We start from the raw sequence: 72,089 nt of genomic DNA on the forward strand, positions 1-72,089 counted from the left end.
GCAAGCTCACAGCCGCTCGCCCCTAACCGCACGGCCAACTCGGCCGCTTCTCGACAAAAGAAAGCAAAGATCAGTGAAGGCATGGAAGATTCCGTAGGAATCGGAAAGCAAATAACTTTGGAGTCGAAAGAGAATAAGTGTTTTTTTAAAAACATCTCAAGGGAGATTTTATATTACAGGGTTAACATCTAATACGTAACAATTATCACAGTTTTACGAAATTAAAACTGACATCTTTAATATATTTTTATGGTAAATAAACTATTTTGGGGGGGGGGGGGCACTTTCAACCCATTACAGTATATTTCGCCGCCTTGAGCAACCGACTCCATGAAGAACAGCATTTGAATTTTGCATCCTTTACTATGTAGCATTTGGAAATGTAGTTTTGTATGTGTGCTCGTAGAGAGCAGTAGCTCTGTAGTCTACAGATAGCATGCCAGCCTGTTACCTTGGGTTCGATTCCAAGCTCATCCAAGGTATTTAATCGTGGAGTGAGGGCTAGAACGGAATTCTCTCCGTCTACTGACACTAACTGAAGTGCTGTCTGTGATGCGAGACAGCGGCTCAGATCAAGGAAGACAAACAACACGGACAGCTAAGGGTGGCGTCATGCTGAACACGTCGCTCTCCTATGTGTGCTGGCCATCTGATTTTAGTCATCCAGAGCTGCATATGTCGTTTGTCTGATCGCTGATGATACTGGTGCTTGGTATATACCCGCTAGCACGTGATTTTATGTCATAATGTGGCAGCATATCAGGACAGTGCCTTCCAAGTGATCCTTTAAAGCAGAACTGCTCACGATGGGCATTTCATCCCGCGGGTGCACAGCACTGTAAGCGGGCCAGGCAGGTGATGATTGTATGATATTCAGCCATAATGACGTTGTGGTTACTTCATTGGCGTGAAGACTGGGTTAGTTCTCCTAGTCGCTCTCGATTACTCGAGTTTGAATTGAAAGAAGCAAATAATGAAAGAAAGAGTGCCTCGCCGAATCTGACGGCAAAGAGCTTAGTGGGAAGAACTGTCTTCTTTCTTGTGCGAGCAGGAGACCATGCAAAATGCCTACTACGTGGGCAGTCTGTTATATCAAAGAGATATAATGTAGAACGCCACTACGAAATGAAACATGCTCAATTTAATAATATTGTTAAATGGAATGATCGAAATATAATGGTTGAAGATGTGAAGAAACATTTGAACAACGTAAATACTGTAGCATGACCGACGTTCCGGAAATAATACGAAACGGGTTTTCACACTGGTAGTAGGTAACAAACATGAAAGAAATTGTACATAATATTCCTCTTTACAGGATGGAAAAGACTTGCCAAATAGTAGTGCAACTTTAAGGCACGGATACAGAATCGCACACTTAATTGCAGACTATTTGAAACCTTTCCCTGTCAGGCCATTCATGAAGAATACATCGACATATATGTGCAATGTGTATGCCCTACTGAAAGAAGCAAATTCAGTCAAATTAACCTATCACGAACAATTGTTCGACGCATAGAGAAATTTGGAGAAAATATTGAACAGCAGCTGACACTGAAACCTAAGGAATTATTTATATCTGATATGCCTCGATGAAAGGGTTGATGTTGTTGGCAAGCACATCTTCCAGTATTTATTCCAAGGGTGGAAAAAATCTTCATGTTACGTAAGAGCTAGTGAATCTAGTTGCCGTGAAGGGTACTACTACCGGGAAGGAAAGTTTTTCGCAATGATGAGGAAGCTGAACGAAAGATGAAATAACCGTGGAGTACATTGGTGTCAATAGTCACCGACAGCGCTTCTGCAATGATAGGCAATAAACCAGGATTCTTGGCACATTTAAAATTACTTTCAAGACATTGATATCTATCCATACACTGTGTTATTAACCAAGAGGCACTTTGTGCCAAGATAATAACATTTGATATTATGAATGTCGTGGTTAATGTAGTGAATTTTTTAAAGCACGCTAGTCTCACTCATCGGCATATCCGTGAATTTATTACCTCAATGGAAACAGAATGTCGGGATATTCCTTATTTTTGTCATGTTAGGTGGTTGAATAGGGTTAAGAATCTTAAGCGGTTCATTCAGCTGATTAAGGAGAATGATATTTTGTATTGTATTATATTCATGGATATGAAGGAAACACCCGTTCCTAAACTTTCTGATCCTGCCTAGATCGTGGACATAGCCTTTCTTACAGAGATCATCAGCCATCTGGATTCTCTTAATACATCATTGTAGGGTAGAGATCAGATTTTATTACAATGTTTTAAAAAGTGCAGTCTTTAAACTCGAACGGCGGAGAAAATAATTTCTAGATCAGAATACCATTCATTTTCCCAGTTTAAGTGCTGTTGCACCAAGGAAAAAGATGTTCGCCGTGCTGGGAAAGTATGAGATTAAGGGTAGATTATCAAAATCAAAATCGCTTTATTTGCAAATGAGATGTCTACCACGGTGCCAAATGGTACACTAAAATACATTATTGTCAAGCACTAAATATTAAATTAACAAGAGAAGAAAATTTTCCCAAAATACAATATTAAACAATTTACGCTAACAATTGGTTCTATTAAACACACAGCTCATCCTTAATAAATGTATATTGTTTACAAAATTCTACTTATAATATCTCCTGTACTACTTACAAATATAGTCAACTGATATACAGTATGAGGAATTACTTCAAATGATACTATACAACTGGTATAAGATTAAAATTTACATTGCATTTATTTATTTATTTTTAATTTTTTACCCATTCTGGAACCTAAGTAGCATTAAAATCAATAAAGGGCTTTATGTTGAAAATTTGGCTGATGGTATAATGAGTTCTTGGTTCAAGGTACGTAATCTTTCACCTTTGTTGTGTATAGTTTACATGGGTAATCTGAAAGGTAGTAAATTGAAGGAAGTGATTCAGTTAGGTAAAAATGTAGTAAGCAGTCTGGACTATGCTGATGACATGGTCTTAATGGCAGATTGTGCCAAAAGCCTGCAGTCAAGTACGACCTTGTAAATAGGTGGTATCAGTATGGAATGAAAATTAGCCTTTCTGAGAATAAATTGATGTCAGTAGGTAAGAAATTCAAGCAGGGACTTAATTTCAGGATGGTTGTATAATAAGTGAGATTGCATCAAGGTGCAGCAAAGCTATTACAGTGAGTTCACAGCTGCGATCGACAGGATTCTGTAACAAGGGAATCATCATTCGAACAAAAGTATATTTACATCGGCCTGTTTCCAGGCCAACTTTGCTTTACGGGAGTGAAAGTTGGGTAGATTCAGGATATCCTATTCATAAGTTAGAAGTAACAGACATGAAATTAGCGAGAATGATTTTGGTACAAACATATGGGAATAATGGCAGGAGGGTACTTGGAATGAGGAGACAAAGGCCAAATTAGGAATGAACTCGATGAAGCTGTCCACATAAACCGGCTTCGGTTGTTGGTTCATGTGAGCTGAATGGAGGAGGATGGGTTGCATACGAGATTAATGGACTCTATGGAGGGTAGGAAAAGTAGGAGGAGACCGGAAGGGCGATTGTTAGACTCAGTCTCTGATGATTTAAAGAGATATAGAACTAAAAGAGGCCTCAGAACTAGTTACAAATAGAGGACTGCGGCGGCGATTTGTAAATTCACAGAGGCTTGCAGACTGAACGCTGAAAGGCATAAGAGTCTATTAAGAAGTTGTATGTATGTATGTATGTATGTATGTATGTATGTATGTATGTATGTATGTATGTATGTATGTATGTATGTATGTATGTATGTATGTATGTATGTATGTATGTTTAGATCTGTTTTAACAATGCTGACCGGACTAAAGTTACGTTTTGTGAGAAATGGGTGAGAACTGACATTATATGAAAAGAAAATGGTAGTAGGAATGTCAGGATATTTCTGTTTAACAATAGGAGAAAACGATGTGTGTGATTCCAATCCTTGTCCCGTTTCTCTAAGGGGTGTCAGGCGTCAGACTCATCAGAGGAGTTAATCAGATTAAATTAATGAATTAAGAGGGAGGTAAAACTCGGTGCCGGCACATAGCCTACTCCTTTCGTATAGTACCAAGGGGTCTGATGAAGGCTTAATGTCTCCATCAACAACGTCTTATGCCTTCACTCCATATAAACATTAAGAAGTGGTATTGAACTGAATTCAGACTTTTGGCACGAAATCAATTAATTAGACGTTGTATGACACTACGGTGTTTCTCATATCTTGCCGGCCAACATTCTGACAGCCATCATAATTTCCACCAGTTGGACTCGAACCGGATAACTATGGTGTCAGAATAGACTTGATGCTGTAACGATCATGACCATAAGGCGTGTTTCATTGGGAGACAATGATAAACATGTTAATTAAATTAACAGAAGGAAAAGAGTTGATAGGCATTGCTGTTTTAAGAGGAAGTACAACTTTACAACCATCTACTCCTAACGTCATGATGTTATTTGCTTTACGTACAACTAACTACTTTTACGGTTTTCGGACACTACACTTAACACTAACAAAAGGGTAAAATGAGAGTCCGGAAATTTCGAAGGATGAAAATATCGGAAAATGATACGGAAGGTCACGAATGGCATGAAAATAAAAGACTCCCTAGGCGGTGGTGGTGGTGGTGATGTTTGTTTTAAGCGGATGTACATCTAGGCAACCATCCTCTCTGAACGCTAATGAGAAGGAAAATAGATGAGGTCCGACACTTTGAAAAATTAAGATATCAACAAAGGAAAGGGAAGGGCAACGTAGGCCGTAAAATTGCAAGTTTCCATAGACCCCGTCGAGGTCGGAAAAGAACAAGTATCGTGTTCGCCAATCCAAGCTCAATTTCAGTGCCCCTGGTTCCCCTTTCAGTCGCTTATTACAACGGAAACGTGGAACTACGAATATATTCTACCGCCCCCAAACGCAGGGGAGAAAGTTAAATATCAAGCGATAGTATTACTCAACAATGCTTTAGGGTATAAATTTTAAACTGTTAGCATAAAATCCAGAAAAAAATGTGTTAGTGCCGTGACCTGTCGCTAAAATTGGCACGTTAATACAGTGGTCTGCCTGCTGTAATTTCTTGATGGATACAGTACTTTTGCACAGTGGCAGCTCGTGGCAAATCCTTCAGGGTGTTCACAGGAATACTTTTGTTCACGCCTCAAATTTACCAAATCAATACGAAACAACTTACTTTAAATCATTTTACTAAAAGTTCCTTGGCCACTGCAACCGAGGATGCATTTTTCCGCCACGCAGCCTGGCAGTGGAAATTTTAGTTTTGTGTGTACGACAAAACTAAAATTACCGCTGCCAGGTTGCGTGGCTCAGATGGTTGAAACGCTGGCCTTCTGACCCCAATTCGGCATGTTCGATACTGGCTCAGTCCGGGGGTATTTGAAGGTGCTCAAATACCTACATCAGCCTCGTGTCGGCAGAATGACTGGTACGTACAAGAAATCCTGCGGGACTAAATTCCGTCAACCGTAAAAGTAGTTAGTGGGATGTAAAAACAATATTATTATTATTATTATTATTATTATTATTATTATTATTATTATTATTATTATTATTATTATTATTATTATTATTATTATTATTATTATTATTATTATTGTCATTATTATTACTCAACTCCGCACATTTAAAAGAAGCGCCTTAAGGAACTCTATCTACCAAACAAAACGTGAATTAGTTACGGCATGAAGTTGGGACATTGACTAGAAGATGTCACCATTCTAAGAACATTATCAATCAATCAATCAATCAATCAATCAATCAATCAATCAATCAATCAATCAATCAATCAATCAATCAATCAATCAATCAATCAATCAATCAATCAATCAATCAATCAATCAATCAACCAATCAATCAATCAATACTGATCTGCATTTAGGGCAGTCGCCCAGGTGGCAGATTCCCTATCTGTTGCTTTCCTAGCCTTTTCCTAAATGATTTCAAATAAATTGGAAATTTATTGAACATATCCCTTGGTAAGATATTCCAATCCCTAACTCCCCTTCCTAAAAATGAATATTTGCCCAAGTTTGTCCTCTTGAATTCCACCTTTATCTTCATATTGTGATCTTTCCTACTTTTATAAACACCATTCAAACTTATTCGTCTACCAATGACATTCCACGCCATCTCTCCGCTGACAGCTCGGAACATACCACTTAGTCGAGCAGCTCTTCTTCTTTCTCTCAATTCTTCCCAACCCAAACATTGCAACATTTTTGTAACGCTACTCTTTTGTCGGAAATCACCCAGAACAAATCGAGCTGCTTTTCTTTGGATTTTTTCCAGTTCTTGAATAAGGTAATCCTGGTGAGGGTCCCATACACTGGAACCATACTGTAGTTGGGGTCTTACCAGAGATATGCACTATCCTTTACATCCTTACTACAACCCCTAAACACCCTCATAACCATGTGCAGAGATCTGTACCCTTTATTTACAATCCCATTTATGTGATTACCCCAATGAAGGTCTTTCCTTATATTAACACCTAGATACTTACAATGATCCCCAAAAGGAACTTTCACCCCATCAACGCAGTAATTAAAACTGAGAGGACTTTTCCTATTTGTGAAGCTCACAACCTGACTTTTAACCCCGTTTATCAACATACCATTGCCTGCTGTCCATCTCACAACATTTTCGAGGTCACGTTGCAATTGCTCACAATCTTGTAACTTATTTATCACTCTATAGAGAATAACATCATCCACAAAAAGCCTTACCTCCGATTCCACTCCTTTACATATATCATTTATATATATAAGAAAACATAAAGCTCCGATAATACTGCCTTGAGGAATTCCCATCTTAATTATTACAGGGTCAGATAAAGCTTCACCTACTCTAATTCTCTGAAATCTATTTTCTAGAAATATAGAAACCCATTCAGTCACTCTTTTGTCTAGTCCAATTGCACTCATTTTTGCCAGTAGTCTCCCATGATCCACCCTATCAAATGCTTTAGACAGGTCAATCCCGATACAGTCCATTTGACCTCCAGAATCCAAGATATCTGCTATATCTTGCTGGAATCCTACAAGTTGAGCTTCAGTGGAATAACCTTTCCTAAAACCGAATTGCCTTCTATCGAACCAGTTATTAATTTCACAAACATGTCTAATATAATCAGAAAGAATGCCTTCCCAAAGCTTACATACAATGCATGTCAAACTTACTGGCCTGTAATTTTCAGCTTTATGTCTATCACCCTTGCCTTTATACACAGGGGCTACTATAGCAATTCTCCATTCAAATGGTATAGCTCCTCCGACCAAACAATAATCAAATAAGTACTTCAGATATGGTACTATATCCCAACCCATTGTCTTTAATATATCCCTAGAAATCTGATCAATTCCAGCCGCTTTTCTAGTTTTCAACTTTTGTATCTTATTGTAAATGTCATTGTTATCATATGTAAATTTTATTACTTCTTTGGCCTTAGTCTCCTCCTCTATCTCGACATTATCCTTGTAACCAACAATCTTTACATATTGCTGATGAATACTTCTGCCTTTTGAAGATCCTCACATACACACTCTCCTTGTTCATTAATTATCCCTGGAATGTCCTTCTTGGAACCTGTTTCTGCCTTAAAATACCTATACATACCCTTCCATTTTTCACTAAAATTCGTATGACTGCCAATTATGCTTGCCATCATGTTATCCTTAGCTGCCTTCTTTGCTAGATTCAATTTTCTAGTAAGTTCCTTCATTTTCTCCTTACTTCCACAGCCATTTCTAACTCTATTTCTTTCCAGTCTGCACCTCCTTCTTAGTCTCTTTATTTCTCTATTATAATAAGGTGGGTCTTTACCATTCCTTACCGCCCTTAATGGTACAAACCTCTTTTCGCATTCCTCAACAATTTCTTTAAACCCATTCTAGAGTCTGTTTACATTTTTATTTACCGTTTTCCACCGATCATAGTTACTTTTTCGAAACTGCCTCATGCCTGCTTTATCAGCCATATGGTACTGCCTAACAGTCCTACTTTTAAGACCTTCCTTTCTATCACTTTTAGTTTTAACTACCACAAAAACAGCTTCATGATCACTAATACCATCTATTACTTCAGTAGAGCTCATCTGGTTTTATCAGCACGACATCCAGGATATTTTTCCCTCTGGTTGGTTCCATCACTTTCTGAATCAGCTGTCCTTCCCATATTAACTTATTTGCCACTTGTTGGTCATGCTTCCTGTCGTTCGCATTTCCTTCCCAATTGACATCTGGCAAATTCAGATCTCCCGCTACAATCACATTTCTTTCCATGTCGTTTCCCACATAGCTGACTATCCTATCAAATAATTCCGAATCCGCGTCAGTGCTACCCTTTCCCGATCTGTACACTCCAAATATATCAAGTTGCCTATTTAATTATTGAGTAATGTTGACATTTTAAAGTTGCCTAAACTGACTGAATTTGTTTTGTTTTCGTTTACGTCAAGAAGTTTGAACTTTTCTCCACAGATATCGTCTCAAAAATCTGAGGTTCAAGGTAGAACAATGAGTGATTTACAGAAATGTTGTGTTTATGGGTTTTCATAAATAAATCAACTTTCATTTATTTTAATATTTCAAGGTTTGCAAGACTTCCTTCCCACCCTGCGAGCATTTGAATCTGGCCAATAACAATTTTCTGTAATCATTTTTCAGCCAATCTCTGGCTTCTTGTAGGTTTCTGGCTTAACCAATAAAAATGAAAGGGTGTGTGCGGATTTAGTCCAGACACCTCTCGAACGGTCCCCTCGGAAATATAAGCTGAGGCTTTTCTGGATACATTTTGTTCGCCGAATTTCTGAGAGTGTGTGTTAAGACAGGAGGCGGGGCGCTTCATTCTTCGCCAGGCAGTTCATCAGACCAGGTAATGGTCACCAGTCATATCTCTCTGTAGCTAGCTCCGCAGACTTACACGAGGGGAAGGTTCGAATTCCTAACTATGTAACCAACTGTTTTCTAAAATGTAATACTTCTTTCGGCTAATGTAAAATTTCATAAAGACTTTAACTGTAAGTCGGGGCTAGAGAGTGCGTTACCTCTCGAGTCCCCTTCAATTTATTTTGAGGTGACTACGATTTTGTAACTTTTCTTTTCTAAGTTACAAGATTGTGAGCAACTGTACGTGACCTCGATAATGTTGAGAGATGGACAGCAGGCAATGGTATGTTGATAAACGGGGTTAAAAGTCAGGTTGTGAGTTTCACAAATAGGAAAAGTCCTCTCAGTTTTAATTAATGCGTTGATGGGGTGAAAGTTCCTTTTGGGGATCATTGTAATTATCTAGGTGTTAATATAAGAAAAGATCTTCATTGGGGTAATCACATAAATGGGATTGTAAATAAAGGGTACAGATCTCTGCACATGGTTATGAGGGTGTTTAGGGGTTGTAGTAAGGATGTAAAGGAGAGGGCATATAAGACCCTGGTAAGACCCCAACTACAGTATGGTTCCAGTGTACGGGACCCTCACCAGGATTACCTGATTCAAGAACTGGAAAAATCCAAAGAAAAGCAGCTCGATTTGTTCTGGGTGATTTCCGACAAAAGAGTAGCGTTACAAAAATGTTGCAAAGTTTGGGCTGGAAAGAATTGAGAGAAAGAAGGAGAGCTGCTCGACTAAGTGGTATGTTCCGAGCTGTCAGCGGAGAGATGGCGTGGTATGACATTAGTAGACGAATAAGTTTGAGTGGCGTTTATAAAAGTAGGAAAGATCACAAAAGTTGCAATTCAAAATAACAAACTGGGGCAAATATTCATTTATGGGATGGGGAGTTAGGGATTTGAATAACTTACCAAGGGAGATGTTCAATAAATTTCCAATTTCTTTGAAATCATTTAGGAAAAGGCTAGGAAAACAACAGATAGGGAATCTGCCACCGGGGCGACTGCCCTAAATGCAGATCAGTATTTATTTATTTATTTATTTATTTATTTATTTATTTATTTATTGATTGATTGATTGATTGATTGATTGATTGATTGATTGATTGATTGATTGATTGATTGATTGATTGATTGATTGATTGATTGATTGATTGATTGATTGATTGATTGATTGATTGATTGATTGATTGATTGATTGATTGATTGATTGATTGATTGATTGATTGATTGATTGATTGATTGATTGATTGATTGATTGATTGATTGATTGATTGATTGATTGATTGATTGATTGATTGATTGATTGATTGATTGATTGATTGATTGATTGATTGATTGATTGATTGATTGATTGATTGATTGATTGATTGATTGATTGATTGATTGATTGATTGATTGATTGATTGATTGATTGATTGATTGATTGATTGATTGATTGATTGATTGATTGATTGATTGATTGATTGATTGATTGATTGATTGATTGATTGATTGATTGATTGATTGATTGATTGATTGATTGATTGATTGATTGATTGATTGATTGATTGATTGATTGATTGATTGATTGATTGATTGATTGATTGATTGATTGATTGATTGATTGATTGATTGATTGATTGATTGATTGATTGATTGATTGATTGATTGATTGATTGATTGATTGATTGATTGATTGATTGATTGATTGATTGATTGATTGATTGATTGATTGATTGATTGATTGATTGATTGATTGATTGATTGATTGATTGATTGATTGATTGATTGATTGATTGATTGATTGATTGATTGATTGATTGATTGATTGATTGATTGATTGATTGATTGATTGATTGATTGATTGATTGATTGATTGATTGATTGATTGATTGATTGATTGATTGATTGATTGATTGATTGATTGATTGATTGATTGATTGATTGATTGATTGATTGATTGATTGATTGATTGATTGATTGATTGATTGATTGATTGATTGATTGATTGATTGATTGATTGATTGATTGATTGATTGATTGATTGATTGATTGATTGATTGATTGATTGATTGATTGATTGATTGATTGATTGATTGATTGATTGATTGATTGATTGATTGATTGATTGATTGATTGATTGATTGATTGATTGATTGATTGATTGATTGATTGATTGATTGATTGATTGATTGATTGATTGATTGATTGATTGATTGATTGATTGATTGATTGATTGATTGATTGATTGATTGATTGATTGATTGATTGATTGATTGATTGATTGATTGATTGATTGATTGATTGATTGATTGATTGATTGATTGATTGATTGATTGATTGATTGATTGATTGATTGATTGATTGATTGATTGATTGATTGATTGATTGATTGATTGATTGATTGATTGATTGATTGATTGATTGATTGATTGATTGATTGATTGATTGATTGATTGATTGATTGATTGATTGATTGATTGATTGATTGATTGATTGATTGATTGATTGATTGATTGATTGATTGATTGATTGAATATGCATTAGACTAAGTTCACGTGCATATGTGCTCTTGAGAGCCAACCGCCACTGCTTTTGCATCCATTTCTTGGCACAGGCCAGAGCAAAGTGTAGCTTCTAGTGAAGTCCCAGGCTCAACAATGGCTGTGACGATATGGAAGTTACTGAGGTAAGGGTGGTGCTGAGTAATGACATTCGGAGCACAACCTGAGCATCTGATTGTTATGAAAGGTGTTGCTCATAGGGTTAGACGTGCTACAATTGCACTGTCATACCCAGTGAGGAAAGCAATCGCAAACTACCTCACTCCTTATCTTGCCTAGTACGCCTCATTTAGGTGCTGCCATTGCGTTTTTTTTTTTTTTTTTTTTTTTTTTTTTTTTTTTTTTTTTTTTTTTTTTTTTTTGTAACTGCATAGCCTATTTCAGGATTCAACCAGCCTCTGGGTTGAAGACTTAATAGACAGGATCCAGTGGTATTGGGTTTGGTGTTGATTATAATTGTTTTAATAGGAAGTACAACTGGGCAACCATCCTCTATTAAAAATGAAAGAAGTAAAAAAAAAGAAGAGATCCGATTTTCCGAATTAACGTATCGATAAAGGAAAAGGAAGAGCCACGAAGGGCGTGCAAATGAATGACTCTCTAAGTCTCTCAAACCTAGTACAGGACAGTAGAGGACAGGAGTTAACCCAGGACTGTCGAGTAGGAAAGATGAAAGTGAGGAGCTTGACACAAGTGGAAGCAATCCCATTCCCAGCTAGGGGCCCCGTGAAAATCACGCTTCCAAGTTGAGAGCCCATGGGATTCCTTTTAGTCCATTTTTACAATAGTCATTGGATACTGTGGCTGTATTCTGCCCCCACACATAGGAGGTAGATTCATTCATAAGTATGCCAATGTAAATTATTTATGGATCACTGCATCGAGTAAAGGATATAAAATACCGGTAACAATTACTGGTGCCTGAGTATTAGCCCTACAGATTAAAGGTAAACAAGGTAGCATAGAGAACTAATATAAACAGAAGAAAGGAAATGGGGATGATCAAGCTGCCGAATGTAAATATATAATACCGGTATTAAGTGATGGAGGAAAGACCTAGAAAAAGCTAAATCGCTGGTTTGTGGGGAAGAATTAGAATGACCGCTTCTAATAAAGTGTTGTAAACATATAGCCGTCGCTTACAACAGAAAACTATAGATATATAACACAAAGATAAAATGAATGTTGTGCGGTACGTTCTAAGTTAATTGCAATTTACAAAAGAAAATTTAATAATGTTGAAAATTGCGAAATCATAGATATCGTGTGCAGTAAGTTAAAGATATCGAACAAGAGGGCTGTGTGCAGATTAAGCTGTGAGTAGACCTTTAATATGTATCGGTCGAGCTGAAAATGAAAAATTAGTGAACATGTAACTGAATCCTCTATTTAATTTTTAAAGAGTTCTGACTCATTTTTGGGGCGATGGGAAGTTTAGATTATTGTCAGTGTATTAAGAAGATGACATTAAAGGTAGAATTCATTATATATCTGACTTCAAATGTAATAAGGTTGTATATAATTATTATTACAGGTAAAACGCTTTTCTTTTCAAAACGTCTTCAACCGCAAAGTAATGAAAGCATCCATTCGTTCACTTTCTTCATCTACAATATTAAATACTACATCATTATTTTAAAAACAATCTGTTCAGAAAATTTAAGAGCGGTATCTACATAGGTACATTGAAATAAATGATTAAAACCAATGTTCACCTCAACGGAATCCCGGTACCCAATGATATAAACACAGAAGATACTGTCCATTACAAGCTAAGAAACCAAAGTAAAAGTGTCGAAGGACCAATATCAAACTCCTTGTTTCCATATCATATACAAATGTCATTCCATCCGTAATATGAGGAATGAAAACAATTCCAATGGTCCCAGAGTAAATTGCATAAGATGATCGTTACTTCACTAATAATGCCACATTTTTTGCCATTAAACAAGGGCTGTGAAATGAGTGCAATTCTACACAAAACACACGAAAATGTGAAATAGAGTAAGACGTTAAATCAGAAATGCTACTGATAATTTATACCAAATCAGGGCTATACCTTGCATTATACGTTTATGCAAACGCCCACAGTAAAATGTTTTCTTACAATTGTTATTATTCGTAGTGTTTTCATGGAAATATGTTGTAATTAAGAACCCCGCATACACGTTCATTGTTATACAGAGTTGCCAAATTTTAACTAAAAATTTTGTACCAAAACCGACTAAAATATTCCGGACCACAATATCAAGACCGACTGCAATCCTCAGAACTTGATGCTATCCTTGATCGTTCCAAGATGGCGAATTGAGTAGCAGGGCATGTTGGAAATGTGGGTTCCCTGTTTTTGTATGCAGTTAGTATATTTTCACGTAAGTTTACGATAGATAGATATTTATTTCAATAATTAATTCCAACGAGCCAAAGGCTCTTACAGAGGAATTGTACAAAGAATAATATATTCAATGGCGGATCTACAAACTCTGAATACTTACAATGATATAATCAGTGACTTAAACAGTAAAAGTAGAGACATCAATACAGAAAGTGTAAAAAATAAAAATAAAATACCATTCTATAGTTTCTTAATTATACTAAGATACTTAAACAACTTAGTACTACAAGTGAGTAACAATGCAACAGGTTTGACAAAGCGGGACGAGTGTTTGTTTTAAACATTACATATTTATATTTCACCTAGCTCGTTGTATTTCACCTATGAAGTATCTATTCCGTAGATTTTCCTTTACCTTTCGTTTGAAAGTTATTAAAGTAGGGGCAATTTTTACGTCAGCAGGAAGTTTGTTGTATGCTTGAATTGCTGAGAATTTACAACTGTTCTTCCTATATTTTGAAGAGTGGATGTGATACAAGGCCAAGTCATCTGCATGTCTAGTTTGATACCTGTGGTTGTTTGAATTGGTTATTAAAGTAGTGTTGTGAAATATAATGTTTCTTTTTATTTTATACATTAGTAAGACAGGACTAAGCTCTGAAATTATGCTGAGAAGTGGAATTTTGGTCTGAGTGTATAGGTCTTTTACTGGAGTGTATAATGGTAAGTTAAATATGTTCCTTATTGCCCTGTTCTGTACCACCGTTAGTTCATTCAGGGAAGACTTTATACAATGTGACCAAATTACACAAAAGTAGGCTACTGCAAGTGGCTATGTACTAGTGCATAATAAATTTGTAGGAGGAGGTGTTTAGGGATTAAATATCTAAGTCTTTTTAGTAACCCAGCAACTGAGGCGATTTTCTCAGTTATGTATTCAACATAGTCATTCCAGGTCAGGTTCTCATTAATAATTAATCCAAGATATTTCACTTTATTTACTTTTTCTATTTCCGTATCATTTATGAGTAAATTATCACTATTTGTGCGAAGGATTTTTTGTTTTGAAATAAGTATGTACTTAGTTTTCTGCAGATTCACTGTCAATTTGTTACACTGCTACCGTAGTATGAAAACCAAAATGGTGGGCGAGATAGGGGGATCAGGTGCTACTGTTCAAGATTAGGGAGTCATGTAAACGTCATTTCGACGTAAAAAATTCACATATTATATTACTTTCATCCACGAGCCCCAGGATTGTCAAAACCATGTACTTGGTAGACAATAATTGGAATGATACACAATAAACAAGAAGCGGATTACGAAGGATGGTATTAGTAAATAAGTAAGTAAATATAGCATGCAATAGATACATTTTATCTAACAAATAGCTGGTTCCACTTAACATAGCATAAAGGATGATATGGTTCCTTTTATTAAGTTACACGATAGCGGTAGATTTGACGATATCCATCAATGCAATCCTAACTGATCAGTTACAGAAATATTAAGACAGGATTGCTACGGTCGAAAATTCAAAGTTGATGTGAGCATATAGTCTGGGCACACATCTACTAATCCACAATTTAGGTATTACATTCAGAAATTGGATAGTGCCCTCAGAAATAACAGTGAACTCATTATGTCAAATCGTATGATATGCTGTTATCTATATATATAAAATAACTTGTCCTGACTGACTGACTGACTGACTGACTGACTGACTGACTGACTGACTGACTGACTGACTCATCATCGCCGAGCCAAAACTACTGGACATAATGAAATGATATTTTGGGGAATTAAGATGTAGGTGCTCGCTAAGAGACGATTTTTAGATATTCCGTCGCTAAGGGGGTGAAAAGGGGGGTGCAATTTTAAAATGAGTGTATCTATATCTCAAAACTTTAAAAGTTAACAGATGTAAAAATTGATATTTGGAATCTTCTTTAATAATAATGATACACGTATTACTTTGTTTTCCGAAAATCCCAATAGGAGGGGTAAAAAAGGGTGAAAAAGGGGTTGAATGCCTTTAATCAGGATAACGGTACATATATCTCAGAAACTGAAGATATTACAGACCTTAAAATTGGTACTTTTGATCTCTTTTAAAAATAAAGAAACACGTACTTTTTGTTTTTGGAAAATCCAACTAATAGGAGGGTGAAAAGGGGGGTGAATATTAAAATGAGTGCATCTATATCTCAAAACTTTGAAAGTTTACAGATGTAAAAATTGGTATTTGGAATCTTCATTAAAAATAAAGAAACACGTATTTTTTGTTTTCGGAAAATTCCAATAGGAGGGGAGAAAAGGAGTGAAAAACGGGTTGAATGCCTTTAATGAGGATACTTATATCTCAGAAACTGAAGACGTTACGGAGCTGAAATTTGGTATTTGGGATCTCCTTAAAAAATAAAGAAACATAATTTTCGTTTTTGGAAAATCCAATTAATGGGGGTTGGAAGGGGGTGAATTTTTAAAATGAGTATATATATCTCAAAACTTTTAAAGTGTACAGATGTAAAAATTGGTATTTAGAATCCCCTTTCAAAATAAAGAAACACATATTTTTTGTTTTCGGAAAATTCCAAAAGGAGGGGTGAAAAGGGGTGAAATGTGTTGAATGCCTTAAATGAGGATACGTATATCTCAGAAACAGAAGATATTACAGTCCTGAAAATTGGTATTTGGGATCTCCTTTGAAAATAAAGAAACATGTATATTTTTTGTTTTGGAACATCTAATTAATGGGGGTTAAACAGGATTGAAAAATTGGGGTGAATTTTTAGAAAGTCTATATCTACAGTATATCTCAGAAACGTAAAATGTTACAGACATAAAAATTGGTATTTGGAATCTCCTGTAAAAGTAAAGAAACATAGGTGATTTGTTTTTGGAAACTCCACTTAAGGTGAACTAAAAAAGGGGTGACATTTTAAAATGAGCATTTCTACAGTATATCTCAAAAACTGAACATGTTACCGAAGTGAAAAATAGTATTTTTGTCTCTATTGAAAATAAAGAAACACGTATTTTTTGTTTTCTGGAAAACCACTCGGGTGGAGGGGTAAAAGTCACTGAAAATGGGGATGAATAATTTTAATTAGGGTACTGATATCTCAAAAGCTGAAGATGTTACAGACGTGAAATTGGATATTTGGAATTTTCTTTAAAAATAAAGGAATATGTATTGTTTGTTTTCGGAAATCCACATAAAGGGAGGAGGGAAATTGAAAAATTAGTTGAATTATTTGTATGAGGATACTATTATCTCAAAACGAAAGATTTTGCAGACGTGAAAATTGATATATGGAATCGGCTTTAAAATTAAACAAACACGTATTCTCGGAAAATCCAATGAAGGGGGAGGTGAAAAATTTAAAAATTAATTGAATTAATTGTATGAGGATAATTACATCTAATAAAAACTAAAGTTGTTACAGACATAATCATTGATATTCGGATCTCCTTTAAAAACAAAGAAGAAAGCGATTTTGGGCGAAATCATTTTGGGGCCATGGCTGAAAAGGAGTTGAATTCCTTTCATGTGGACACATATTTCAAAAACTGAAGATGTTAGAGTCGTGATAATTGGTACTTAGAAGATCCTTTACTATTAAAGAGACAGGCATTTTAACAGGAAATTCACTTAAGGGAGGGTGTGTGTGAAAGCAAGTGAAAAAAGTGAATTCTCTTTATTGGGATACTTATATCTCAGAACTGAAGGTAACAGACGTGAACATTGGTATTTGGAATCTCCTTTAAACATAAGGAAACACGCCTTCTTTTTTGGGGGGTGGGGTAAATCAACTTAACGGCAGTGGGGTGAAAAAGGAGTTGAGACCAATTGATTTTACTGTCCATAATGTACTTAGTCTGATCATAAACTGATCATTTTTAATCTTTCCTGGGTTCGTTTTCAAGAACCATATATTCCTTTGGAGTACATGAAGTTAGATTACAGTAGATAAACATTTAAACACATTTGAAATAAACGATATGAATGATATTGACCGTGCAATTGTTCACCTCTATAATAAGGTCAATCATTCACGGAAGTGCATCATTCGTGTCGCGAGAAATTTCGCGCACTTGCTTAGGCGCCACGAAGGTGCTGGTTACATTGTCAGCAATGACAATGGCAGAGGATGTAATTTACCGCCAAGTAGCGGTCTTGCATCTTGCTGTGGATTCCAGACCATCAATAATAATAATAATAATAATAATAATAATAATAATAATAATAATAATAATAATAATAATAATAATAATAATAATAATAATAATAATAATAATAATAATAATAATAATAATAATAATAATAATAATAATAATAATGTTCTGGACCGTCGTCAAAATGTGCGGACCGCGTTGGAAAAGGGTCCTGGCCGGGTATGAGTAGGATTGCAGTCCGGCCGCGTGTTCAGTACCGCCAAGGCACCCAAGAAGACACCACGCCGGATCTCCTCAAGGATTTGATCCATACTAAAATGCTTATAGGAAAAGATGGCAAAGATTTAGGGACCCAACTGGCCGGGTTGAATACCCGGACCTAGCCCGGGAAGTACGAAATCGATTGCTGGAAAGAAAGACTGAAAAATGGGAGGAACATTGGCGTAATCTCTCAAAAAACGAGTCAGATCACGAATTTTGGCGCTCTCAGAAAACGAGTTAGATCGCGAATTTCGGCGGATTATATGTAACACGTTAAGCATTCAATTATAAATTTCATTATAATACCGTAGCGGAGCACGGGTATCTTGCTAGTGTTATAATAAATGGTAATGGCTAGACCAACTTCTTCTCGATAACTGTGGGATAGAAGGAGTTCTTGGCCAAATTTAGGGCAAGCTTTAAAAATAGTATTCGTACGAATCTATTCTATCAAACATACACATCATGAGATGAACTATAACGTTAGTTCTTTGTATCAAGTGATAGACTCCTGGATATGTGTGAGAAATTGTAGGAGCCGACATCAGAAGCTCTGGTGGATACTGTGCCCTAAGTTGAAACCAATAACTGCAATATAATTCCAAATCAGATGTAATCTTCCTACGTCTTGCTATATCCATATCATTATCAGGAATGAGGCATCCTCAAAAATATTCACTAGATTATAAATCCTATTGGAGGTGGAAAGATATTCGTAATTGTAAATTAACTCACCAAATTGTACAGCTTATCCCAGCTGATACACAGAAGGTCAAATCTACCATGATCGTGTACCTTAATAAAAAGAGCACTATCATCCACGTTAAATGGAACCAGGAGTTTGTTGTAAGGTCATCAAAAATAGATCAAATCTTAGCTAAATTCTACTAGTCTCCCCAAAATACTACCACTTTCTGTTCGGAAAAACCGCTTCCTAATCACAAATCTTGGTTCAATACATTGAACGGTTTGGCCTTTGACTTAATTTTCCCGGTGTGTATCCCTTATATATTTCTCCCTTAGAGCTGTACATTCAGGGAATTTAAGAACTGAAGTACGGTATCTGCAACAGTACAATTTATTCTACAACCTAGTACGCAGCAAGAACGATCTATTTTGGCAAATGCTACAGCCGTTATAGCACAACAATGGACTCTGTTATGCACACTTACTTACACCTCTAACACTAGGCCTACACAATATGAATTACTCGTTAGTGACTAGGTATACATTTTATACCTACTTAATAACGCGGTAAAATAGTACTTCCTACCCTATAAACACAATGTAAACAAAACCTTTTGCGAACCATCCCTTACGACCGCCACGAATTCTACCATTTTCCCGTCACTCGATATGAGCATTAAGGTCTGAGCAATACCGACTACAATATATATCCAAGACCGACTCCAATCCTCAGATCTTAATTCTACTCTTCATCTTCAAATATGGCGAATCGAGCAGCCGGATATGTTGGAAACGTGTGTTTGTTTTGGTTTATTATGATCGTGTTAAGTCGGTGCTTTTCATGAAAGTTGAGGTTAAACGGTTGGTTATTTGTAGAATTTAAGCATGGGAGTGTGTATATGAATCAGTGGACATTCATTATGTGTAATTATGTGTAGCAATGTGAAAATGCGTTTATTTTATCATGGGGCGCTCATGCTGTGTGCCGGGTTGTAAATCAAACTACACTAATGCTTCTCGTACTACCTACTATTTTTTAAGTTTTCTAAGGAAAAGACATTAAGAGAAAGAGGATTAGGAATATACACTGTGATCATTTTGAAGTCAATGATAAAATAGTCGTGTGCATACAGCATTTTGAGGATAAGATGTGGTTGGGGAAGATGTTTTTCCATTTCTAAATGGAGAACCTATTTGTGTTCCTCGAAAATATCCAAAACTAAGTAATGAGCTTAACCCACAATTTTCCCTAATAAACCATCATATCTAACAGTGAAACTTAGTAAAGTAAGAAAAATCTTGAAGAGCGTGTGCAGAAGATATTACAGAGATGTGAAGAGAATTTTAATGAATGGCGTGAACAGGGTATTATTGCAAATTTTGATTCTTTTTTATGTGAAGTTAAAAATAGGCAGGTAAATACATTCACAACGATTGTGAAGGAAAACTATGTTAGTTTCGTTAAAATTGATGATAATGGATTTCGATATATTCCATTAGTGTGTGTGTGTGTGTGTGTGTGTGTGTGTGTGTGTGTGTGTGTGTGTGTGTGTGTGTGTGTGTGTGTGTGTGTGTGTGTGTGTGTGTGTGTGTGTGTGTGTGTGTGTGTGTGTGTGTGTGTGTGTGTGTGTGTGTGTGTTTGTTTTAAAGTGTCCAGCGATTTAGATGTAAGTACATTTTACAATACTCTGTGCTTGCCTGTGGAAAAGCTTACCTGGATCTTGGAGTCTAATGGAAACAAAACCTATAAGTGTGACAGATGCAGAAAACTGGAGAATATGGTGAGTTGTCTTGCTAATTCTAATGAAGAAAATGTATCTCTCTCTGAAAGAGTAACTTCATTGATAAATGTTACAAAGGAGGGCTAGCTATTCGATGCTGATATGAATTTAGAGAGGGCTGGAACGATAAACTTTGCATCAGAACAGTTGGAACTTGCTTTTTCTTCTCAAATTAAATATTCAGCAGATCTTTCAATATGGGCTGCAAGTATTTCTTACACATATCCAGGGACTTATCAATCTTTGAGAAGAACGCACATAATGACACTACCTCACCATGTTTATCTGAGACAATTCTTGTCCAAAATAGGTCCAAACTGTTCTGTTATCGGCGTTTTGCAAAAACCATTTTTAAGAGAAAAAGTAAGCTCCTGAGTGATGATGAGAAAGTTATCACTGTTTTGCTGGATGAGATCTATGCCAATTCCAATCTCAGTTATTAAGCAGGGAAAATAACAGGAATTGCTGAAAATAGCCCAGGTTGATACTCTGCCTCTACCATTAAGGCTTTCATCTTTACATTCAAACACTAAAGATGTAACAGGTCTTTTCCCTGTGAGAAACATGAATGCAAAAACTCTATTGACTCTAACTATTGATGTCTTAACCTTCATGGACGAGCTTCAATTTGATGTAGTCTGATTGATATCAGACAAGCACAGCATGAATCGCAAGATGTTTGAGCCCTTGGGTGGTGGTACTCTAAAATCCTGCATTGCAAACCCAGCTAATCCCTCCACGGCACTATTTCTTCTGTTCGACAGTGTATATTTGCTGAAAAATGTAAGAAACAATTGGTTAAATTAACCCAGTCAAAGTTTTATAATTCCTAGCACTGAGCAGACATTCCCCAAAATAGAAAGCATGCTACATTCTAGTGCAAACCAATCTACTTTTCAGTACACAGATGTTGAGGCAAAGTTATCTGATATTAGAGGCCTGTTCCATTCTGAAAGAAAAAATATATTAAAACTGGCTCCGAACTTATCAAGAAAGCAATGTATCCCACCGCTATAGAGAGACAGAATGTTGCTCTTGCTATGAGAATATTTGATACCAAAAACACAGTGGCACTGTATATCCTTAGAAATGCGGGCGTCGCTATTTCTGAGGGGACTGTCCAGTTTTTAAAATTAATTTCTAAGTGTTGGACGATTTCTAATGTTCAGCACACAGTGAAAGGAACATACACACGAAATGGTAATGATAGACCAATTAATGGACCTGGTGATGCTAAGCTTGCCTTTCTAGAAACTATTAAGGCATATGTTGATATATGGCATAGTAGCACCTCACACAATGAGGATAAACTTAGTAATGAAACATTCTTAGCTTTTACACACATATTGACTGCAGTTGTTCAGTTATGCAGATATACTTTCAATAAATATAAATGGTCCTACATTCTGACAGGTAAGTGGTAGTGGTGGTGGTGATTATTGTTTTAAGAGGAAGTACAATTTGGCAACCATCCTCTGACAGGTAAGCTACAGACAAGCAGTCAGATTCGGAGTGTACAGAAGGTTAAGTGGCTGCACATATAATGTCTCATTATAACAAGTGCTAGAATCTCTACGAAGACTCAAGGTGATAAGTTTGTTAAAACTCCATTCTGCCAAGTTAGGGAAATTTACTCTCAAGGATCTCACAGTTACTTTCAGCCAAGGTAAAGTAATTGAGAACTTGGACAAACTTCAGTCTGCCTTGGATGAAACACCTTTAGTGTTGATTTCTCTTGAGACGCTAAAAATAATTGTATGTATTGCAAGTTACACGAGAATGACGGTTTTGTTAAAGTTAGGGAAAAGTGGAAAGTGCACACAATGTAAGCAAGTATTACAATCTGAAGACGACTTAATCATCAATTGTGACAAGGATAATCTTCTATCTTACTTCAGTGAACATAACTGGGGTGGATTGAAGTGTGCTTCATTTTTTAATGTGCTTATGTTGTGACACTTATAGACTTGTTAAGGTACTCATTAGCAGCAGGTTTGAACCTGCATTTTTAAAGTTGGAAAATCAGAGTTGTTAAGAAATGTGTGAAAGTGTTTGCAAACATATACGTTAATAACTATTCAAAAGAGCTGCATGATTAAAATGTGCCCAGAGAACTGGCAAAGAAACTTGAGAACCAGGATCATAAAAGGAAACTTTTTTTGCTATATGGTGTGCGTCGCACCGACAGAGATAGGTCTTATGGAGACGATGGGACAGGAAAGGCCAAGGAATGGGAAGGAAGCGGCGTGGCCTTAATTAAGGTACAGCCCCAGCATTTGCCTGGTGTGAAAACGGGAAACCATGGAAAAACATCTTCAGGGCTGCCGACAGTGGGGTTCGAACCCACTATCTCACAGCTGCGCGCTCCTAACCGCACGACCAACTCGCCCGGTAAAAGGAAACTTACTGAGGAACTTGGAGTTAAAGTGAACAAACATTAGGCGTTAAAACTCAGCAGTAAATAATGCCTAGAGCATATTTAACATTCATTTATTTTTCTGTAGCATTTGCACCAATTTCCCTTGGCTGTCTTGATTACTTCCATTCACCTTCAAACATTAGCTTGATTCATTCCAGGAATATTCCAGGCCCACCTCCTCACCAATTCACTCTGCTATGTAATATTCTTGTTAAAATGTTTGATTCCCTCAAAGCAAAAGTTATGCTTTCATAACTCCCCTGGATAGGAACAAATTGGGAAATTTTACACCATAATTTATTTTTAAATGTTCAAAATGATGTTATAAAATTATTTAACCAGTTTTGTAATCTTTTCCCATTATCCTGTGAAGTAATAGTGTTATTTGACTAAGTTCCTTCCTATTTTGGGGTTGTCCATTTATTGTAGCGCACTTCGACGAAGTTCAAGCCATAGTGAGGGAAAATAATATCCATATTTTTGCTATTAGCGAAAGCTGGCTTACACCGAGCATACCCTCTGGTATGGTACAACTTGACCGGTATTCCCTCTTACGGCATGATAGATCCGATGGCAGAAGAGGAGGTGGGGTGGCCTTGTACTGCAGAAACGACTTAAAAAGCCGGGTGATATGTGTATCTAACAATGCACAGCTAGGGCCAGAATTCATGTTTGTTGAAGTCATTATTAACCAACAGAAACTCTTTATAGTTATTGTATACAAGCCGCCCAAAATAACAAATATGACTGAATTCGAAGTTCGTTTACTTGACCTACTGCCTAGTTGCGAGCATATTATTGCCATAGGTGACTTCAACATTAACCTACTTACTAAAACGCACGAAACTAAACAATTTATTGACATGTTTTCTTCCTGTGATATGACCATCCTCCATTTAGAGCCTACTAATCACATTTACACAGAATACTACGAAACACACACGATCATTGACCACATTGTGACAAATAACCCAAACAAAGTTATAACTCATGGCCAGTTACCAGTCCCAGCCATCTCCACACATTACCTTATATACCTATCCTACTCCCTTCGAATGCCAAAATATAAACCTAAGTATGTTATTTACAGAAACACGAAAGACATTGATATGGACGAGTTAAGACATGACGCTTACAATCTACCCTGGAATGACATACTCTTATTGGACGATATAGACGCCAAAGTAGACAAGTTTAACTCCCTTGTAATCACTCTGTACGATAAACACGCCCCTAAGCGACAGATAAAAGTTACTCGCCCATCTTGTCCCTGGCTAAATAATGAAATTAAAAACATGATGGCCCACCGCGATGCACTTTACCGCCGCTTTAAACGAACTCGTGACCAAAGTGACTTCGAAAATTATCGGGTCCTTAGAAATAGAGTTAAACAGTTCGTTAGAAACCGTAAATTTACTTACTTGCAAAACGTGACTGCAAACATGAATTCTAGCAGTGCTTGGAACACGCTTCGCTCCCTAGGCATAGGGAAACCTCAGCAACAACCTCATGTGCCAGACATACCACTCGATAAGTTAAATGAATGTTTTACTGAAGAAAGAACACCACCTAATGTACTAAATTCCCCAAACTCAGTACCCGACTCCGTTATGAACCCTTTACCTGACCAAGAACATTTTACATTTCGCCCCGTTACTGCTAATAAAGTTAAAAAGGTATTATATTCTATCAAATCAAAAGCTAGAGGAGTGGATGATATCCCTATAACTTTCTTACACAACATTATTGGTGCTGTTTTACCAATTATTACCCACATTTTTAACTACTGTCTTAAAAATGGAACCTTTCCTTCGCTATGGAAACTAGCCAATGTTATCCCTGTGCCTAAGAAGCCTGACCCCTCCCTACCATCCGACTACAGACTAATTTCTATCTTACCTGCGATTTCCAAAGCACTCGAGCGTCTGGTTCATGAGCAGGTGTTGGAATACCTAAACAACCATTCTCTGCTAGACCAATTGCAATCTGGCTTCAAGAAGGGACACAGCACAGCAACTGCCCTGCTTAAAGTGACTGATGACATACGACACGCAATGGACCAAAGACTGCTGACAGTACTTACTCTCCTCGATTTCAGTAGCGCATTTGATACTATAAACATCCAGACTCTACTAAATAAGATGCAATCTTACTACTTCGATCAACGAACTATTAATTTCTTTTCATCGTACCTCAAAAATCGCGCCCAACGAATCATAACTCTTGATCAAACCTCTCACTGGTTAACCAGGAAGGAAGGCACGCCGCAGGGTAGTGTTTTAGGCCCATTGCTCTTTATTTTGTACATAAACGACATTTCATCTAATTTAAATAATTGTAGCTACCATCTTTATGCGGACGACTTACAAATTTATTGTCACTGTAAGACCTCTGACTTACCTCATGCCATAACAGGCATCAATGCTGACCTTCAGCGACTTAATGCATACTCCTTGAAAAATTCCCTCCTCCTTAACCCCTCCAAGACACAAGCAATCATTATTGGCTCTCAAAAATTGTTGGCCACACTACGGTACGAAACTATTCCTCCAGTTATACTGAATGGTAGAGTTATTCCATTCAGCCAAACTGTGAGAAATCTTGGAGTGACAATGAACGAAACGTTAAATTGGACTGAATGTATTAAGAATGTGTGTAAAAAATATTTTCGATACTCCATTCGGTTAAAAGAAACAGGGATATTCTACCTTGTAATGTGAGAGTCAAACTCATGCAAACGCTAGTGCTTCCCGTCCTCGACTACTGTGACGTCATTCTGGTAGACGTAACAAAAGAGCAGACTTTGAAACTTCACCGAGCGCTTAATTGTTGCCTTAGATTTATATACAGTCTGAGTTATGATACGCATGTCACCCCATACTATCACACTATTTCATGGCTGACACCTGACAAACGACGAATGTATCACATACTGATACAGATATACAGACTGCTCTCTGAAGACAGACCACTATACATTTCTTCCCAGCTTAAGTATTTGTCCTCCTTTCACAGCAGTAATACCCGCTCTGGTTCCTCCCTTTCTATTCCTGTCCACCGATCCTCTATGTACAACAATTCCTTTGTTGTGGCGGGTTCTAGACTTTGGAATTCCCTGCCAGTCAGTGTCAGAAATTCCACCTCATTATCTAAATTCAAGTCTGCTTGCCGAGACTACCTGCTAAATGCAGCTGACTAATTTGTATGACTGGAAGATCGAATGAATGTAAGTTAGAAAAGTGTAATGTATTTTTGTGTAGGTTATTATTTACTGTATAATATGATGTACTCTAACTGTATCACTACAGTGGTTAAGTGTAAGAGAGGGCCAAGAGCCCTAACTTCGCCACCTACAAAGGCATAATAAATAAATAATGGATACATCTAGTTGATTATATGTGATGGGTAGTGGTTGCCGACGTGTTTTCGTACGTGCAACAGTGGATTTCCCTATACTGTTACATTTGGAATGTTAAATTACCGCCTTTGTACGTGATATTTTCGCGTTTGCCAATCACAGCAATCCGGCTACTCCGGCCGCCATGTTTTTTCATATTACGGTCTGAGGATTGGTGTCGGTCTTGATATATTTACACAGAAAAGCGCACAATGTGCAGGGTTATAAACTTAATCACAACAAAGTTTTGTCAGAGAACATGGTCTTTTCGGGCACTCCAGTGCGTGGTAACGACCACAGAGCTTCTCACACCATCGACATACACAGTCATGATTCGGATCATGAAATCTAGGTACAACACATGCCTTGTGATGGAAGCCATGGACAGGTGCACGGGTCACTGTATGTCTGAGGTCAAAACAACTCTGACACTAATTGAATGTTGTCATTGCATCCGTTATATAGAAATCACTCCAAATGTTTGTCTTCTTTAATTTGAAATCATGTAAAAGCTGTTGATATGCCTTTGTTGATTGTAGAGTCATTGTATGTCGCAAGTCCTCAATGAAGAAAGGTTCTCAGGTCAGTTCATACACAAGTCTAGAGGGTGTGTATTTAGATACGCGTAGGGCTCTTTTAAGGAAAATTGCTTTCACCCTTTCTATCTCTTTTAGATCTTTCTTTTTCAGGAAGATCCAAATTGTTTCAATGCCATAAGTGACAGTTGGAGTAACTTTGAGGCGGAAGAGTTTCAAAGCCGTTTTGATTGACGGTTGACTAAGGTGATCTATGTCATTTATTGCTATGATTGCAGCCAGAGCCCTTTCCTTTATGTGAGCTGTAAATGTGGTTCCAGTTGTCTGAAAAGTCATTCCTAGATACTTGAATGTATTGACAATCCTTAAAGGTGAACTTTCGTAGCGTATTATGTCTGATGCTGCTCTTCTTTCTCCTCTACTAAAAACCATGACTACTGTCTTCTGATCATTAATTTCTAAATTGTTTTCTTTTGACCAATTTGTCAGATTGGTGACTGCTTTTTGAAGTTCATCTCGATATGGCGATACAATTACCATGTCATCAGCGTATAGATAAATTGACGAATCGCAGCAGTTACTTCTGTAACATCACGTGTTAGTACATTAAAAAGAAGTGGACTCAGAGGATCCCCTTGAAGGACCCCTACCGTCTGAAGGATTGGTTTTGACTGCGCTAAATCATCGCATATTCTCACATAGTTTTCTGATAATATAATTTTAATAAGCTTTGTGTAACAGTTTTTCCCTGTTATCTCTTCCAGTTTCCGAAGGATCAGGCTCCTGCTTGTGGAGTCAAAGGCTTTGCGGAAATCTATAAAAACTTCATAGACCGTAATATCGAAAACAAAATGCGGTCGTCACGAGCGCAGTAGCTGTCGAATTATGAAGGTTCGGATAGTACGAAATAACTTCACTTCTACGACAAACCTGATAATAATAATAATAATAATAATAATAATAATAATAATAATAATAATAATAATAATAATAATAATAATAATAATAATAATAATAATAATAATAATAATGATAATAATAATAATAATCGTACCGGGCGGTACACCTCTACGCCGCAATTTTAAATCTTCCGTCAATAAAGTACTTCTCTACCGCAGAAACACTGAATTTTAACAACGGAATTAATTCAACAGTTCCTCAGAAGATGCCACTGTGTGTATTTCGATTTGTTTTTTTCTTTTGATGGATCAAGAAGTGTGGACATTCTCCAATAGATGTCACTGCCTAAAAAGAACTAGGATCATGCACCCTGGTGCGAAGGAATGAACATTCTCCAAGAAATTTGTATTCAAAAGTTTTGTCTTTACTAAATTTTGTTCTTTCATTTGTGGGTTGGCAATATTAAGGTTTCTTTCCGCCAGTTTTGAATTTATCCAATCAGTAATTTCTGTAATTAATTTTCTTCCAATCATAGCTTTCTTCTTCGAATTTCCATGTGTAACTCTTAGCTACCAATAAAGTTGAGTGGGTGTGTCTTTATTATTCATGAAAGGTCTCGAATCTTCCACGAGGGTTAAAACTGCTGATTTTCTCGGCTCTTTGCCACTCGAACAACATCTAGCTCTGTGTGTGAATATGTAGCAGGGGTCGGGAAGCGCCCTTTCTTCTGGCAGCAGTTCTTCAACAAGGTAATGGCCGTTTAACATCTTTATTTCTTGCCAGCTCAGCAGTTTATCTCTCGGGGCAGGTCCGAAAACTTTAATATATAAACTATCCTTTGAAACATGTAAATCTTTCCGGTCTTTTCATATAACTTTAACTGTAAATAGGGGATAGAGAGTAACTTTCCGTCTCGAGCTCCCCTTCATCTTGAATTTGAGGTGACTACGTTTTGTAACCGTTCTTCTATTCCTTCTTAATGTGTTAAATTTATTCTGTATTCGTGTCACCTCCATAGTATGGGAATAGCCCCTGCTTATCGGCCTAGCACCACTTAGGTTTTAACAAGCTTCATGTAGGAGTGCAAAGTTACGCCTCCACTCATCTTGGTATTGTGGGGCCATTTAATTAATCTGTTCTTTTCCACGAAGGCCCAGTAGATTGGGTACGAGATACCGCTGTTTATATTTATAAGTTGTGCCTTGATGGCAGTGAATTCTGAAGTCTAGGTAATGCCTTTAATAGGCTTGAAAAATTGAGAGCGGGTTAGCTCTTTTCTCTTGTGGTAAACGTGCCTCAGAGAGGCTTGAGATTTAAAAGTGGGAGCAAACGCTCCATTGTATTGAGAAAATTTCTGTCCTTTGGTAAAATGTCGATTGTGAGCTGAGTGCTCAGGAATTGTAAAAATTAGCGCTTGTGGCCCAGATTGTCAAAGTCTATCTAAATCTTGGCTTTCATGATCTTGTACCTGATTTAACTTGTTGTTATTTGATGTTTGTTCAAAGTCTATATCAATCTGTTAAGTTTGGCTGTTCTGAAAATATAACCTTTATTTAAATTCAATTCATCTTTCGAACTTGTAGTTAGACCCATTCCAGCCCGCACCTTCTTTTCACCTCTGCTGATCCACCAAATCCTCGGAACAATAATAATAATAATAATAATAATAATAATAATAATAATAATAATAATAATAATTATAATAATTGTACCGGAAAATACGCCCGCTCCGTTTAATCAAGTGAAGCGCCTTGAAGAATGCCATCTTAAATCTAAACCTTGCAACAACTAATAAAAATGTTTAGACATTTCCCTACAGATGTCTCTAAAACTTATGTTATGCCCTCTGGTGTGAAGATTGACTATTAAAATTGAAAAGTAATTTGGTATTTTAAGGTTTACTAAACTTAACTGATTATTCTTTGTTTTGGTGTGTTCAAGTTCACAACACTTTTATCTCTTCCCGCCAACTTAAAATGTTGGCCATTATAAATTTTGTGTATTTATTCTTCATCCAATCAGTGTCTGGTATTTATTTAATTATCCAATCAAAATTGGGGGGTGTCGGGCCTTAGCCCAGATTTTCCTGGAACCTACCTGTCGGGTATAAAATCTTGCACATTTTCGGACCAGATTGTCTTATTGATCGTTCCAGTCGACAGAGTGTGTGTTAATAAAGGACGCGGAGGCGCCTCGTCAATCGTTAAGAAGTCTATCATCTCAAGGTAATGGCAGTCCTGGTTTAACTAAGTTATAGTCTTTGAAAGGTAGCTCGAGGGGAAGATTTCCAACCCTTAATAATGTAAAATAATGTAACGTTAAATTTCTAAAATGTAAAAATTAACTTTAAATGTAAATTTCAAACTTCTAATGTAAATTTCAAACAAGCCAAAGGAACTTAACCGAAATCAGGGAATAGAGAGTGAGCTAACCTCTCGTGTTCCCTATCTACTTGGTTTCGTGGTGACTACGATTTCGTAACATTTTTCAGTTTGTAAACTTTTTTAAGTTAAATATTTTCTACATCTAGTCACCTCAGTAGTATAGGCGTAGGTTCTGTAACTTCGGGCCATAAGCCCAAATAGAGTTTTAAACTTTCATTTCAATTTCCAAGGAGTGCAAGTGTCCACCTCATCACCATTTTGAGTTTTGGGCCAGTAACTTAACCTGTTGATTTTCGCAAAGGCCTGATAGAATGGGTACTGATACCCCTGTTAAACTCTATTTCATTCCTTTTATGTAAAGAAGTTAGACTGTTGAGCATGTAAAACAGTAGATTCTGCTTGAATTTGTAAAATGTAGGTTGTGCCTTTGATAGGCCTGGACGTTTCTGGAAAAAGATTCCTAAGTGTAAATTTTGTAGGGCATATACGTTCTTTCTATTACTGTAGAGGTGTTAATGTAAATATTGAATGGTGCCTTTGGAAGGTTGGAAATATGTAATATTTGGAGAGTAGTCTCCTAGATAATTTTCCTGGAGCAAAGGTGCTCTTGTCATTTATTGTATTACTTATATATATATCTTTATTGTACCTGAAATCTAGATTTCACTTAGCGAATTTTTTATTAACATTGAACATCTGTAAAGAAACAAAAAGTAGCAGAGAAAGAAATATAGCTCTAATTTTAAATTAATATTATGATTGTCTTATATCGACCCATTCATACCCATACTTTCTTTCGCCTCTGCCCACCACGGAATCATGGTAATAATAATAATAATAATAATAATAATAATAATAATAATAATAATAATAATAATAATAATAATAATAATAATAATAATTAGACGGCAGGCCCATAGTGAAAGGATGAGGAAGTTTTCGGAAGATAAGAAGAACAAGAATATGAAGAATACCAGTGCCATTTAATGGTTCTACGTGCTCCTTAGGGGGCTAAACGAATGTAAATAATAATAATAATAATAATAATAATAATAATAATAATAATAATAATAATAATAATAATAATAATAATAATAATAATAATAATGTACTTTACGTCCCACTAACTACTGTTCACGCTTTTCGGAAATCGCAGAATTTAGTTCCGAAGGAATTCTTTAACCTGCCAGTAAATCTACCGACACGAGGCTGACGAATTTCAGCACCTTCAAATACCACCGAACTGAGCAGGGATTAAAATCGCCAAGTTGGGGTCAGAAGGCCAGAGCTTCAATTGTCTGATCCATTCAGCCCGGCGTCAAATTAAATTATTTTCGTTGATACCACTGAAAGCGCTACACAATATCTGGTTCAATCCGCCAGTAATTACGATCACGTACATATTTTGCCAACGGCGGTAATTTAATATGATAAATTTAACATCATAGGGAACTCACTATTGCACCTATGAAAAATCACATATCATCAACTAGAATAATATATACTCTACTAGCAAAAGGGAATAGAAATGTCACTTAGTCAAATAACGTTTTATCTTAGATTTCACTTTGCAGGATAGATAGAAATTGATATGATAAATCTGTTTATATGATATTTATGACATAATTTTCAATGCATAAAAATAATTTAAGGTGCGAAAATCCTCAATTTATTCACTCTCATGAGAACTATGAAACATAACGTGTTGCCTTAGTTTCGAAGTGGTGGACAATTATTAATGTTCAGTACACAGTGAAAGGGTAGTACACCTGAAGTGATTATACCATCCCAATGAACGGCCTTAGTGATGTTAAGCCTTCCTTACTGGAAACTCCTAAAACATATGTTGACATATGGTATAGCAGCACCTCTAACAATGACGGTAAACTTAGTAATGAAACGTTCAGACACTAAAGACATAATAGGATTTTCCCCATTTTCCCCATACCTCAAAAACAGACGACAGCGAGTTGTATCGAACATGAAGACTACAGAATGGAGGACTAAGCTATCTGGCGTTCCCCAAAGGTCTATTCTTGTAACTCTTTTATTCTTAATCTATATTAATGACATTTCTGCTCATCTGAACGACTGCAACTATCATATTTATGCTGACGATATTCAGATATACTCACACTTTAAGGTCCCCGACATTGACAAAGAAATCCATCATATGAACTCGACTTTAATTTCAATTTGCTCGTATGCTAAAGAGAACTGCATATTAATTAACCCGAAGAAAACACAAGCAATCATAATAGGACAATCTAAACTTTTAAATACGCTAAACATCATACAACAGCCTACCCTCATGCACTTTGGTGAAGCTATACCTTTTCAGAAGTCTGTACAAAACCTAGGCGTTGTCATGAATGACACATTAAACTGGAATGACCATATAACAAGTGTCTGCAGAAGAGTATATGCATCTCTTCACCCCCTAAAAATGAAACAATCCATTCTTCCACACAGCATGAAAATAAAACTTATTCAAACTATAATTTATACAATAATTTATTACTGTGATGTCGTATTAACCGATGCAACTGCAGAAGAAACTATGAAACTTCAAAGGGCAATGAAGTATTGCATACGATTTATATTTTCTTTGAACTTTAGGACACATATTTCCCCTTATTATGAGAAGCTATCCTGGCTGAAAATTGATCAACTAAGGAATTTACATACTGCTACACTAATTTTTCGACTTCTGAACGAATCTACACCTGAATACCTATCCTCACATTTTAACTTCCTCTCATCTATCCATGGACATAACATCAGATCGGCTTCTACCCTTATGATACCGGTTAATCATTCATATGTATACAGCCATTCTTTACAAGTGTCTGGGGCAAGGCTATGGAACACACTCCCTGTCAGTATACGTAATAGCACATAAACAGTCTCATTGAAACGGTCTTGTCGAGATTTCCTCTTAAATACGTGACCAGCTTGTATGAATGTTAGTGTGTATGAGTGCAAGCGTGATTTAGAACTATTTTTAGGTGATGTAGATGTAGATAGGTTAGATAATATTAATCATTAAAAATAACAATTATAATCTGTTATAATATTACTCCATAAATTTAGATAGCTCCTATGGACTGTTAATGTTATTTTACCAATGTATGTGATTATGTACTGTACGTAGTGGTTAAGTGTAAGAGAGGGTCGTGAGTCCTAACTTCGCCAACATCTCTCTCTTAGTCCAACTCTTCGTAAGGGTGTAGTGGCATCACGCGACAATCCTTTTGGTGATCTTCCTCCAGGAGTCTCTGCTTTGGGCATGGTGACTTGCTTGCTGTAAGCTCATACTGGTTAAGTTCTTGATCTGGTCCATCCATCGTAACGGCGCACGTCCTCTAGGTCTTCGGCTTTCGACTTTTCCCTCTATGATAAGTATTTCCATTGCCTCCTGTTTCTGGCAATATGACCACATACAAAGGCATAAAATAAACAAATAAATAAATAACATGAGTATAAAAGCTCTAGTGACTCTAAACATTGATGACTTTAACCTTTCATTAAAGAGCTTCAATTTGGTGTAGACAGATATCCACAGCATGATCCGGAAAGTATTGGTACTATTAAACCCCTGCGTTAAAAACGCAGCTCTATCCCTGCAAGTCCCTATCTCAATCTCAGGCAAAGTACCATAATTAAGGCCACGGCCGATTTCTTCCCACTCCTAGCCTTTCCTATCACATCGTCTCCATTAGACCTATCTGTATCGGTGCGACATAAAGCAAATTGTGAACAAACAAACTATTGTTGTAAAGATTTTTTTCAGTTCTCTTCAAACATATCATTTACCACTCCCACTTTCCATTAAAGGAAGTAACTTTATAACATAAAATCTTAAAGCAAATCAAACATTTCACGAAAAGCTAAATAAAAACTCCATAATAGACTGAAACCACAAACGAGTGTCATTTTTCCATTTGTAATCACCTTTAGGAGACAGTGATGATGATGATAATAATAAAAATAATAACAATGATATTGGCTTCACGCCCCACTAATTACTTTTACGGTTTTCGGAGACGCCGAGGTGCCGCAACTTTTGTCCCAGGGGTGTTTCTTTACGTGCCGGCAAATTTCCGACACTAGGCTGACATATTTGATCACCAAATATCACCGGACTGAGGTAGGATCGAACCTGCCAACTTGTGCTCAGAAAGCCAGCGCCTTAACCGCCGATAACAGTATTGTTTCTTCTTTGCCTCAAAATCTCGCCACCGGGCGAGTTGGCCGTGCGGTTAGGAGCGCGCAGCTGTGAGCTTGCATCCGGGAGATAGTGGATTCGAATCCCACAGTCGGCAGCCCTGAAGATGGTTTACCGTGGTTTCCCATTTTCACACCAGGCAAATGCTGGGGCTGTACCTTAATTAAGGCCACAGCCGCTTCCTTCCAACTCCTAGGCTTTTCCTATCCCATCGTTGCCATAAGACTTATCTGTGTCGGTGCGACGTAAAGCCACTATCAAAAAATCTCGCCAACGCTTTTAGGCCTATAAACTCGCTTATTCGCCTTTGTACGAGAGACAGTTTTCCTGTCGTTGAGCAGTTTTATGCCGACGTCCTGTCCTTTTATTTCATTTACACAAAATGTAGCGAAATATGCGTATCCCCACTCTAAAAGTATGTTGTTAGAATACTTAACATAAAGAGTAAGTTGAATATGTTTACTTAATTGCAATTGAACACCGTCCTCTCTTACCATTGAAAGAAATGTCGCAAACACTCGGTAGTCTTAGAAAATATTTACATGTAAGAATTTTAAACTAAATTATTATCCATACAGTTTTAAAAGTTCCCTGTTTACATTCATGAGCATATCGGAGCAAGTTCTTTGCCAAACAGCTGAGAATTATACTGCTCCTCTGGCTGCAATGATTCTCTCGCAGATGGTGGCGCTGCTGCTAACTCTAGCGTATTATTTACTAACTCAATGTGTACAACCATAGTGATCTTGATGGGAGGCCTAAGATTCACCGCCATCTAGCACCACGTGTGACGTCATGCAAAGCCGAACATAACCGACTCTGCTCCGACCCGGAACAGTCTCTTATACTGCAGCACCCGACAGGGGCCAGCGGGTTCGCGCGCACTGGGACTCGCTTTAATGTAATAATTTCAGAAAATACTGAAATATACACTTCCACTGTAGTACTCATGAATACATGAGATCTTCTCCAGTAGTCATTATTAAAAGTAACTATAAGTATGTTTTAAAATTCGAAGTTCTTTTCCTTTTCAGAAATATAAATACAAAGTACACAATAAATTTGATATTAAATATCACTTTTGTCAGAAACATAATGCTGCTTATTCGTTTAGATACTAGTTCTCAATAAATAATACAACTGTACAAAGATAATATACACAATTTTATTCATGAGTAGCTAGTTATCTCCCTAAAAATTGTCTTTAGGTAATCTCCGTTTCAACGCAAACCTCGTAATTATCTCTGTTTCTGTTTATATCTCCATGACAGTGAAAAGGTGGTGGTGGTGATTATTGTTTTAAGAGAAAATACAACTGGGCAACCATCAACGCTTAATAAATTGATATCAGGAAGAGGTCCGACACTTCGACAAATGAATGAATCGGCCAAAGAAAGACAAGGGGCACACAAGGCGTGAAAATGAAAGATCCATTCGCAGATCTAATACTGCCGGGGTCGGAAATGAACAACAGTTGACCAAGAGAGGATGGATAGGACTGATGAAAGTGTGGAGCCTGGCACAACTAGTGGAAGCGATACCAGGACTCGGCTAAGGACCAACCCACGCTCCCAAATTGAAAGCCCCGGAGACCCCTTTTAGCAGCCTCTTACGACAAGCAGGGGATACCGTAGATATATTCTACAGACCCTGCAACCTCAGAGAGTACCGAGCGAGTTGGCCGTGCGGTTAGGGGCGCGCAGCTGTGAGCCTGCATCCGGGAGATAGTGGGTTCGAACCCCACTGTCGGCAGCCCTGAAGATGGTTTTCCGTGGTTTCCCATTTTCCAACCAGACTAATGCTGGGACTGTAGGCCTACCTTAATTAAGGCCACGGCCGCTTCCTTCCCATCGTCGCCATAAGACCTATCTATGTCGGTGTGACGGAAAGCAAGTTGTAAAAAAACATCAGAGGGCTCCATGAAAGCCGTTATATATTACGAACAAAAAGCCTACACAATACCTCAGTTAAACTTTTATATTGAAGATTTCTAGATTGGATACTAATTCTGAATTTAAAAAAATAATATGCATAGCTAAGTTATAACAAATACAAATGTTTATTTAACAGATATTATCCTACGCTGCTATTAGCTCCGTAGCTTCTGGCCAGCATCAAGACCTCCATTTCAGAGCGTCATAGGTTCGATTCCCGGCCGGGTAGCTTTATAACTGCGTCTAGTTAATTTAACTCGGGGACAGGATGTTTTCTTTTTTTGCTAATGGTTTAACGTCGCATTAACGCATTTTCAGAGCTGCCGACGGTGGGATTCAAACCCACCATCTGCCGCATGCAAGCTAACAGCTGCGTGGTCCTAACCGCATGGCCAGTTAACTCAGTACTCGTAATACATCCCTCCACATATAATTGGCGTTAAGAAGGGCATCCGATCGTAAAGCAGGCTCCAGTCCACATGTGCTGCACAGTTGGCATCCGACTTCACAAGGATGTGGGAAAAACGGAAGAAGAATTGGAAAATCCCATGGCACTATTGCTTTCCTTTTGCATCTGTTATAGCTATGCACATTATTTTTAGAAATTCAGAATTGTTTGGTTTTTGTTTGTTGTTTAAAGGGGCCTAACAGCTAGGTCATCGGCCAAATTCAGAATTAGTATCCAATTTAGAAATCTGTAATATTAAAGTTTCATTGAAGTACTGTATAGGCTTATTGATGGTAATATATAACGGCTTTCACGGAGCTCTCTGAGGTTGCGGGACCTGTAGAATATAATATCCATGGTATCCCCTATTTGCCGAAAGAGGCGGCTAAAAGGGGTCCCAGGGCCTTTCAGCTTGGGAGCGTGGGTTGGTGACCACGAGGTCCTTAGCTGAGTCCTGGCATTGCTTCCACTTCGTAGTGCCAGGCTCCACACTTTCATCAGTCCTGTCCAACCTCACTTGGTCAACTATTGTTCAGTTCCGACCCCGGTGGTATTAGATCTGCGAATGCTACGGAGTATTTCATTTTCACGCCCTTTGTGATCCTTGTCTTTCTTTGGCCGATACCTTCATTTGTCAAAGTGTCAAACTTCTTCCTGTGATCAGTATTAAGCGTTGATGGTTACCCAGTTGTATTTTCTCTTAAAACAATAATCACCACAACCTTCTCACTGTCATGGTGATATAAACAGAAATGGAGATAATTACGAGGTTTGGGTTGAAACGGAGATTAACTAAAGACATAATTTCTAGGAAGATAACTAGTATTCACGAATAAAAACTGTGTATATTTTCTTTGTAAAATTTTATTATTTATTGAGAACTGGTTGTTGTTGTTGTTGTTGTTTGAGTCATCAGTCCATAGACTGGTTTGATGCAGCGCTCCATGCCACCCTATCCTGTGCTAACCTTTTCATTTCTACGTAACTATTGCATCCTACATCTGCTCTAATCTGTTTGTCATATTCATACCTTGGTCTACCCCTACCGTTCTTGCCACCTACACTTCCTTCAAAAACCAACTGAACAAGTCCTGGGTGTCTTAAGATGTGTCCTATCATTCTATCTCTTCTTCTCATCAAATTTAGCCAAATCGATCTCCTCTCACCAATTCGATTCAGTATCTCTTCATTCGTGATTCGATCTATCCATCTACCCTTCAGCATTCTTCTGTAACACCACATTTCAAAAGCTTCTATTCTCTTTCTTTCTGAGCTAGTTATCGTCCATGTTTCACTTCCATACAATGCCACGCTCCACACAAAAGTCTTCAAAAACATCTTTCTAATTCCGATATCAATGTTTGAAATGAGCAAATTTCTTTTCTTAAGAAAGCTCTTCCTTGCTTGTGCTAGTCTGCATTTTATGTCCTCCTTACTTCTGCCATCGTTGGTTATTTTACTACCCAAGTAACAGTATTCATCTACTTCCTTTAAGACTTCGTTTTCTAATCTAATATTTCCTACATCACCTGCCTTCGTTCGACTGCACTCCATTACTTTTGTTTTGGACTTATTTATTTTCATCTTGTACTCCTTACCTAAGACTTCATCCATACCATTCAGCAACTTCTCGAGATCTTCTGCAGTCTCAGATAAAATAACAATATCATCGGCAAATCTCAAGGTTTTGATATCCTCTCCTTGGACTGTGATTCCCTTTCCAAATTTCTCTTTGATTTCCTTTACTGCCTGTTCTATGTAAACACTGAAAAGGAGAGGAGACAAACTGCAGCCTTGCCTCACTCCTTTCTGGATTGCTGCTTCTTTTTCAAAGCCCTCGATTCTTATCACTGCAGACTGATTTTTATACAGGTTGTAGATAATTCTTCGTTCACGGTATCTGATCCCTATCATCTTCAGAATCATAAATAGCCTGGTCCAATCAACATTATCGAATGCCTTTTCTAGATCTACGAATGCCATGTACGTGGGCTTGTCCTTCTTGATTCGATCCTCTAAGATCAGACGTAAAGTCAGGATTGCTTCACGTGTTCCTACATTTCTTCTGAAGCCAAATTGATCTTCCCCCAACTCAGCTTCAACTTGTTTTTCCATTCTTCTGTAAATAATACGTGTTAAAATTTTGCACGCATGAGATACTAAACTAATAGTGCGGTATCTTTCACACCTGTCAGCACCGGCTTTCTTGGGAATAGGTATAACAACATTCTGCCGAAAATCGGATGGGACTTCTCCTGTCTCATACATCTTGCACACTAAATGAAATAACCTTACCATGCTGGTTTCTCCTAAGGCAGTCAGTAATTCAGAGGGAATATCATCAATTCCAGGTGCCTTGTTCCTATTTAGGTCACTCACAGTTCTGTCAAACTGTGACCTCAAAATTGGGTCTCCCATTTCATCAGCATCAACAGCCTCTTCATGTTCCAGAACGAAATTATCTACATCGTTACCTTGATACAACTGTTGGATATGCTCCTGCCATCTTTCTGCTTTGTCTTCTTTCCCTAGAAGTGGCTTTCCATCTGAGCTCTTAATATTCATGCACCTAGATTTCCTTTCTCCAAAGGTTTCCTTGATTTTCCTGTATGCAGCATCTACCTTTCCCAGGACCATACAGCCTTCGACATCCTTGCACTTCTCCTTCAGCCATTCTTCCTTAGCTACCTTGCACTTTCTATTCACTTCATTCTTTAATCGCCTGTATTCTTTTTTGCCCCCTTCATTTCTAGCATTCTTGTATTTTCGTCGTTCATCAATCAGGTCTAGTATCTCCTGAGTTATCCACTGATTCTTAGTTGATCTTTTCTTCCTTCCTAACATTTCTTCAGCAGCCCTACTGACTTCATTTTTCATGACTCTCCACTCTTCCTCTACTGTGTTTCCTTCGGCCTTTTCATTTAGTCCTTGTGCAACATGTTCCTTGAAACAATCCATCACACTCTTTTCTTTCAACTTGTCTAGATCCCATCTTTTTGCATTCTTTCATTTCTTCAACTTCAGACGGCATTTCATGACCAACAAGTTGTGGTCAGAGTCCACGTCTGCTCCTGGGAAAGTTTTGCAATCCAACACCTGGTTTCTGAATCTCTGCCTAATCATAATGAAGTCTATTTGATACCTTCCAGTGTCTCCAGGTCTCGTCCACGTATACAGTCGTCGTTTGTGGTGTTTGAACCAAGTATTGGCGAGGACTAAATTATGGTCAGTGCAGAATTCAACCAGCCGACTTCCTCTTTCGTTCCTTTGTCCCAATCCAAATTCTCCTACTGTGCCACCTTCTCTTCCTTGGCCTACCACTGCGTTCCAGTCTCCCATCACAATTAGATTCTCGTCACCTTTGACATATTGTATTAAATCTTCTATCTCCTCATATATTCTTTCAATTTCTTCATCATCCGCTGAACTAGTAGGCATATAGACCTGCACTATTGTGGTGGGCATTGGTTTGGTGTCTATCTTGGCGACAATAATTCTTTCACTATGCTGGTCGTAGTAGCTTATCCGCTGCCCTATTTTCTTATTCATTATTAAACCAACTCCTGCATTACCCCTGTTTGATTTCGTGTTGATAATTCGGTAGTCGCCTGACCAAAAATCCTGTTCTTCCTGCCAACGTACTTCACTTATACCAAATACATCTAACTTTAGCCTATCCATCTCCCTTTTCAGATTCTCTAACCTACCACAACGATTCAAACTTCTAACATTCCACGCTCCGACTCGCAGAATGTCAGTATCCATCTTCCTGATGATCGCCCCCTCTCGTGTAGTCCCCACCCGGAGATCCGAATGGGGGACTAGTTTACCTCCGGAATATTTTACCCGGGAGGAAGCCATCATCAGTCCATCATTCATACAGAGAGAGCTGCATGTCCTCGGGAAGTGGTTACGGCTGTAGTTTCCCGTTGCTTTCAGCCGTGTAGCAGTATCAACACAGCTAAGCCATGTTGAGTATTATTACAAGGCCATATCAGTCAATCATCTAGACTGCCGCCCTTGCAACTACCGAAAGGCTGCTACCCCCCTTTCGATGAACCATTCGCTAGTCTGGTCTCTCAACAGATACCCATCCGATATGGTTGCACCTACGGCTCGGCTATCTGCATCATTGGGACACGCAAGCCTCTCCACCGCGGCAAGGTCACATGGTTCGCAGAGGAACTAATCGAATCTTCGTTTTATTTTAATATTAAAGTTACACTGAATTTTAAACATATCGTTTGCCGTCATGAAAATATTCCTTTTGTAACAGTAAATATTCTTTATTTACAGAGAGTTTTCCAAGGATTCTGTCTGAAGACAAAAATCTAACAGAACAGTTCTGAATAAAATTATTTTATGGTATATTCCTATCCCGCTGAAGTTCAGCATTATGTTTCTGACAAAGTGATATTTAATATAAAATGTATTGTGTAGGTGTAATTTGTATTTATATTTCTGAAAAAAAAAACTTCAAATTTTAAAATATACCTCCAGTTATTTTCAATAATTATTACTACTGGGGATGATCTCATGTTATCACGTATAAAATGCGTACTACAGTGAAAGTGTATATTTCAGTATTTTCTTAAATTATGACATTAATGCGAGTCCCATTAAACGCGCAACCGCTGGCCTCTATCGTGTGCTGGAGTAAGATACTGTTTGGGGTGGGAGCGGAGTCGGCTATGTTCGGCTTTACGTGACGTCACACGTGGTGCTAGATGGCGGTGAATCTTAGGCCTCCCTATCAAGGCTAAATAGTAGAACTTCTCATCATCGTCAAGATTGGTGTCCTGGTCAATGCTCTGGAATCTGCCACAAAATTCCACACATTCCTTGACACTGGCATTCAATTTAGAGAGATCTAACTTAGGAAGTCTAACGCGATGTTTTCCCAGTACACTTGAGGCACTGCCTACGGACATTGAATCGGCAACCTCTTTTTGTTCTAATATCAAAAGCTTTCTTTTCATTACTGAACATCGTCCGCCATGTTTTTCTGATTCTTCGAAGTCTTTAGCATTTTCACCAAAACATACCACATTAAAAACCGTCAGTTCACTGACCTGATGTTCTGCATCTAGAAGACTTTTAACTTTATCTTCCACGATCTTGAGCGAGTTAAACTTATCTTCGCGGGGATCATATCTTTTTTCAGCCACGTCGTAGTTGCCGAGAGCTTTCGTGAAAAACCAACTATGTCCAACCGGTCATTTGTCGCTAGATCTTGGATATTATTACCGAGTTAAGATTCCAAAAAGTTAATTTATTTCCATGTAGGGCCGCCGAGACTAGTAAAATACAACTTATCGACAAAAAACATGCACCAACAAAGATGTTGCAATAGTTTTCTACACCCTTAATACAAACTTCCATCATGCTGCACCTCGTCAGGTGTAAGTAATACAAACCCGTCTGAATAGGTTTGATTTTGTTTAGAATATCTAGGTTGGAACAACATTATGTCATGCCCACTTGTGCTATGGTCCAAATACATAGGCGACGGATTTATGCGGAAATACAGGTGAAATTTGCTAGCGACTTGTATAAAGGCAAACATGTCGCATCAGCAGCTGATTGCTGGTCCTCTAACAGGCAGGACAGTGACAGTCCATTTCGCAGTTTGCGGGGAATTCAAATGAGTATATCTTGAGAAGGTCCGCCTCTGTGGTGTAGTGGTTAGCGTGATTACCCGGAGGTCCGGGTTCGATTCCCGGCTCTGCCACGAAAATTTGAAAAGTGGTACGAGGGCTGGAACGGGGTCCACTCAGCCTCGGGAGGTCAACTGAGTAGAGGTGGGTTCGATTTCCACCTCAGCCATCCTGAAAGTGGTTTTCCGTCGTTTCCCATTTCTCCTCCAGGCGAATGCCGGGATGGTACCTCACTGAAGGCCACGTTCGCTTCCTTCCCTCTTCCTTGTCTATCCCTTCCACTCTTCCCATCCCTCCACAAGGCCCCTGTTCAGCATAGCAGGCGAGACCGCCTGGGCGAGGAACTGGTCATTCACCCCAGTTGTATCCCCCGGCCAAGAGTCTGAAGCTCCAGGACACTGCCCTTGAGGCGGTAGAGGTGGGATCCCTCGCTGAGTCCGAGGGAAAAGCCGAACCTTGGAGGGTAAACAGATGATGATGATGATGTAAGAGTAAGAACATTGTACGAAGTATATCTTCACTTGTTCTGGTATACAGCCAGTACATAAACTATGTTGTTATATCCGTACTGCTAATATAGTAAATGTAATATATGGAAGTATGGAATTTACATTATTCTGTCCACCTGACTAGTGCACACTGCATGGTCAACAGATCACTGTCGTTTAAAAATAACGTAACAGAAAATACGTAAATTTCAGACGTACTATACCAGCATTTTCTTGACATAGGACGTTACATGTATCTGTGGAGGCCGTAGTGAAACCTACATTGCACGTCGGTCCACGTGAACGGTTGCAGCAGTGCTCACGGATTAACGCATTTGAATGACTGCCTCTGTGGTTCCGTGGTAGAGCGTCGGCTTCCGGATCCCAAGATAGCGGGTTCAAACACAGGAGAGGTGGTCAGATTTTTGAAGGGCGGAAAAAAGTCCATTCGACACTCCATGTCGTACGATGCCGGCAAGTAAAAAATTTCTGGTGATACATTTGTTATTTACCCGACAAAATTAAATAAATCTCAGTCATAGATGCCAAGAAAGATCCGGTTTACTCTGTTTGCCATCTAGCGGACCTAGAGTAAAACGGAACGTCGAAATTGACGAGCAGACAGCCAGATGGCGTCAAATCGAAATGTCTGCAAACGGTAGCTGAGGCCATACGATTATGATTATATTATTAACTCATTCGAATTACGCGACAGTGACTCGAAGGTGTTCGGAGGAAGAGCGAAAACAACTCTTCCGCTCCACTCCAACCGATCCGAGCATTAGTTACAACCCTGAAGATTGTTTTCCGTGGTTTCCCATTTTTACACCGGGCCACTACCTTCCTAATACTACCACTTTCCCATCCATGCGTCGCCGTAACCTTTAGATGTGTTAATGCGACGTTAAACTAATTGCAAGAAAAAACCTAAACAACTAATGGATGAACTAGGATGACTTAAGAAATTGTTAGCCTTTCTCGGCATTATTAAATTCCAGTGGCGGCTCGTGACTGTAAAGTATGGTGAAGAGCTATATCCCGCTCGGTTTCGAGCGACATATTTAGGAACTACGAGTTGTTTTTGGTTGTTTTGTACTCGCACCTCGTACCTGTGACTGGCGGAGGATCCAGCACGTCACAGCGCGGCAAACATGTGACAGCCTTTGCCCTACAATGCAAAGTAGAGATAACATCTGACGGGGAGGCTAACAATTATGGAAGCGCGGTACCCTCGGGAATACTGGACATTTTGTCGTGTTTTCATTTACGACGCACAGCTGTTTACTGACGCTAGAAACATAAAACGTTACAGTAGTAAAGGAAATATATATTTACATTAATTGTTTTTCTTAATAATTGAACTCACCTATGTTTTGTACATCAAGTCGATACTCCGGTCCTTTAAAGCTGCAAACTTGTCGGTAATGTCTTCATAGAATGGTTGTTTGTTTATTAACTGCAGAAGTAGTTCTTTCCGATTAGCAATATTCCCCAAATAAGAAAGTCTCTCTTACGAAATTGCATTTCTAAGGTATGTATTTATACTTTTAGGCAAGAAAAGCTTCTTTCCAATGACGCAGTAGTAAATGAGACTGAATAAGGGAGAACAGTTTATAAGCATCCGTAAAAATGTCTTTACATTCGTGAAGCACTTGGAACATCTTTTCAGTAGAAACGTTTCTGTATTTTTCATCGGTATACAAAATAGAGAGTTCGGTTCTTAAGCGATGCACGTTGGGAAACACAGATCTAAAGAAATTTTGCACGTTTTTAAGAGTGCTAGAAGGAAAGCACGTGTTGTATTCTTCAAATTATGTGTTATCGGCTAAGCAAACAAATTTAATTTTGTCACAATCGCGAAACCTCTCATCAATTTCCATCAAAATGTTATCCAAAATTTCAAAATACAAAACTCTGTACATCTGAACACATTCGTCCTGAGTAAGGGTGCTATACTCTCGGGTTTCGCGCTTATCCGTCATTTTGCTCGCCTTTCAAATATAATTAGAAAATGCTCATCGGACCTCTTATTTCTTAGAAGATCACATGCTGTTCTTATTTTTAATATACAATAGTTCACATCCAATGACTTCTTTTACAAAATATAATAAAAAATGTCAGTTAAACAAAAAAATGTCATGAAACCCTACTTCCAGAAAAGTGAATAAAAAAACTGTTGATGTCTTGAAAAAGCCTCTGGCAAGTAGAATACATTTGTCACCGGACTGTTCACAGGTAACTATATTTTCGAAAACTTCTTTCAGCTTTTCTCAGTCATCCACACTCAATAATTTTGAGTTCGAACTCCAGCGGACAGGAGTCACAGTTGGAAGCGTGGCCCCGATACACAAAAAATGGCGTAAGTTCTCTTCGCCGAGTGATGGAAAAAGGATGGTATTCCAGAAATTGATCAAAAAGTGTACGACACTTTCGTATTGTTTTACAACTCTGTTGTAAGACCAAATTTAATCGGTGCGCCAAACAGTGTACAAATACTGCAAGTGAAGTTTTCACCTTTCTCTGGAGTCCATTTAAGTGTACAGACATCACGCTAGCACCATCGTAACACTGTCCTACTAATTTGTGCTCGTAATCGAATGGTAGAAAAATTTTGTCCAATAAATAAAACAAAGCATCTGAGGGTCTGTCAGCACTTACATCATGGAAACCTAAGAAAAGTTCCACTATAGCCCCGTCAGCATTAACAAACCTCACAATTACAGAACACTGAGACACCTGTGCGATATCTGTCGTATCGTCCACCTGAACAGAAAGAAATCAGCACTCGTCAATTCTCTTTTTACAAAATTATCGATGTATTCTGAAATGCACTCGTTTAACTCATTTTGAATACTCTTTTATTCGCCACTAAACACACTTTCTATCTTATAATACTGGTTTTGTATTTCTGCAGCGCTCCTTGATATCAGCAATGTTAACAATTCCTTAAAATTACCAAGATTTATTGAATTTAATGTTTCGTCATGACAACGAAATGCTAGTTCTTGCTTACTTAAATAGAGCACTGCATCAATTACCAACTGAAGAAAAACCCATTTCATTGAACTGTTACAATATACAGTCTAGCATTTTCCTTCAGGGCATCAGAGATCGCATTTTGGTTTCTTTCCAAAGTCTTCAAATCTAGCTGGCATTTCATTTGTTCTACGAATGAACCACGATGCGTAAGTACTCGTACACTATACACGATGACACAGGGAAGGCGAAACGTTCCAATCTTCCGGCAACTTCACTTGCGCATTCCACTATGAGGAAAGTTCGCGGATGATGTCACGGTTTTCATGGCAACTACCAAGGCCAAACGGTACGAGGGAGCACTTGGGAGGTAGAGCCAGCTGCGGATTCACTCGTCTTCACTCAATCTCACGCGCCGTAGTGTTTCCTACAGCCGGGGCATTCGTGAGTTCTCCTGTTTCTCACTAAGTGATGCGAGTTCTTGGTGCTACAAACGCCATACAAAAACATTTTCTTTTTCTTTCCATAAAACCAACAAGTCATAAGTAAAATAAATTTTAAAAAATTAATTCCGGAAAAATAAATGGTGAAGTGGCACTTCACCTACTTCACATGAAAAGCCTCCCCGGTTAAATACAACTTGCAATCGATTTCTCCCTTTATGTGTGATTGATTTCACGTAGATGTCTTTGTCATTGCAGTGACGTCCCAATGCCATAGGATGTAACTGACCAAGACTCTTGTTTTCGGTAGATTCAATAAATACTAATGGTTCACGATTGGAATGGGAATAATATTCCTTTTCCACTTGGGCGTGTGCAATGTTACCTAAACATACCCTTCCATTTTCCACTAAAATTTATATGACCACCAATTACGCTTGCCATCATGTTATCTTTAGCTAACTTCTTTGCTAGATTCATTTTCCTAGTAAGTTCCTTCAATTTCTCCTTACTTCCATAACCATTTCTAACTCTATTTCGTTCCAACCTGCACCTCCTCCTTAGTCTCTTTACTTCTCTGTTATAATATAGTGGATCTTTACCATCCCTTACCACCTTTAAAGGTACAAACCTATTTTCACATTCCTCAACAATTGCTTTAAACCCATCCCAAAGTATGTTTATATTTTTATTTACTGTTTTCTACCAATAACACTTACTTTTTATAAAATCCCTCATGCCTGTTTTATCAGCCACATGGTACTGCCTAACAGTCCTAATGTTAATACCTTCCTTTCTTTCACATTTATTTTTAACTACGACAAAAACAGCTTCGTGATCACTAATACCATCTATTACTTCGGTTTCTCTATAGACTTCATCTGGTTTTATCAGCACCACATCCAAAATATTCTTCCCTCTAGTTGGTTCCATCACTTTCTGAATCAGCTGGCCTTCCCATATTAACTTATTTGCCATTTGTTGTTCATGCTTCCTGTCGTTCGTATTACCTTCCCAATTGACATTTGGTAAAATGAGATCACCCGCTACAATCACGTTCCTTTCCTTATTGTTTCCCACATAGCTGATCATCTTATCAAATAATTCGGAATCAGCATCTGTGCTACCCTTTCCCGGTCTGTACACTCCAAAGACATCAAGTTGCCTATTATCTTTAGAGATGAGCCTTACACCCAGAATTTCATGTTTTTCATCCTTAACTTTTTCGTAGCTTACAAATTCTTTTTTCACCAGAATGAATACTCCCCCTCCTAATATTCCTATCCGATCTCTACGATACACACTCCAGTTCCGTGAGAATATTTCTGCATCCATTATAGCATTTCTCAGCCATGATTCAACTCCTATTACAATATCTGGTAAGTATATATCTATTAAATTACTTAATTCGATTCCTTTGTTTACAATGCTTCTACAATTGAGCACTAACATTTTTATGTCATCCCTACTTGATTTCCAGTTCCCTGTTCGCTTAACACCGCTCCCTAGGCTACCCCGTTTCCCTGAATGTACCTGCCTAAAACCCTTCAAAACAAGTTTCCTAACTTATATGTACCACTGCGGTTTAAGTGAAGGCCATCTGAGCGCAGATCCCTGTCTCCTACCCACCCATTAGAATCTAGAAATCTCACTCCCAGTTTCCCACATACCCACTCCATAGTCTCATTTAAATCCCCTTATCAAGAAGATATGGATAGAGACAGAGATACAAATAATAATGCGGTGTCTCACATTGATAAACTCAACACCTATACAGATACTCATATAAGGCCATATATTGACTATGTCGAATCGGATGATCCGGGAAAAATAGGATACCGTACCTACACCCTATGGCTTTTGGCAGACTTTTTTCATGAACGGCAGATTCCCAACATCAAAGCCATTCAGGGCCGCAACCGAATTCAAACTACTTTTAGCACTCGAAAGGATGCTAACAATTGTCTTTCCAACCCGATTCATCAAGAGAAACACTTGAAAGCGTGTGTACCTTCCTCCAATATAAATAGAATTGGTTTGGTGCGGGGGGTTGATACATCTATATCAGAACCTGAACCCTTACAGTACATAGATTCACTATACCCGGTGATCAAGGTTCAAAGAATGAATCTAAGATCGTCCAAGGGAGATAAGACCGAATACATACCTACCTCACGGTAAAGGTAATTTTTCAATCTCAACAATTACCAAAGACCATTTCTATATTTAATGTAATTCTGGAAGTCCAAGCATTCATTTTTGCACTCTCATTTGTCATAAATGCCAAAGATATGGCCATCCATCGACAAATTGCAGAGCTAGGGAACCACTCTGCGGGAAATGTGCATTAAATCATAGCACCCAGGACTGTACACAGACATTGGTAAAATGCATCCATTGTGACGGTAATCATCCGGCAGGGGATGGAAGGTGCACCGAACATCAGAGATAGAAGGAAATTAAACGGATCATGAGTGTTGAGAATAAGTCCTTCTTAGAGGTAAAAAATTATTTTGCTCCTTTGGAACAGGCTTTTAATCCTTTAACACTACCACAACATTTCCCCCCGTTAGTACCTTCTTCTAGTTCATTTGAACAATTGTCCCCTCGTAAAAGGAAGTTTTCTGCCATTATAACTAGCCCACCCCGAAAACCGTGTAAACCGGGTTTCGATAGAAGTAACTACCTCAATTTGATAAGGAACCCTCCACGAGGAAAACAATCTATTACGGAAATCAGATCTCAGTTACCGGTACTTTCTAACTCTGGGAATGTATCCCTAATTCATAGCTCTACCAGTACAGACGAAGTCCGCTCTGGGAACTGTGTTCCTGAATTTTCTGTTTCTATTACGGGCGAATCTTCTAATGTACGCATTCAGTCTAAGGGGAAAATTCAAGAATTATCGAAAAAATTTGACTTCATAATGAATCAAAAGGGATAAAATGTTCAGTGGCGTCATTTACTTAAAGTTTTACACGATAAAGTTATTACTTTATGAACAAATAACTAAAATAAGAATTTTGCAGTGGACCTCTCGGAGTATTTTAAACAAGAAACATGAATTAATTCAGATTATACAAGTTTCTGATCCACAAACCGTTATCCTTAGTGAAACATGGCTCAAACGAAAATATCACTTCCGAGTCACTGGTTACAATGTCATACGATTAGATGGCTATGTTGCGAATGGTGTGTGTATCCTTAATGAAAATATTATCGATTTAGAGAGATAAAAAAATGAGATTCCTCGTGTTCAAACGATAGCAATTGCCATAAATAATTTAACCGTCGATTCCTTATATTCTCCTCCTAAAATTAGGTCGATATATGACCAATGGAAGAATTTCTTCGCACAATTCCACACGTCCACTGTTATTGGGGGCGATTACAATGCCAATAATCCGATTTGGGGAAGTGTTACTTGTTGCAAAAAAGGCCGGGGTATCGATAACATCATAAATAAGTCCTCTCTTACAATTTTGAATGATGGCTCACCAACACGGATCACTGCACCCAATACAAATCCCAGTGCCGTCGATCTAACTATTGCAACTATTGATTTGGCACGTAAGCTGCTGTGGCAAACAGGGAATGATACCCACCAAAGTGATCATTTTCCATGTTTTATTACTATCACATCGAACCCGCTCCGAAAGCCACAAAATATTCCGAGGACTGTACGACAAATGACACATACGGATACTTCGTTATTTCAAAGGTATATTCAGGATAAATTGTCCATTGTCGATAACAACGGGAATAATGTTCAATACCAAATATTACTAAATATTATAAGGCTCTATTTAGACACGTACCATCCACTTGAACTTAAATACCCGTCGCAATATTCCCCAAACGTTCGTTGGTGGGATGAAGAATGTTCAACATGAGTACAGAGTCGAAAAAATGCTTTAAGGAAATTCCGACATGAAGAGACAATGGCGTCTTATCTTCAATACAAGACAATAGCCGCCCAAATCCAAAATTATTCAATGAGAAACGGCGATTGGCTTGGAAAATTTTCACAAATTCATTAAATAGGCAAACTCCTCTTCAAGGCGTCTGGTCTGCAATTCGAAAGTTATGCAACTCCAACCGCAATAATCCACCCAATAACGACTGGGATAGTACAACTCTCCTTCAATTTTATCAAACTCTAACTCCTGATTACGTAATACCTCAGCTCCAATATCCGATAACTCAGTGGCGGCTCGTTTGGGAGGCGCTAAGGCGCGCGCCCCCCACAGGGTTCCATTGAATTTGGGAATTTTAATCTTAAATGTTAACAAGCGAAATATTTTACTATAAGATTGTTATCAAGGGCGCGTGTTGTGCTGTACTGCAGCCCGATGCGCTGCTGGCCTGCGCAGGAGGGTGCTCTCTCAGCTCCAATATCCGATAACTCAGTGGCGGCTCGTTTGGGTGGCGCTAAGGCGCGCGCCCCCCACAGGGTTCCATTGAATTTGGGAATTTTAATCTTAAATGTTAACAAGCGAAATATTTTACTATAAGATTGTTATCAAGGGCGCGTGTTGTGCTGTACTGCGGCCCGATGCGCTGCTGGCCTGCGCAGGAGGGTGCTCTCTCATAGCGGACCAAATACTCCGAGTCTCGCTTGACTGACCTTGAGGGAGCCAGAGGCACAGAAGGGATGTGCTGTTCTACGGAGATTCCGGCGCGTTTCTACCGCGGCCTATCGTTGCAGCCAACTTACCCGAAACTTTAGTGATTTGATTTCTATTTAACAGGGGTCAGTTTGTGCCATTTTTCTTCTAAAACTAGGAACTATTTTACTGAAGCACTTACCTGAGTTAAATGTGCCGGTATATATGTAAAACAGTCTTGTAATTTTTAGGATTATTAACTAATGAAACAAGTAACGACTGTAACTACTGTCTCCTCGGACTTGATTCATGTTGGCCATACTCACTTGAGAGCGCGATGTTTTGCTTTGTGAGGTGACTGTGACAAGGTAAAATTAGGAGAAAGTTGTGATTTATAGGTAGACATAGTGTTATGTTTGCACTTCGTACAGTATGATTACCGTCGAACATATTAAAAAACTGCTAACGTTTTCTTCTCGTTCTATCGAGAAGAAAGTCGAACTGAAGGAGTGTGGTAGACGGACACCAGACTTCTCGTTGAAAACACCGGAGACCAAGAAAAATGAAAATAGGGATTTCCAAAGACAAATTAATTCTCCTGAAGTGTATAACAAGAACCCGCGGATATATGGAAGTGATACCAAAATATCAGTTGTCATTTAAGTCATTCTCCCAAACAATCTTGCAAACTGTCCGGAACTATTCTTGTACCTCTGCAACTTTTATGTTATCTAATTGTAAACAATCTGAAATCTATTCTTGTACTTCTGCAACTCTTATGTTATGTAAATGAAAATACTCTGTAATCCATTCTTATACCTTTGCAACCTTCTTGTTATGTAAATGTAAATGCAGTCAGAAATAATTCTCTGTAATCCTCATATTGATGATGTATATATTTTATATATTGTATGTGTTTTTATGCTCAACCATTTACTAATAATCTTATATACACAAACTATATTTTGATGTGTAAGTGCCCGCCAGTATGTAATATCCTGTACAATTCCTATGTATGAGCCTGCAAGCTCGTTGGAATTAATTGAAATGAATGACTGAATGAATGAATGAATGAATGAATGAATGAATGAATGAATGAATGAATGAATGAATGAATGAATGAATGAATGAATGAATGAATGAATGAATGAATGAATGAATGAATGAATGAATATCTCAGAAACCTTTTACAGCTTTCCTTGCCTGCTATTCTCCCGTTCTAGGAAAGGAGATAAATGGATCACCGCAGGGGTGATATCAATAGTACCATGGACTTTGAAATGCTTGGTAAAGTCAATGTCGTGTCTTGTTTAAGTGATCAATACAGTGAAACTATTCGTGAACATAATTCGCTCGTGGACAAGAAAAGGCAAATACAAATGCAAATACAAATACAAATAATAATAATAATAATAATAATAATAATAATAATAATAATAATAATAATAATAATGGGTGAGATCCCAGAACCGTTTACAATCAGAACGGGTGTCAGACAGGGAGATGGACTATCCCCACTCCTCTTCAACTGTGTTTTGGAAAAAGTCATTTGAGAGTGGAGGAAGTTGTTAGACCAAGAAGAAACAAAGGAAGATCAGTTCAGACATGGTCCTAAGCACAAAGGGGTGTACGTTGACTGCCTGGCCTTTGCGGTTGATCTGGCCATTTTTGCTAACAACATAGATTCAGCAGTCAACAAGATCAATAGGCTGTCAGAAGTTGCTGAAAAGGTAGGACTCCAGATTTCTATTCCAAAGACAAAATATATGACAAACATCTGTGATGGACCAGAATGGATGATCACTAATCTTGGAAAAATCGGTCGAGTCAAGAATTTCAGATATCTTGGTGAAGTCATCCAGCAGAATGGATTAGAAGAGGAAGCAATCAATGTCAGGATGAGGAAGTTAGACCAGGCATACCAAATGACAAAGAATATCTATAATAAAAATCTATGAGTATAGGGGCCAAGTTCCGACACTATAATACAATTGTAAAACCTGAGGGATTATATGCATCTGAAACTTTGACCTTAAGTTGTAAAGGTCAAGCTGATCGGCTGGAAAAAAGAGAGCGCAGGATACTAAGAAAAATCCTAGGTAATAGGTGGGTTGATGGACAGTGGCGAATGAGACCAAATGAGGATTTGTACAGCAAGACAGAACCTCTCACGGCGTCAATTAAGAAGAGACGGCTATTTTACGGTCATCTCTTGAGGATGACTGATGGTCGGCTAAGAAAAAGAATATGGAATTTTATTCAATCTAAGGCAACAAGGCCGAGATGGTTCCAGGAATGCGAAAAAGATCTGATGCAGATTGGTATTTCAGACCAAGAAATTCATGACAGGAGCACATTCAGAAGATTGGTGAACAACTATCAAGGTTTCCAAATGGCATCAACTTCCAGAAGACGGAAAGGACCTTTGTCTGATGAGCATAAACAGGCACTCGTCGTTGGGCTCAGAAGATACTGGCAGGAAGTCAAAGCCGGAACAAGAACAAGACCTAGACACTGAAATGAAGTTGGTTGTTACCACGCAGTCCATAGAGGCTCAACTCGATGTATATATAAAAAGTAATAATAATAATAATAATAATAATAATAATAATAATAATAATAATAATAATAATAATAATAATAATAATTGCATGTGCATTGCTATCGTAAGTGTTAGAAGTGTGTATCTTGATAACATGGTTTGAAGAACTTGAGATATTTGTGGAATTATGAAACTAAGGCGCGCCCCAATTGCTGATGTCCACAAGCCGCCACTGCGATAACTGGAATTATGGATAAATTTCAAACCTTGCTGCGACCAATAATCAAATCGGAATTCGATGTTAGTTTATATAATACGAAAACCACTTAACCAGGAATGGATTATATATCATAACATATGCTTGCAAGTTTACCCCACAAGCTAAGAATATCATCCTTCAAAAATTTGACACGATCTTGGAATTTGGTAATATGCCTAAGGAGTGGAACTATTTCGTATTAGTACATATCAAGAAACCTGGTGAACCGAAACATGATCCAACTATTTACAGAGGAATTTGTTTAAGTTCTTGTATTTGGAAATTGTTTCAAAAGATCTTACTAAACACAATAATGTGGGCTCTAGAATATTATGACCTTCTACCGAAGTACCAATTTGCATTCCTCAAAGACCGCAGCATGACAGATGCTTTGAATATTATATTAGTCGATATATTGTTAGCAAAATCCAAAAAACAACACGTTATGGGTGCCTTTTTAAATATCAAAGGTGCTTATGGCAATGTTAATATTCCCATCTTACTCCAGAAACTAAGGAATATGGATTTTCCTTCCACGTTAATACCATAGGACAATTCTATGCGCATTGACGAGTATGTCTCCCTTAAATCACCCATCAAAGCAATTGCTGTTCTGTATACGTTGGGCTTCAACAAGGGGACATCTTAACCCTTAAATGCGCAGCATTGCATAAGTACAAAGGAGAATTTACTTGCTTGTTATATCTGCTTTAGAATTTTGCAAGTGTAAATTTACTTCCACCTTGCAGACGAACTCATTAGCGGTCACTAGTGTATTAAAAATGAATATTTTTTTTATTTTTAATGATTTTTCTTGCTAATCAGCTGGAGTGATGTATAAACTTTAAACAGTTAAGGTAAAACAAATAAAATGTTTACCACAGAGAATTCGTAACAAAGGACATCCCTGAGATTGAAGTGTACCAGTAGCTACAGTAATAATACAGTTTTCCATATACCGGTAAAAAACATTCAAAACACTTAAGAGGAACCGGCCCTGCCTATCTTAGCAATGTTAAATTCGGAACATTTGTTGTACTTTTTCTAAAGAACAATAGGATCTGCAACTCTATCTTTTTTACACTTTCTAATGCGAATACCAATGAATATTTTAACAAAGCGGTTTTGGATTATATCGTTTATTTCCTAAAATATAATTGTTTTCAACAGCATAGTGTTTTGCACGTTTTCCACACCTTTTTAATATGTAATTTGTAAAAAATCATGAAAATTTAAAAAGATCACGTTAAAATGTAGCTGACAATCATAATAATAAACGATGAAAGTTTCATGCTTCTATCACCGATAGATTCTGGGAAAAGGTGCACTGTATTATAAAAAATCAAACATTCGGGAAAATAAGTTCAAAGAAAACAATTACAGTTTAGTGCATCCTTGGCCGGTATGATGGGTTGTCTGGATCTTCCTCCATGTCATCAGCTATTTTTCTTTTGACACACTTTCTCTTGATCCTAGCGGTTTCTCTAACTCTCTTTCAGCCCTATTCACACCTAATAGCTAACCCATAATACCTTTGCAGTCGATTTAATGCTTCATCTGTCAATCGTCCCTTACCACCACCAATAGGTTTACTGTCTGAAAACAGTCTGCGACCAAGTGAAGTTTTCAAGCGTCGTAATCTGGAGCACATCCCCTTTTGAACATGGCCTACACATTCCAACACTTTTTTTTTTGCAATATCGGGGCCATGCGGTTGATTTTCTGATTTTCTGGGAATGCATTGTATGCTTTCGAATCCTCCCCCCTCTCACCTAGATAATTCAGTTTTGTACATGTTCTCAATATCGGTTATTTATTTATTTTTATATTCTTCTGAAGAAGAATCTCCATTGTCCTAAATAACTTCAGTCATATTCTTACGTGAAGTAGTGGAAATTTCCGTTTCTGGAATTAGAATGCCTTTCGATTTTCCGACATATCTACGTTTCTTAAGGACTTTACCAGTCTTTTTACCCATATTTGCTACAAAAAACGTAGAAAGTATGAAACACAACATCAAAATACATGTATAAACAAACAAAAGGAATACTACATTTTCCTGCTTATTTGCAATGAACAGGCCGGCCACAACACAAAATTTCCCAACAGATGAGCTGGCCACTACAACAAACTTCCCTCAATACTCTGAGATGCTTACTTGGGCGACAAATTCAAAGTCAGAGATTTATTACCTTCATCTGTCAAACATGTTGTCCACCACCCTCACCCTTTGCTAGCAGTATATAGTTCAAAAATTAATTTTGAACGTTTCCCAAAGAATATTCCGTATATATTACATATCAAATTAATCAAGAAATTCGGCACTACGTTTTAAGCCGAAAAACGAAATTAATTTTTTTTAGATTTTGAATGATCCAAACTAATAAAAGTTATTAATTTTGACAAATATTTTAAAAATATTTTTCTGATAACAATGTACCGGTATTACTTTTTGAATGAAAAACATCATATTTACAAGAAATAATAAATTGCGAATTTAAGGGTTAAGTCCGATTATGTATATGTTGTATACTGCGTATCTTGAAAGAGAAATTGTAAAAACTGCTTGGATACTGCAATATGCCGATGATATGGTAATATACTGCACTCACAATGTCATAGAAGAAAGTCGGCTTACTCTAGAGAAGACTTTAGAAGTCCTGCAGACGTGGATGATACATAATTGTTTAGAGATTGCACCGGCTAAAAGTTCAATTCTGTTATTTACCCAAAGCGTATATATGATAAGTCACCCATTAGATGCAGTGAAGAGGAAATCTCCGTCAAACAAACCGTTAAGTATCTTGGGGTAACGATCTATAATAAACTATCCTGGAAACATCATGTTGCAGAGATATGTCGCAAAACAGAACAAAAACTTCATGTATTAAGATCCTTAAAGAAACAGAACCTGGGGAGCTGACCCAGCTACCCTTTTAACTGTATATAAGAACATTATCAGGTCTGTTTTTGACTATGCTGGTCTGTTTATAGATATGGCCTTGGAGGATCAAAAATAGCGACTAGACAGAATACAGTATAAAGCTGCTAGACTGATTACAGGCTCCATGAATTCGACTCCTACAAATGCTTTACTAGCTGAAATTACCGAACCACCGTTACATTTGCGACGCAAACCTGTAGCTACTAAACATCTTGTCAAGAAAATGGCCAGATATCATCATCCGATTCTTCCCAAGCTGCAGTTATTATCTGAATATTATGGAAATGGAACTGTATTACAAGATCCGGCACTCCTGTGGGCTTATGTTCAATTTATATATTTACGATCTAACTTTGTTCAAACAAGAACTCGCCCTAAGTACTCTATCATGTTTCCTGCGAATATACAATTACCAAATATCATACGTACAAAATTCGACGATTCCAGTATTTTTGAGAATTTAAACAGACTGATAGCAACTAAGTCATTCAGAATTATTTTAGATCAATATAATCAATACATTCCATTTTAAACTGATGGGTCAAAACATCAAGACACATGCGAAGTTGGAGCCGCTTTACTCCCCTGTGCTGCTATTATCCAAACAATTCATATTACCCCAATTGGCATCCATCTACACAGCGGAAATATTTGCAGTTCGTCAAGTGTTTACATACATTAAACATTCTACGCTACGATCCAAAAGGCCCTTATATGTACCGATTCTCTCAATGTTCTTCAAGCATTAGAAAATCCTACAAAGGCGGACAATTGGTACATAGAAAACCTCAGACAACTATTGTATGATCTAACTATACTAAATCGTTTCGTATTATTTACGTGGGTTCCAGGATATTCTGGCATAGCAGGCAATGTCATGGCCGACAAACTGGCCTACGAGGCCAAGGACAAGGACAAGGACAAGGACAAGGCTTAAGCTACCATATTGCAATGCCACAAAATGATGTATGGACAATATGTCAGAAATTTATCTGAGAATAGTGGGCAATTTAAAGGTAAACATTTCTACAACATTCAAATTACAATTGCTATTAAACCATAGTTCGCAAAAGGACAGTACCCTCGACGTCATATCACTACTCTAGTCAGACTTCGCTTGAATGATGCCTGTAGACCGGAACATCTGTATCGTTTAAAGATTAAGGATAACAACTTGTGTAATTGTGGTCACTATGTCGGCACTATAAATCACATTTTGTTTAATGTGATAAATATCCCCGAGAGCAACAACGTTTCATTTCCACTTTACTACCACTCGGACTTCAACTCTCAATATTTCTTGTTTGGTATACCATCCGACAGTTCGCTTAGCTGAGTTACTAATTTTTTCGCGCATGTAATATCCCAATTTAATCTGGACGATCCTGCCTCCTTTATTTGTGATCTGGTTATGTTTGTCTACAGTAGTAAATCGCCGTGGTAGATCACACTGGCGTGAAGAGGTAGAACCCTATGTCCCTGTGCTAAATCCCTGTAACCTAACACATTTAAACTTGTTCTGTTGTTCACAACTGTAGTATAGACGCCTCAAATATTTCTAATGTATCTTTCCTACACAACTTCTCCCAATACACTAGTGTGTATTTCCGTTTCTTACTACCCTAAAATCTATCTTTTTTGTAACAGTTCCTTTGATTGGTGAAGTTTAAATAAGAAGAAATTGCGGGTTACGTGAATGATGTTGATTCACGAAATATCACTGTAATATTTGTCACAAATTGTAGATAGTAATTGCTTTTTACTCAAAAAGGTCTCAAATCCCAGGTTGATTAAGAAATAGTAAAAAATACTTCATTTTAGAGAATACATACTTTACTGCCCTACAACAACTATTTCTGCTACGTCGCAGCGCTTCCGTAAGTGTTTTGTTTGTCCAACACTGTCGTCTGTTATGTCTTTACTCACTGAAGTTCTTTGGTGTCGTTTTATTGATTTTTCTCATTCGATGTAATTTGATGGGCTGTCACCTCGCTGATTCATTAAACGATTTATTGGTCCAGGGATCATGCTATTTTCCTTTTAATATATATATGTATTGGTCCAGGGATCATGCTATTTTTCAACAAAATACCCGCACTCCCATTCGCTAGAAAGAGAGCTCGTTGGTGCCAGCCCTGGACCTCAAGCTAAAAAACAAACGACGGTGCGAGCAGCGGAATGCAAGACATGTGGCAAAAGTTAAAAAAAATCGTCGCAGACATAGCACTTCCATTCATCCGTGCCAGCCCTCGACCTCAACAGAGAAACAGTGAAAAATGGAAGGGTATGTATAGGTATTTTAAGGCAGAAACAGGTTCCAAGAAGGACATTCCAGGAATAATTAATGAACAAGGGGAGTGTGTATGTGAGGATCTTCAAAAGGCAGAAGTATTCAGTCAGCAGTATGTAAAGATTGTTGGTTACAAGGATAATGTCGAGATAGAGGAGGAGACTAAGGCCAAAGAAGAAATAAAATTTACATATGATAACAATGACATTTACAATAAGATACAAAAGTTAAAAACTAGAAAAGCGACTGGAATTGATCAGATTTCTGGGGATATAATAAAGACAATGGGTTGGGATATAGTACCATATCTGAAGTACTTATTTGATTATTGTTTGGTCGGAGGAGCTATACCAGATGAATGGATAGTTGCTATAGATGTCCCTGTGTATAAAGGAAAGGGTGATAGACATAAAGCTGAAAATTACAGGCCAGTAAGTTTGACATGCATTGTATGTAAGCTTTGGGAAGGCATTCTTTCTGATTATATTAGCCATGGTTGTGAAATTAATAACTGGTTCGATAGAAGGCAATTCGGTTTTAGGAAAGGTTATTCCACTGAAGCTCAACTTGTAGGATTCCAGCAAGATATAGCAGATATCTTTGATTCAGGAGGTCAAATGGTGTGTATCGCGATTGACCTGTCTAAAGCATTTGATAGGGTGGATCATGGGAGACTACTGGCAAAAATGAGTGCAATTGGACTAGACAAAAGAGTGACTGAATGGGTTGCTATATTTCTAGAAAATAGATTTCAGAGAATTAGAGTAGGTGAAGCTTTATCTGACCCTGTAATAATTAAGAGGGGAATTCCTCAAGGCAGTATTATCGGACCTTTATGTTTTCTTATATATATAAATGATATGAGTAAAGGAGTGGAATCGGAGGTAAGGCTTTTTGCGGATGATTTTATTCTCTATAGAGTGATAAATAAATAAGTTACAAGATTGTGAGCAACTGCAACGTGACCTCGAAAATGTTGTGAGATGGACAGCAGGCAATGGTATGTTGATAAACGGGGTTAAAAGTCAGGTTGTGAGTTTTACAAGTAGGAAAAGTCCTCTCAGTTTTAATTACTGCGTTGATGGGGTGAAAGTTCCTTTTGGGGATCATTGTAAGTATCTAGGTGTTAATATAAGGAAAGATCTTCATTGGGGTAATCACATAAATGGGATTGTAAATAAAGGGTACATATCTCTGAACATGGTTATGAGGGTGTTTAGGGGTTGTAGTAAGGATGTAAAGGAGAGGGCATATAAGTCTCTGGTAAGACCCCAACTAGAGTATGGTTCCAGTGTATGGGACCCTCACCAGGATTACCTGATTCAAGAACTGGAAAAAATCCAAAGAAAAGCAGCTCGATTTGTTCTGGGCGATTTCCGACAAAAGAGTAGCGTTACAAAAATGTTGCAGTGTTTGGGTTGGGAAGAATTGAGAGAAAGAAGAAGAGCTGCTCGACTAAGTGGTATGTTCCGGGCTGTCAGCGGAGAGATGGCGTGGAATGACATTAGTAGACGAATAAGTTTGAATGGCGTTTATAAAAGTAGGAAAGATCACAATATGAAGATAAAGTTGGAATTCAAGAGGACAACCTGGGGCAAATATTCATTTATAGGAAGGGGAGTTAGGGATTGGAATAACTTACCAAGAGGGATGTTCAATAAATTTCCGATTTCTTTGAAATCATTTAGGAAAAGGCTAGGAAAACAACAAATAGGGAATCTGCCACCTGGGCGACTGCCCTAAATGCAGATAAGTACTGATTGATTGAAGTCAAACAAAAGACTGCGCGAGCAGCGGTTGCAACACCATGAACTCCTATTTACAGCCAGTAAATGCGTATACATATTTCTTGCTAGTAACGACGGTATTTCTTAATCAACCATGGATTTGAGACTTTATTTGAGTAAATCGATGATTACCTTTCATTTGTGACAAATATTACAGTGATATTTCGTGGATCAACATCGTTCACGTAACCATAGTTTGTTACATAACACGCACACGCACTGCACAGATGGGTCATGAAAACCAGGTCGTACGCACAGTTTGTGATGGAAACCATGTATGGCCAGTCTGTTTAGAGCACTCCTCAGTCCGTTGTTCGGCCCAGTCCAGCTTCGATTAATAATTGCGTCCGCCCCGTAGAATCCAAGTCAATTTCCGCTCGTTTTCTTAGTCTAATGTGAAGTAGTTCCTATTCTTGTCGTGTGGAGAGTAATTGTAGTCTCATTCTTATGTCTTCCATAAGGAAGCTCTCTGGCTAGCCCATAAGCAAGTCTTGATGGTAACATTTTGGAAATACCTAAAATTCTTTTCAAGAATCTCGCCTTGACATTCTCAATAACTCTGAGGTCAGATAGTTAGATGTTCCCGAATAAGCTCCAAACCGTATGTCAGGGCAGGTAGAAACTTTGCATAGAACAGCGTCATGGCTCTGTTTAGAGACAGTTTAGTGGGTTCCTACATATCATATTTCTGATGGCTGCCAATGACCTTTCTCTTATATGAATTCTAAAAGAAGTAGAAGAGGACTGGAGCGTAAACCCCAAGTATTTGAATGAATTCACAACTTCTAGGGCTATTTCACTGCTTGTTATCCTGTCATTTGCTGCTATTCCCCCTCATTTCCGGAAAACGATTTGGACTGTTTTCTTTCTGTTGATTATGAGACTGTTCATGTCGGCATACTCATCGAGCTTATCCATTAGAGCTCGTAGGTAATCTCTGTTGTTCGATCCTATTGCTATGTCATCTGCATACTGGTACATCACAACAGATGTGTTGTGCATGATATTTGTGATATCTGCTAAGGCTATGTTAAATAGTATTGGACTAAGGGGGCCCCTTTCAGTACCCCGTTGCTTTGTACAATGGCTGCTGAGGATGCTTTGCCATCCTGTATCGTGACCCTGTTGTAATGAAGTATGTTATTTATGCCTATGGTTAGTGGGTTGTCTGCTCCAATCATATTCGCTAGTTTTCGGAGGAGTATTTCTCAGTTTAATAGGTCAATTTTTTTGCTATTTGTTTTACATCGCACCGACACAGATATGTCTTATGGCGACGATGGAATAGGAAAGGACTAGGAATTGGAAGGAAGCGGCCGTGGCCTTAATTAACTCATTGCGGACCGTGGACGGTGTAAGACGTTCAAGCCTGCTCCTATGCTGCGGGCCGTGGACGGCGTAAGACGTTTAATGTTCCGCGCGAAGCAATGCTCTTTATATTCGTCATGTATGCATTCTTACACCTTAGTCAGCGTTACTGGTTGTAGCAGGAAGTTGGTTGACCTTGTTGAGATAACCCTCTCGTTGAGTGGGCTCATGTTTATCTCAGCAGTTTTAGCTGAAAAATCTCATAACTTCCTCGCGCGTCAAGTCGGTACTTGAGATTCCAATGCAGTGCGTGTCGTCCTTACCGAGTGTAGTATAATGGCTTATAATACAAAATTGCTTACGGAAGATTAAATAGATATTGTTCACAATGATTATTCTGGTGATGAACTTATTCCTGAAATAGACTCAGATAGTGAAAGTGAGAGTGACGAGGAAATTGCGATTACCGAATCCGATAGGCCTATAGAGAAAAGGGAAGTGCCTGATACATATCATACTAGTTATTGTCCACCCATTCCACCATTTACAGAGAATTCAGGTATAAACGTTCAAATAGAAAATAAGCAGGATATTTTGAGTTACGTGAGTATTTTCATGAATGACGAATTTTATCAGTATGTGTGTGAGCAGACCAATCTATACGCGAGTCAAGTGAGAAGTGCGGCGCCCCGGCCTTTCACAAAGAATTCGATCATGAAATCGTGGAAACCGATTAGTCCAAAATCCTGATATAAAAATGTACTGGACCGAAGACCCTGTTATTCATACTACGATATTTTCTAAAACAATGTTCCGAAAACGCTTCCTTCATATTCTTTCATTTCTTCACTTCGATGACATTAATCGTTATGCCGAAAATACAGATAAGCTGTATAAAATTAGACGTATTTTGAAACCTGTCACAAAAGATATCACACCTTAAATATTTACTAGAGGTAAGCACAAAGTATCATTTTTCTAACTTTTATAGTTTAGGAGTAATTGTAGATTGTATTAAGTGATGCACGTCCAGAGGGCCGGGCATGAAAATGGCCGGTCCAGGCATTCAAGTGTCCCGCTCAGAAGCAGGTACTGAACGTGTTAAGGTACCGCCCCGGCATTTTCCTAGTGTGAAAATGGGAAACCACGGAAAACCACCTTCAGGGCTGCCAACAGTGGGGCTCGAACCCACTATCTCCCGATTACTGGATACTGGCCGTACTTAAGTGACTGCAGCTATTGAGATCGGTTTTAATAGGTCAAAAGCCTTCTTAAAGCCCACAAAGATTACATAAAATTTCCTCTTTGAGCACCTCATTGATTCACGTATATTGTCCAAGAGATTCTTGACTGCATGTAATGTCTCTCTTCCTTTCATGAAACCAAATTGCAGTTCGGAGATCATAGTTCCTATTTCTGCAATTAGTCTGTTCTCTAGGACCTTGACATAGGTACCGTATTATAAAACCACGGAAAACCATTTTCACACCAGGCAAATGCTGGGGCTGTACCTTAATTAAGGCCACGGCCGCTTCCTTCCAACTCCTAGGCCTTTCCTATCCCATCGTCGCCATAAGACCTATCTGTGTCGGTGCGACGTAAAGCCCATAGCAAAAAAAAAGCGTATTATAAATGTTGTTTTCGAGGGCAATACCTCTATACGAATCAGGGTCACCCCTGCCTCCTTTGTCTTTGAAGAGCATTTTGATATTCGACTGTCTCCAACCTTCGGGTATTTTAACTGTCGACAAACACGCGTTGAACAGAGTGATCCATGTATGAAGCAGAAAGTCACAGGTATATTTCACATTTTCGTTGAAAACTCCATCTGGGCCAACTGCCTTCTTATTTTTCATGGACTGGATAGCAGTTATGACTTTCTCCTGATCTATAGGTCTTGTTGTACAATGTAGATGTTCTCGAAGTGGGAGAGCTATGTCGAGATTTTTCTGATTAAGGATCTCCGAGAAATGTTTCTCCCATGTAGCTATTGGGTATTCGGGAGAAGGGCACGTAGCTCGTTGTTTGAGGGCAATGTTAGGGTCTTTCATAGCATCTTGAGCTTACAACTTAGCCTTTTTTTAGGTAGTGCGCCTTCTTTTATTTGAGGAGATCCTTATATGTTTTTCTTTTCACTGCATACTCAGCATATGTGGATTCCCCATTTGTTTCCCGTGCCTTGTGTAAAAGGTCCAAAGTATCTTGTCTGGCCGTGTAGCACTCCTAGTCGAACCATGGCTTGGCGATCCTCAGAGTCTTCTTGATTTGTGATTTCTTTATGAGGTCCAGAACACTATCCAGAGCAGCGTCAATCATTCCATCATTTATCACCTCCGGTACTCTTTTCAAGTCTTCTTTTCCATCCTCTATGATAGGCATACACACCTTCCTTGTAATGCATAGATTAGGATTCTTCTTGGTTACTGGATTTTGATTTCCTAGCTCAACTTTAATAGCGACAGGTATGTGCTTCCTAAGAACTGCTCTCGGATGTGAGGCCATAACCTCTCGATCAAGAATTGTTAGGCAACGTCCTTTGCAAAAAAAAAAGTTCAACAGTACTTTTACCATTTGGGGCATGTAGGTTACTTCTTCTGCTTTATTTACTAGTTTATTGCCTTTATCTTGTAGGCAATCAAGAATAATATTAGTTTTATGATCAGGTTTTCTAAACGACAACTAATGTCGCCCTCCAGAATCACATTTCTGTCATCTCTTACCGCTGTTAGTGCCTTAACTATATTGTTCCATTCAAACCAGTAAAACCTACCTGCAGACTGGTTTGTCAAAAATGTAGGCACTTCTTATTTTCGGAAACAGTAACAATAAATTAATTTATTCAAGGTAAGACTGTATTTCCGACACATCTATATACACAACATAACCATAACTCTAAGACTGTAACAAGTGACTGTCTCGTGTCCGTGAACCAAAGCCCATCAAACGTAAAGTTATTTCACTCAGCTAGATCTCTACAAAGGGGCAGAACGTGACATACCTCCCACCTTGATTTTTTGTTATACAACAAAATCAAACGATCACCCCAAAAAATTATCATCATTAGATTACTCCCTAAACCGAACTGGTACATTCAATGAACGCCCACTCCTAGTCTTCAAGACTGCAGGCTCTACAGCTGGAACGTCAGTTCTCAGGCAGACATCACTATCTCTTTCCAGATGTGGTACATCCTCTGGGGAAGACACCTCCAAGGGAAAAATTCGTTGAATAGGTCTGATGATATCTCTTCCTGCAACTCTAACTTTCACTACTCTCACGTGACCATCTTGTCCTGGGATTACCTCTACCACTCTAGCAACAGGCCATTCCAGTCTTCTTTTATCATCAGAACCAACCAGAACTATATCACCAACCTTCAAAGGTTCCTTGTGTACCTTCCCAGTCTGCTGCTGCACCAAAACACTCAGATACTCCTCCCGAAACCTTCTCCTCAGCTGCTCCCGCAGGTGTTGGACGTACTTTGCTCTCTTCCTGATATCTATAGCATCCAGGTGGTCAAGATCTGCCACCCCAACTGAAAGATTGTCCTGCAGGAACATTGCAGGGGCAGTGGTGCCAAGTCATCTGGGTCTTCGGACAGTTAGGTCAGGGGTCTGGCTTTAGCCACACTCTCCACGTCGCACAAGACTGTAGACATCTCTTCATAGTTCAAAGAAGCCCTTCCAAGTCTCCTCCTTAATAGTTTCTTTATCATCTGCACCACCCTCTCCCACCATCCACCCCACCATGCCGCAGTGGGTGGGATGAATTTCCACTGGATTCTCTGAATGGTTGCAACCTCCTTTAACTTGCTCGAGTCTAGTGAGGCCATCAAGCTATTTGCTCCGGTGAAATTTGTGCCATTATCGCTATAAATTACACGAGGCCTTCCTCTTCTTGCGATAAACCTCATCAAACCCTGGAGGAATGCATCTTTCGAGAGACTCAGAACCAGCTCTAAATGTACAGCACGATAGACAGCACATGTGAATAGCACGATCCATGCCTTCTCACCACTCTTCAGGTAAAGCGGGCCGGCGAGGTCCACTCCAGTTACTTCAAAAACTAAAGCATAATTTACCCTGTCCTTTGGTAGCGGTGCAGGCTCAGCCATTACCTTGTTTGATTCAAATCTTCTGCAGGTAACACATTTGGATATTATTCCACGAACTGTCTTCCTGCCTCTCAAAATCCAATATTTTTCTCTTAGCCCTCCCAACGTCATCTGAACTCCAGGGTGTGCACGTTTCACATGGTACTCTTCTATCAGAAGTTGTGTGATTCTGTGTTTGGAAGGTAATATAATAGGGTATCTGAAGTTTTCATCGTTCTCCCTTCGAGTAATTTTTGTTTTCAGCCTTAGAACGTGCAAAGTGGTTTCATACTGCCACTTTCTCCTTTTCCTAGTGCTTCTGTATGGACGAGCTTCAGAAGCCTTCCTTCAGCCTCTTCTATTTCATCAACTGTGAGGTCATCGCTTTCACACCTTATCTGACTCAGCGTTCTGGCAACGAAGCGTAGTATCCAAGCTACAAGTCTGACAATCTGAGTAAATTTGGAAAATCGTCGTAGATACCATGCTGCGTCTTGGTGCGTAGTAACCAAGCATGGAGACGACTTTTTCTTCTCTTGCCGAATTTCGTCTTCGTCTGCATTAATACATGATAGGGGCCAGTCCTTTTCTTCCAGCTTTAAACAACCTGGCCCCTCCCACCATCGGGAGTCAATCAGAGATCGCACAGAAGATCCTCGCGATGGAAGGTCGGCAGGATTCAGGTCACCGGCTATGTGTCTCCAGTCTTGTTGTCTCGTCAGTGTTCTAATCTCTTTCAGACGGTTACTGACAAATGGACCCCACGAATCATTTCTCTTGATCCAGTGCAAGGCCGTAGAAGAGTCAGTCCAGAAATACTCTGGGATGTCTTTACCTAGAGTCTCCCTCACACTGGCTGCCAAACGGCACCCTATACAACAAGACAGAAGTTCCAACCTGGGCATTGTTAAAGTCTTCAGAGGCGTAACTCTCGACTTCGCCATGACAAGTTGCACCAGAACAGATCCTTTCAGTCCACTTCTCAGGAAAATAACTGCGGCATAGGCACATTTGCTGGCATCACAGAAGGTGTGGAGCCTCCAAGTTTCTTCAGTTTCACAAGCACTTGTGCGTCTTGGTACCCTCAACTCAGAAAGCTGCGGAATTTCTTGCTCCCACCTTTTGAATTTCTTTTGCATCTCTTCAGGCAATGGATCATCCCATCCCATCTTGAGGTTCCAACTACTCTGTATAAGAAGTTTCGGGATCAAAGTAAACGGACGTGAAAATCCAATAGGGTCAAAAATCCTTTGGGCCATAGACAGGATATTTCTTCTGGTGATGGTCCCGGTTTCAGTCATCATTCGAACGTCACAGAACAGTTCATCATTCTCTTTATCCCATAACAAGCCAAGAACGGGATTAACACTTTGCAGTCCTATAGTCCTTTCCAAGCAGTTACTTTCCCAGCCTCAAAGTTCGAACTTTGCTTCTGCAAGAAGTCGTGTGGATTCATCAATGAACTGGATCAATTCTTCTTCAGTGTCAACGGATGCAACACAATTGTCAACATAGAAAGATCTCTTTAGCATTTCAGATGTATTCCTTAATTCGGGTGGACTCTTCTCCAGAAGAAGGTTAAGTACAGCACTCAACAAAAAAGGGCTATAGTTGAGTCCAAACACTACTCTTCTATGCCTAAAAACCTTGAATTTTCCTTGGGAAAAATCCTCCCACCACAGAAACGTGAGAAAGTCTCTATCAGGTTGAGCAACAGAAATTTGAAGAAAGGCCTTCCTGATGTCAGAAACTACACCTATTCTCCCACGGCGAAATCTTGTCAGAATAAGTGGAATTTGCTCCAGTAAATTGGGACCTTTTCTAGGCACTCATTCAAAGATGGAGATCCCTTACCCTTGCTGGAGGCATCGAATACCGGCCTGACAGATGTAGTGGAGTTGTCTTTGAAAATTCCCCGGTGTGGTAAGTAGTGGCATTTCTTATTCATTTCTTTGAGTGGTACTTCTTCTATCACTTCTTCTTGTTGCCATTCTTTAAGTACCTCATCATAGTCACGATACTTCCCTTCACAGATCAGTTTCACTGAAGTAGACCTGCACCTCTTCTCAGCAATTTCCAGGTTTTCTTGCAGATCCTCGAACCTCTCATTCCAAGGTAAGCTGACCTCATAGCGTCCCTCACTATTAATAGAAACGGAACTCTTAAAATAGTCAAGTGTGGCAATTTACATTTCTTCTCGGGACTTCTTTTCCACAGGATCTTTGATTCCAAGAGTGTCTAATTTCCACAGTTCAGTCACACTAGAATTCAACGTCAGCAAGGATGTTACAAACATATTAGCGCTACAGGAGGAATGACGACCCGCCAAACTTCCCAAAACAACCCATCCCAAACGGGTTTCTACAGCTACTGGCCCACAGTTCAAAGTTTTAATTCTCCCAGTCAGTAACAGCCCATACACGTCAGCTCCCAGAAGCAGTTCAATTTCAGGTCTATTCGGACCACAATCAGATATAAAAATGTTGTTTTGTTTCAGTTCCTTCATTAAGGGACCCCTCTGGAGCCTAGGAATTTCACCACAAATCACAGGCTGACTGAGCACAGGAATCTCACAACAATATATTCCATCCATGCTGCAAATCCTCAACTGGTAGGTCGAATGCAACTGCCTGTCCGTTCCGGCACCTCCAAACAAAGCATGAGTTAAGGTCTCTGTATCTGAGGATTGAAGTCCAACAGACAGAGCAGTTTTATCCAACAAATAAGATCGCTGTCGATCAAAGCCCTGACGATGCATTCCTGTCTTCCGCATAGGATCTTCACCATTAGAGTTTGAAGAAGAACCTCTTGACCATAGCTTTGACTGCTCAAAGTAGCACTGTGTCTTTCCGTACTTCGCTCCTCCTTCTTCTGCTCTTCATTCGACTCCTTCGATGGCAAGTTTGGACACATAAGAACACGGTGTCTCTTCCCACATACCTGACACCGCACAGTCACTTTACAAGCCTTAGCCGTATGACCTTGTTTCAGACACTGGTAGCAGCACCCTGTTTTCATCAATATACTTTTCTTCTCAGACAAAGTCATATTCTGTGCCTTGAAACAATCGTTCGTATTGTCCCCTTCAAAAGTGGTAATATTTTATTAGAAAGAAAATGATTTATTTCATCAGTGTGTTGGGACATTATTTTAATCGGCAAGAGGGTGAGATTCCGTATTTCGTGCCAGTACGAGCTAGTCACTTCGCGAACCGGTTTTCCCGACCTACAGAGAGCACGAGGGAGCAGGCTGGAATTCCTGTTATGTGGCCTTCAGACACATGTGTGCGTACCACGTGACCCGGCGAGCAGGCAGATCTCAATCGATCAATAAATGGAAAGTCAAGTGACGTAAAACTGGAGCAGCCAATAAAAGTTACAATCTTCACTGGAATTCAACAAATCCACCAATTAGATGTAATTAAGAGACACACCTATGTCTTACGACAGGAAATTAATGGTAATTCCAGAGGAAAATTGGTAGAGGGTTTTATACTTCTGAACGCTAAATTTGAGCATTACTCTGACTGCAGCAACCGAAGAGACTGGACGTCGTTTGCTTCATCGGAAGACTTTACATTGGAGAAGGCATCGAGGACTGTATAAACAGCAATTCAGACACTAAAAAAAATTTCACTACGATTAATTTAGGGTTGTCCTAAGATAAGTGTCTTCAGCCAGATTATAAAGCATCGAGAGTGAATCCTGGGCTATTTCTAAGACTTTTTGTTAGTTTCAGCTTTCTACAAGAACTTGGAAGAAGAAAGGTCCTGAGTTCGAGTTTACGGCAAGATGGTTATCCAGCTCCACGAAGAATACTGCAAGTTCCTGTACATCGTCAACGCCTCCATGAGTCACTAAACATGTAAGGCATCGGACATGGGCGAGACTTCGTTCGATGGAAGGTGATGTGACCACGTGCTAGGTCATCAGCCGCAATCCAGTTCACACCAGTCACATGAGTATTCTTTAAGAATTCAATTGCTTTCTATCTTTGTAAATATCTGTAAACGTAGCCTTACTTATTCCTTTGGATTTCTATTAGTTTTGCAGTAGTTTGATTTTTCATTCTTCTTTCTTTGGTGAGAGGTAGTTAGAACCCTTGGAATGAGTGTGTGTTTGCTCTATTAGTTAGAAATGAATGTGAGTCATCGAGAGAGACCTTAACTGTCCTAAGAATTTAGAAGACAGGTGAGATAAAAATTAAAAGAACCCCGCGTTAATTTTGATTAGTTTTGAAATAATTTGAAAGTTATTTAAAACAAATTAGGACAGTGTTCTAGTGTTTTTCTTCGTGTAGAATTTCATTCTATGATTGTACGACATGTTTATGGGTTCGAATTTATTTAGAGTTATCCGAATAACTTCACACGACAACTTTACGAATGAGATTATGCACGGTCAGGAATATAATAATAATAATAATAATAATGAGTAAAAATAATTAAAGCTAATTACGGGCTAAAATGATTTAATAAGGTCATGAGTTTAATGTTAGTTATTTTTGGAAAGTATTATCGTGTGCTCACTTTATGTAAAGTAAGCCTGGAACATGGCAAATTCTCCGGACGGAGTATCGACGAATTATAGGTATATTTTTGCGCTATGAATTTGAGTATGACTTGCAGATGGGCATTATATTTTGAGTAATAATTTATGCACCCATTAGAGTCAATTTTGGGAAGAGATGTGTCACTGGACATGATTTCTTCGAGCTTCAGTGCAGAATAATTGAGAGCCACGACATTATGATGAATAAAAGTAAATGCCGCAACTCATGTACCGTTAGCGCGTATTCTATTATTTTGACCTGTGTTACAATTATTCTATTCGCTAAATTAGGATGATTTCTGTTTAAAATACTCCTTGAACATCGTTGTATATTTAATTTCTTTGTATAAGTGATAACCTTAATTCTATCACACTCTGAATTGATACCTGGGATGTGTGTGATAGTGTCATCTGGAGAATGATTTCCCTAATTCGCAGTAAAATCCTAAAATTAATAATAATGGGTTAGTGTTCGTGTAAATAATGTTGTAATAACGCCGTGTATCGAGAATAGTGAGTTAATAAAGAGGGAACTCAAAGACACTATTGAGGAAATCCAAAGCAAGACAGAGGAAAATATCGAAAAGCTACACATGGACGTTAAATTATGTGTGATGTAAGATTTGATCCTATTCTGTGTTTTTTGGAATATTTCATGTACGATTTTGTGAAGGTAATTTTCATTATGTGCGTCAAAGTTTTGACCGACTTGTATTATTTCGCGTGTCCGTAATTGGATCAATTTTGAATCTTTAGAAGATTTTATCGTAATTTAAGGTTGATTAGGGCCTAATTTACTAACTCAAAGTGAATAAGAGAAGGCAACGTTCGTGGACTGATGTCACGAGATTTAATTGTTAGATGTTGTACAGTCACTTTCTGCATAAAATTGAGCAGAAGTTAAGGTGATATAAGTTCAAGTAAAAGTTATTAGAAGAAGTTTATTCAATCAATAATTATATAAACGAAGTAATTGTTGAAAGGAAAGTCTAGGGAAGACTTGCTAATCATAAATTAATGAATTAAATAATTTTCAATAATTTAAATAAGGAGGAGAAAATAGTCATTTCTTGGAAAATAATTGAAACCCAGGAGGGAAGATTTTAATTTTAATAATTGGATTATCATCATAAGAGAAGGATATTAGATATTATTTTGTTTTCCAATCAATTTTTCAGTAAGTTAATGGTT

Source organism: Anabrus simplex, chromosome 4 (assembly GCF_040414725.1).
Source record: "Anabrus simplex isolate iqAnaSimp1 chromosome 4, ASM4041472v1, whole genome shotgun sequence".
Lineage (NCBI taxonomy): Eukaryota > Metazoa > Arthropoda > Insecta > Orthoptera > Tettigoniidae > Anabrus > Anabrus simplex.